Genomic DNA, 68,968 nt, shown 5'->3' on the forward strand with positions numbered 1-68,968 from the left:
GAGGGAGGGTTCAGTGTGAGAGTAGGCAACAGTATAGCTATACATTACCTGGTCCCAGGCAATCGTGTTTCCTCCAATTCCTTGTTAGTTTGCAGCTGTCCTGCAGCCAGTTCATGCCCAATCTGACATCTTCTCTAACCTGTGAAGTGCTGGTGTTACTGCCTGTGGACAGATACTGCCTGGATTTATAAGTGTATCTATTTACCTGATCACTTCACAAACTCTTCAAATAAAGTGTACTGAGTTAGGACCTTAAATTTAAACTCGCAGTAGTGAAGATATTATGCTCCTGCACATCTGCAACTACAATTGAATGCATGCTTTCTGCAAATACTACAGGTGTATACATCTACTGGGGAAAGGGGGGGGGGGGGGCGGGACACCTGTCACTAGCCACTATCTAACTGGGGGGGCACCTGTCACTATCTCACTGGGGGGGCCCCTGTCACTATCTCACTGGGGGGGGTGCACCTGTCACTATCTCACTGGGGGGGCACCTGTCACTATCTCACTGGGGGGGGGCACCTGTCACTATCTCACTGGGGGGGCACCTGTCACTATCTCACTGGGGGGGCACCTGTCACTATCTCACTGGGGGGACACCTGTCACTATCTCACTGGGGGGGCACCTGTCACTATCTCTCTGGGGAACACCTGTCACTATCTCACTGGGGGGCACCTGTCACTATCTCACTGGGGGGGACACCTGTCACTATCTAACTGGGAGGGGGGGCACCTGTCACAATCTAACTGGGGGGCACCTGTCACTATCTCACTGGGGGGGGGCACCTGTCACTATCTCACTGGGGGACACCTGTCACTATCTCACTGGGGGACACCTGTCACTATCTCACTGGGGGCACCTGTCACTATCTCACTGGGGGGGGGGCACCTGTCACTATCTAACTGGGGGGCACCTGTCACTACCTCAGCTGGGGGGCACCTGTCACTACCTCAACTGGGGAGGCACCTGTCACTATCTAACTGGGGGGGCACCTGTCACTACCTCATTCAGCCACACCACAGCATCACCGCCAGCCCGGCCACAGCATCACTGCAAGGCCTTTCAGCCCACACATCATCCCCAATCCGGCCAAAAACAGTATAGCCAGGCACAGCAGCCAGTAGGTGAGAATTTAGAAGCCAGGTGAGAGGTGTCTACCATATTAAAGGGGCATTCTGCCTATTTATGTGAAATGCTGTCTATTTATGTCCCTCATGATTTGTTGGGGGCCTCATGATTGCTAAATTTGTCTTGTTGGGGGCATCATGACTGCTGAATTTGTCTTGTTGGGTGCCTCATGATTTGTTGGGGGCATTATGAATGCTGAATTTGTCTTGTTGGGGGCCTCAAGATTGCTGGATGTGTCTTGTTGGGAGCCTCATGATTTGTTGGGGGCCTCATGATTGCTAAATTTGTCTTGTTGGGGTCCTCACGATTTGTTGGGGGCCTCATGATTGCTGAATTTGTCTTGTTGGGGGTCACATGATTGCTAACTGCGAGACTATGGGAAAAGCTGAATCATCATCATATGAGACAATAGCATTAAACCTACTTTTTTAGCTTTTTAAAACGGAAAATAAAACTGGGAGGTTCTAAAAAAAGAATACATTTTTCAGGAGTAGGATGGATGAAATTGTTTATCTTCACAGTTTATTTTCAACTTTGATTTTCCATAATGTTCATGTGTGAGTTAAAACGTTTGTATGTAGTTTAAATTGCTGTTGCCACTTTGCGATAAAGTGACTTTTGGGTTGCAGTTTGGGCACTCTGCCTCCAAAAGGTTCGCCACCACTGTCCTTATCTAATGTCCCACATTGCTAACTTCATGTAAATTTGTCTCCACCCGTGGCCACACCGACATTCTGGTCCATAACCACACACAATATTCACAACGGAACCCTTGTTTTTCGGCGCACGCAGGCTTCAATGAAGTCTTGAATTGCATTTTGTGAGGATCTGCTGCCAATTGCATTGCATTTTGTGGAAAGTGCTGCCAATCAAATTGTCCTTTAATTGCATTTTTTCCTGGGGGGGGGGGGGGGGGGGGTCTGCGGCTCTAGCAAGAACCTTCGGCCCTCCACCATGGGGTCTGAAAAAAAAATGGCCCTCCATGCCCATGAAGTTGGACAGCACTCATGTAGATAATAGGACAACAGAGGCGCCAACAGGATAAAAAAACACTAAAAGAACTTAAAAACCCATCTTGATAATAGAGGAGGTAGTGGTGGACTTACCTTCTCCAAGCAGAGCATATGACTGTGGATTTTCTATCAAAACAATTTTATTGAATACGCTAAATAAAGTGCAACGCGTTTCGCGGGGTACAGACCCACTTCAATAGGCAATAACAGATAGGAGTAAACAGCATCTGCCAGTATCATCAACACTGAGGTGCTCAGTGTTGATGATACTGGCAGATGCTGTTTACTCCTATCTGTTAATGCCTGATGAAGTGGATCTGTACACCGCGAAACGCGTGGCACTTTATTTGGAGTATCCAATAAAATTGTTTTGACTGAAAATCCACAGTCGTATATATTTATATATATTAGTATATACTGTATTTATATACAGTATGTATGTACATATATATATATATATATATATATATATATATATATATATATATATATATACTGTATATATACTGTATCACTATTATCATCCATGACACTACGTATTACTGTTTCTCCTGATCTATCCTGCTGCTGTTTTACTCCACCTGACACATTTAGTGCACAATAAAGCATATATTTCCAGACTCCGGTGGAAAACATATCTAAAAATAGTGAGTCCTCCCATGTGATAATTCATTAAGAATTTCCGCAGAGCCGGCCCTGAAATAGCTGTTATGTCTTGTTCATGGAAGTGAAGTGTGTTATCTCATTTCCTGCACATATATTAGGACAATGAGTATATATGACAGGTCAGCATTTGCAAGCTCTTTTATCGTCAGGTGGGCAATGCGTTATAAGGAAAGTGAGCAAATGCTCACATGTTGCAAAAGCAATTCATGTAGCTCTTGGGAAAGTTGGAAACACCAGAATAGAAAATCCGCTTGATGATTTTTATTTTTTTTATACGGAAATAATTATGCTTTGAACTCTTCAAGCATTTGTTGGTTTACTTGTTAAGTGTGAGCCTGTTCTTTGGCGGGTTTCAATCAATAGGATATGACATATAATGTAATGGGGAGATGGTCATTGCTTTCCCTTTTTCCTCTTCTGAGTCATCCAGATTTACTGACTATTACTAGTGAAAAGGAAAGTGATGTGACATATCCTGGAGCGTGTTACTTATACAAAAGGTGGTGCAACTATTAAAACTTATGGATTAAGATTAAAGTTCATGTGTGTGTAAAGGCTGGTGGCCCAACACTTTGATAAGGATGTGGTACAATAGACAGTAGTTTAGTACATATGCATGACGCTGCACTGGTGTAAAGCAGGCAAAGAGCATGGTCCTAGTAACAGCGTGCCATAACAACTTTTAGTGCTTGCTGTATTCTAGCACTGTCTTATTTATAAGTTGTACTGTATATACTGATGTACGGAGTGGTCTGTACACATAGGTCGGCCCCAGTATAACAAGTTAGAACTCTTTACTGAAGAAAAACATGCAGAGATATATCATACACCACCATCGGGTATTGCAACTTACTTAGAACAGAGAGGAACACAGCGTGAATACAGGAAATCACAATACCATAGACAAGTGACACTATTGGAGGCGCCCTTCAGAATTAAGCATATCTCGATAAATTGCAATTGTATGTGGTAAGAAAATTAGTTTCTTACCTGGTAAGAAGACTCGTAGATCGATGTTAAAAGTTTTATAACAATTTATTTTAAACTTGCACAAGAAGTTTAAAATAAATTGTAATAAAACTTATAACACCAATCTACGAGTCTTCTTACCAGGTTACCATTTTCAGCAGAAATCAAACTTACCAGGTGGAAGTTTAATGTTGGACTCACGGTTTAGGCATCTGAGACTTTTTATGTTGTGGGAGGAAAGGGGGGGGGGGGGGTTAGGAATAAGGAAAGAGTTTATATTGGAGGGTACTCAGGGGCAGACATCAGAAAGGGCGTTAACATCAGGGCAAAGTGGGTGGGGCTAAGCATCAACAATGGGTTTAAAAATGATGGTAGGAGTGGTGGAGATTAGACTAGGACTTGGCATCATCAGGAAGAGGACTTAACATTAAGGGGATCAGTTAGGGTAGGGGAATTCACAGGGATGATGTGTTAAAGCACCAACAAACACTATGGTTTCAATTCTGGTACGCTTACCCTCCGTCTTACCGCATAAGTGGTATTTTTCCACATGCAGTAAAAGCAATTTGCTATTCTGGTAGATTTTAGTCATAAATTACCACACGCGGTAAATTAGGTCATAAAATGTGCGGTATTTTACCAAAAATAGGGGCATGTTAACACATAATTTACCGATCAGTTCAAGGCCTGCCTGCACCTGGCGTTAAAGTCAATTTGTGTAAATTTTGCAGTTTTTAGTCGAGATCCTATTCCCGTTTTAGTGTAATTCCTAAAACTTTGTAATGGACAGCACTCCCCAATGATGTAGATCGATGTGCCAGATCTTAGGTCCTGCAGCACTCAGGATCAGCTTGCAACGAAGAAGTAGAGATCGGCACCATCTATTGTATTCAGCTCAATAAATTTATTATAAAGACATCTTGACAATACAAAACATTTTTACATGTTTTGTATTGTCAAGATGTGTTTATAATAAATTTATTGAGCTGAATACAATAGATGGTGCCGATCTCCACTTCTTCGTTAGTGGAATTCCTATACAGGCTGTATAATAGTGAAGAATAGTAGAAATAAAACTCCAAATATTTACAGATTTTTCTTTTTTAGGGGGATGCCTACAAATAAACTTTCCATAGGTTGCTACATAATCAAATACACCTTCCCCTCCCCCAAAAAAACGTATTCCAAAGACTATCATAAGTGTTGGAAAACAAAGACTATTATTATTATTTACCGCTGAAATACTGCACGGTTTACTGCATTATCCGCATTTACCACACTTTTTACTGCACGTTTTACCACATTTTTAGAAATGCTGAAAAATCTTTTAGGGTTGCCAAAATTGTTGCAAATCCTAAATAGCAGAGTACTACTATTCCCATTGTCGATACTCTAGTTATCAGGATCTGGTGCTCAGGCCCATGATGCTGAGTCCTTACATACACTGTAAACCAGTGTCTCTGTTTGCAAAGCTTGCCACATGAACCAGCATTGAGTTATTTTGACTAGTCCACTTACAGCTTACAAAAATAACACACATTTTAATAAATGAGCTAATTTAAACGTGACTTAATATTTGAAGCATTAATAATATATAATGGAAGCTGTTTTGTTGTAAATTATACGTTTTGGGTAATTTACATATGACAGAATGTCAGAAGGTGTCATTTGAATCTTTTCTTCTTTAGAAAAGGTGTGGTTTTGATGTAACTGGTGATCTACTGGCAGCAGTGCGGACCAAATGTTTTTCCATCTGGACATGGGAACACAGAGCTAAAAAACACTTGACTAAATCGAAAAAAAGTTAAAAGATGAACAATGTGTTTTCCTCTTGCTGTCAAATTACGAGCCCAGCAAAAGAGCATGAAAGTTACTTGGCTGCTTACCAAACAGGACATGGCTGCCACCCTGTTAGCAGGATATTATTAATATATTCAGCTTCTGTCTTTCAAAATGTGCTCTCTTCCCTGAACAAAAAAAAAAAATATTACTGATATAAAACGAGAGAACTGGAAATGTAAAGCAAATATTACATTGGGAAGGGAACAGAAAGCACCAGCCTTGTTACAGTAATGCAGAAGTAGAAGGACAGCATCTGCCACTGTCTGAGATACCAAAAATGATGTAATTCCCATAAAACACAATCCCATAAAATAAATAAAAATAGGTAACCCAACATACTGACAGAACTTTGCTCAGTGAGAGGAGGTGCCCCAAAATAAGCAAAATCAATAAATGAACTGCAATATAATGAAACAATCTTACCTCTCACTCAGTAATGCTAAGTAAAACAAAAGTTTGCCTTCTTAAAACAGAAGTTAATTGCAATTATTCAGACTGGAATGAGCATATAATGTCTCCCACCAGGGGCATTGCTAGGATCCTAAGAGATCTGGGGCACTTTTGGGCACTCCATACGGAAAAATTGGTATGGCCACACACCGGTATGTTGGCGTGGTCATGGGTGGAGCAAAATTTACATGAACTTAACAGAGGTCTAAGTAGGCCTGCCCAGCAAAATGTTGGATTAAGCTCCCCTCTCCATTATTACAAAAAAATGCAGCATACAGTATCACATAAATAGGCAGTGTGACTTAAATTTAACTAGGCAGAGTTACCTGGCTTCTGTGCTGGCTGGTCTGGCTTGCTGCTGGGTGAGCTGGCCTGCTGCCAGTCCCCTCATAGCATTCCCTGACTTTCTAGTGGACCCCCTCCCATGCTCCCATGGGCCTCCTATTGAGGCACCACAACTCCAAGCATGCCCCCATGGAAGAACCACAGCTCACTGCATGCCCCCATAAGGCATCACATCACCCAATATGCCCACATAGAGGCACTATAGCACCCAGCATACCCCCCATTGGTGTGAGCTGTGGTGCCATGTTGGGTGCTATTGTCATGCTGAGTACTATGGTGCCTCTATGAGGCACACTGGGTGCTGTATTGCCATGGTGGGTGCTGTGATGCCATGCTGGGTGCTGTGGTGCCTCTGTGGTGCAAGCTGGGTACTGTGTGGTGCCATGCTGGGTACTGTGGTGCTTCTTCTCTGCCTGGGGAACATCTGGGGCACCCCAGAATAGATCCGGGGCACGTGCCACTGATCTTTGGGGCTAGCAACGCCCCTGTCTCCCACAATGCATCACTGCTGAATATGCAAATCATCCTTTGTTGTCCCTGTAAGCTAACCACACCTACAGTTATCAGTAATAAGTAGGTTAAGAAATACTAAGATTACTGGAGACTAAAGGGTGGCGCGTTTCATGGGTCTTGCTCGCTTCTGCAGGTCAACAAGTTCAACGAGTGCGACCGACCATATTGTGAAGAAGGCTTTTTATCTGCATGAAGACGGAATTCTCTGCATGCCTGTTACTGCGGTTACCTGTTAGTAGGCAGTAAGCAGCAAAACACTAAATTAAGGATAATACAATCAAGATTGTATGGTGTCCATACACTGTACAATCTTGATTGAATAATGTTGCAACATCTATTTAAGGGCAAACAGAAAGCCTAAACAGATTGTTTACATAAATACTAATACGACATAAAACTGGTAAGAGTGTACAATCAAGATTGTTTGGTGCGAAGAAGGTTGGTACAAAATAGTTTACTTTCAGACAGAAATATAAGAAAAAAAACATATAAAGACCAAGTAAAATTTCTGCACAGTTTTAAACAAGTATGGATTTCACAGCTTTTGTTTATAAATCTAACCCCCCCTTCCCCCTTTTCTAAAGCTTATACCAGCCCCAACCCTTGGCTGTGAGAACTCGTAACAAGCAGAGGGAAACCATGTGAGCATTGGGGTTGTCAGCTTGCTATTGCTGTCAGCTGTGGGAAGGTGTGTACCTTGATAAGAAGGAGCACCATTGCCTCCCCTTCCTATAAGACCACCACACCCACTACTTGTGCTTGCTTCAGACTGCCTCCAACACTTTTTTATCACATTACCATCTACTCTGCTCTGAAGGAGTAAGTTAGTGCCTGATCTGCTGAAAGATAGGGCTATGTTCTCTTCTTTTCCTATGAAGGACCTTCTGATTGCAGGACACTACTGGTCATTTGGGCCTGTTACTATGCTCTTTAACTTTTTGCCATTCCAATATGGATTGTACCACTACCAGATATTGTTAGTTAATTGTCCAATAAGAAGACTCCATTAATTTCTAGTTAAAATGGAATAGTAACCAAAATCGACCATGTTATCCTAGCACAGCCAGCATCTGTACCTACATACAATATTTCCTAAGTTTATTATATTTCCGCTTACTCTGCCACCACCAAACTCCTCATCCATGCCCTCATAATTTCCTGCCTTGACTACTGCAATGCCCTTCTGTCTGGTCTCCCTATGACCCGAATTGCCCCACTGCAGTCCATCATGAATGTAGCAGCCAGAATTATCCACTCCTCCCATTGCTCCACCACGGTGGCTCCCCTCTGTGAATCCCTCCACTGGCTTCCTATCCAGTCCTGAATCAGATTCAAGATATTGTGTCTGACCTACAAATCTGTCCACAAAACTTGTCCAACCTACATTTCCAGTCTTACCCAGAGGTACACACCTAGCCGCTCACTTCGCTACTCCAATGAACTTCACCTGACTGCCCCTCGTATCACCCAATCGCATGCACGCCTCCAAGACTTCTCAAGAGCTGCTCCAACACTGTGGAACTTCCTACCTCCACCCATTAGGGCAGCCTCCTTCAGCATCTTCAAGTAGGCCCTCAAACCTCACCTTTTTACTCTAGCCTACAAACACGCTCTAGTGCTCTAAACCCACAGCTGAACTCCGGTACCCTACTTTTTGTGTCCCTACCTCTTCCTCTAGATCAGGGGTCTCAAACTCAATTTACCTGGGGGCCGCAGGAAGCAAAGTAAGGATGAGGCTGGGCCGCAAAAGGGATTTCACAAAATCCCGCTTTCAACTTCAGCTCTGCCCCTCCTGACGTCAATCGCGGCGCATCGCCGCCTCTCCCCGCCCCTCTCTATGAAGGAAGAGTGAGAGGGGGCGGGCAGAGGCGTCGATGCGCCGTGATTAATGTCAGGAGGGGCAGAGCTGAAGCTGAAAGCTCTGCCCCTTCCAGGAAATGCCGGCGGATTGCCCCCCGGGCGATTTGGGGGCTCTGCAGCTCTCGTTTAGCGGCGGTGATGCGGCGGATTACTTGGGAGCACTGACGCGAACTATAAGGAAGCTTTTGCCGGCGCGGACCACAAAATATTGTATCGAGGGCTGCAAATGGCCCGCGGGCCGCGAGTTTGAGACCCCTGCTCTAGATTGTCAGCCTTCGGGCAGGGTCCTCCTCCTTTTGTGTTCTACCTGATCATGCACCTCCATTACTGTGCACCCATACTATGCATTTGAGTGAACTCAACTTGCCTAATCCCAATGCTCCCATACAATGACTGACTAAGCATTGCCTTGTACTCATACTGTGTTCCGTGATCTTATTTTTCTTGTATTCCTGTATTGTCTTATTGCTGTATGTAACCCCTAAATATTGTCTGTAACCTTAACTAATGTCCAGTGCTGCGTAATATGTTGGCACTTTATAAATACAATAAATAAATAAATAAATATAATTGTAAGCCCATTTAAGGCACAACTGCTATTCTAGTACTGTAGCCCGTTGAAGGCTCCATAACCTCGTACACAAGCTAGATGTTCTTGGGCTGAGTATGTCCTTCAGTGCCACCACGGCTGAGAATCTGGCATGTGTACAGTTGCCCCAGGGAGGACTAGATGATGAGTGACGAATGAGCCCATTGGCCACTACTTACTCACCCATGTGACACCGTGTACCCCCTCCTCTCCATTGACAGGAGAGTATCAAGCTGTATCTGTACCGTGAATGATCATTGGGGATGGGGATAACCTTAAAAAAACATGTGAACAGGGCCTTAATATCATAGCTTGTTTTAATCTGTGCATAAACATGTTTATTAGCAAATGTCACTTACTTTTAAAGCACCTTGTCAGGAGCTCAGACTTCTGTTGTCTCTCTGTTCCCCAGACTTTGATTGATTTAAGTTGCAATTTTCTCAGGGAGATTCAGTTTGTGATAGCCCCCTTCAAATCAGAACAGTGGGATGATGCAGTCCCATATACTGCAGAAGCCCCACTCACACAGCCTTCTACATCTAGATATTTAATTACTTTTTCAGATAGGATCTCTATCTGTAAATGTCTTGGTTCACGCAAAAAGGCAGCACTTAAGCTAAGTACACACAGACCAACCTGCAGCCTGATTATCATCTGACATTAGTCTGTTGGATGATAATCAGGCATAACAGGAGGTTTGATCAATCCAACTGTTGGTTCTATGTTGGTCTGATATTATGCAGTTGGTGCGTGTGTACAAGTTGTTTGAAAGACTTGTACTTGTTCTGAATGTGTTGTCCGTCAGTCCTCTTGCGTGCACAGTATGGTAATTGAGTTTGTTGTTTAGCCATCTAGGCGTGTGTACGTACAGGTCATGTGGCTCGTCAGGTTGTGTGGTTTGTCATGTTGGTCATGTGGTTGTGTGCATGTTGAACGTGTGTATGAGGCTTTCGAACACTTTGATTACTAGGGTATTAGATGGTGTGTTGATCTTTGCTTGGAGATGAGCTGAAAGATAAATGGCTGTCTGATAGAGGGAGCCATTGTCAAGCTCACAAGCTGTTTGTTGGATCAATAGCAATAGAGCATCTGTTTAGTATCATTGTAAATAAATTGACAGACTTACTTTTAGTATGCAGCTTCTGAGTCAGCTAATGGCAGCGTCCATCAGACAAATATTTAACTTGATCATAGATTTCCTATCATATAAATGTAAGCCAGCACAGAACAACAGCCGTGTGAATTTCAGTTTGCAAGGACCTTTGTAGTCAGATTGCTAATAGCTGTTGCATTGGGCTTGCTACAAGTGTACTTCCATCATGCCCAGATAGCTGTGATCATCATGCCCTTTTCACTGTAGAAGATACAGTGCGGCAAGATAATAATAATATTAAAAAGATATTAGTATTAGTTGCTTTAAAGCTGAACAATGTTATCTCAGAAAAATGTTAATGGAAATGAAGATGCGAGATGTTAATGAGAGAAGAGGCAGATTTCATAACATATTTGCACTGAGCCAACATATTACCATCGTCATGTTCCAAAGCTGTTCAGGATTACTTTTGTTCTTGGAATAGCCCATACAGAGTGAGCATATCCAGAGCCAGCTGCTAAGTATTCCCTAATGAACAGCCTCTTACATACCATGAATCTGCACTACTACTGCTTTTCAGGTTTCCAATTTCTGTTTGCACTATTGTAAAAGTGAAAATCCCCAGCCTTCTAGTTCTTAGGCTAACCTCAAAACTGAAAATGCAAGCGCACAGAAAATAGGACGTCAGGACTTCTGCATGAGACGTTACATGTGACGCATTCTCAGAGGGGGGGGGGGGGGGGGGGAGAGGGGTACACTCTGAAGCAATGGTATTTACATATAAGGCAATGTACAGAAATTGTGTTTGATGAAAGCTAAGAGGAATCTGAAGCCACAAAGGAAATTCTGGACACTACTGCTGGCTATATACTGTATATATATAGATTTTTAATATTTTATTATAGATCTCTAACAGGCTTTACCTCTCCTCTGTATTCTCCTTCCTAAATACATCAGTTGCTCTCCACCCTTTAAAATCTTTGAGCACTCCCTAAAAACTCACTTTTTATGACAAGCATAGGCTCTAACTTAGGCTATTCCTCCTTTAACCCCTGGCCAAGTTGTACTCCATACTAGATGTAACCTAAAACACACAGCCTCTAGCTATACATATTGTACACTCCATAGAGTATAGAGATGGCCAAAACTGTTCGCCGGTGGACAGTTCCCGGCGAATATTGGCTGTTCGCATTCGCTTTCATTCATGAACATACGGCGACCTGCCCCCTATACATCACTGGCGAACTGAGGGGGCTGTTCCGGGTGTCTGGAACCTCCCCCCTGCACTGAGCTGTGTATTCAGCCAGGGAAGCCCGCATAATATAAACAGCCTCATTCTCCCTCCCTTCTTACTTCTGGTGCTTCCCTCCAGCTAATAGAATGAGAGAGGCAGCCCAGCTTCCCTCAGAAGAAGATGCAGCCTGCAGTGAGAGAATGTTGGTTATGGAGTCCTGGACTCTCCACAGCACAGAAGTGTCCGACATGATGAAATTAGAGTGCAGGCAAGCTGGTAAATATGCAAAGCATGATGCAGAGCTTGCCTGGACTCAGGGTCCGTGGGCAAACATCTGTCTGGTCTCTCCCCATTGTTATAATGACTGCATGTGTGGGTAAGGTGTTTAACAAGCTGAAAAGTTTTTGACAGTCCCTAGACTCCAGGAGGGCTTCTTTCTGACTTGTGTGAGAGACTGACAGGGACAGGAGTCCGATTACAGGCAAGTAGCCTGTCTGATGTGGGACTGCAATACAGATAAGTTCTCTGCTCCATCTCAGGCTATTCTCAATTTCTCCACTCCTCTCTCTGGGCTAGTGCAACGCCAAAATGACAATAGCAATCGCTAGCAATTTGTGAGTGTGATTTTGTGAAGTGATTTTCAGAGCGATTTTTGAATGAATTGCTCAAAAACATGCTACATGCAGTATACCTGCGATTTTGAAAAAATCACAACGCTGCTGTGGGAACACCCACATAGGGTAACATTAGCCAAGCGCTTTTCAAATCACTGTTGATTTGAAAAACGCTCAGAAGCACTCTTGGTGTGCACCAGCCCTCCCTCATTCACCTTTGTTTCCCTCTTCCCCTAGAGCTGGCTGGCTGTGTGTTCTTGTCATACAGGAAAGCTAAATAAAAGTGCAATCCTGGTGAGGCAAAATATTATTATTTAGTATTTATATAGCGCCGCCATCTTCCGCAGATGCATATATCCCTGCATCATATGGCTATCGCTTGCGCTATGTGACACTATGTAGCATATTCCACTGAATTGTCCAAACTAAGTCTATTTCCCGTTCCTCTCTCGGGGAGTTGTTCCAGCGCTGTACCCCGTTCACATTTGCTGCTACCAGAAGCCCTCAGAAACACTCGTGTCCTTGAGTACTTCCAAAGATAGGCAGCTCCGTAATACGCCAGCGCACTTTTGTGCATAGGCAGTATGGAGCCACCTGTATTCGGAAGCACTCGGGGACATACGTGCTTCTGGACCTTTCAGGAACCCCCCCCTTAAAAATCCTGCGTTTGCCCCTGTACATTATAATGGAGCCAAAAACTGACCCCTCACCCCAGAGTCAGCAGACACGTGGCAGCCAATCAGCTGTCCCTCCCACCTGGACCACCCCACCCACCTATCAGAAAGCCAGCACAGCAGCCATTTGCAGTCTGTGTTTGGCTTCTGTACTAGGCAGATCAGGGATAGTGTGCTGCTGAGAGGGATAGTGTTAGTTAGGCCTGTGTTCTGTGTCCTCAGTGCAGATTCTTTCTGCTACCACAGTGTCCTGGACAGCTAATAGTTCTTCTTAGAGCTGGTATATTTTTTTCTTGCTATTGTATTGCTGTTTGGTGTGTTCAGTGCACAAGGTAGCTGATGGAGACAGGTCTGCTGGTCCTAGTAGTGCACCAACTAGATAACCGTATAATCCTTTACCACCGCTACTGGCACCTACATTTATCCACTACTGCCCTGCATAAGGCATCACTGGCAGGCCTATACCGTATTTTTCGGACTATAAGACGCTCCGGACCATAAGACGCACCTAGGTTTAGAGGACAAAACCATGGGAAAAAAACTATATACTAAACCTGGTACATCCATGGTGCAGTAGCGTCTTAAGTATCTTCTCCCCCCTCAATAATTATGTCCCTGTGTCCCCTTGAACCTTCTGTGTATCCCTCGTGTCCCCATATATGCCCCTGTGATTTCATATGTGCCCCCCTCTGTTCTGAGGTAGGTAGGTAGGTAAGTGGGTAGGTAGGTAGGTGGGTAGGTAAGTAGGTGGGTGGGTAGGTAGGTAGGTAAGTGGGTGGGTGGTTAGGTGGGTGGGTAAGTGGGTGGGTGGGTAGGTAGGTGGGTGTTTTGACTGTCCCAAGTCCAGTGTGCAGTGGGCATGTCTGTGTTATACACTGAAATGGTGGAACACCTGCTCCAACCCCATCAGTCAGAGCTCCCTTCCCCTATTAAAACAGTACCTGTCCCCCCCAGCACGACACCCTGCCCCCCATCAGCACATGACACACACCCCTATCCCCCCAGCACATGACTCCCTGCCCCCCTACAGCAATTGACATCCCTGCCCTGTCTGTCTCTCTTCTCACCACACAATATGGCCCTCCAGCACATAACAACCTGCCCCCCCAAACTCCACGACACCCCGCCCCGTCTTTCCAGCACATTGTTATGCCCCCGGGGTGATGCGCGGTTTAGAAGTGAGGGACAATTTGTACCTGGCTGAGAGGAGGGAGAAGTCGGATCCAACGGCTGCAACGATCGCAGCCCGCACCGATGAGAGAGAGGACAGAGCGGCAGGGCATCCCAGCTGACATGCACGATGTACAGAGCAGTAACGAGTAGCGGTAAATCTCCATAGCAACGCGGCTCGGGGGTCCGTGCACGCTGCCATAGCGTCTCCCTCGTCACTTCCGCTTATGTCACTAATGCGGAAGTGACGAGAGAGACACTATGGCAGCGTGCACGGACCCCCGAGCCGCGTTTCTATGGAAATTTACCGCTACTCGTTACTGCTCTGTGCATCGTGCATGTCAGCTGGGACGCCCTGCCGCTCTGTCCCCTCTCTCATTGGTGCGGGCTGCGATCGCTGCAGCTGACGGATCCGACTTCTTCCTCCTCTCAGCCAGGTACAAATTGTCCCTCACTTCTGAGCTGCGCATTACCTCGGGGGCCATGGGTGACACAGCTTAAATGTGGAATGCCCCTTAAGACACGGGGACAGGGGCAGCATTCAGGAGACACATGCAGCAGACGGGACTCAGGACAGGGGGCAGACACCCGGCCACAATTGGCCAAAATTGTTGTATTCGGACCATAAGACGCAGTGACTTTTCCCCCCCATTTTGGGGGGGTAAAAAGTGCGTCTTATGGTCCGAAAAATACGGTATTTTTAAGTGATTTTGGCACATTGCATAAACATGTCACTTGACCTGTCTAAAGTGACAATCAGTTCCTCCCTGGCAGAGTATTTCTTTTTTTTTATATATATATATATATATACCGTATATACTCGCAAGCAAGCCGAATTTTTGACCCCTCAAAAGTGGGCCAAAAGTTGGGGGGTCGGCTTGCTTGCGAGTCTCGTTGGTCGTAGGCCGCCCCCCCCCCCCCCCGCCCCGCCGCTGCTATTAGCTTACTGTGCGGCTTCCAATAGTCCCCTCTCCCGCATGTAAATAGCTCACAGCAGCTCCCTCCACGGCGGCTGCTGTGTGATGACAGGAAGCTGTAGGCAGAGCGGTTTCCATAGTAACGGTGATACACATCGCCAGTACAGGAAACCGCTCTGCCTACAGCTTCCTGTCATCACACAGCAGCCGCCGTGGAGCGAGCTGCTGTGAGCTATTTACATGTGGAGACGGAGAGGGGACTATTGGAAGCCACACAGTAAGCTAATAGCAGCGGCGGCCGCCGGGGGGCGGGGGGGGGGGCACTAAACTAGCTATACCGAGCACTATACTAGCTATACTTGGGCACTATACTAGCTATACCTGGCACTATACTGAGCACTATACTAGCTATACTGAGCACTATACTAGCTATACCTGGCACTATACTACCTATACTGAGCACTATACTAGCTATACTTGGGCACTATACTAGCTATACCTGGCACTATACTGAGCACTATACTAGCTATACTGAGCACTATACTAGCTATACCTGGCACTATACTACCTATACTGAGCACTATACTAGCTATACTTGAGCACTATACTAGCTATACTGTGCACTTTACTAGCTGTACTGGGCACTATACTAACTATACTGGGACACACTGGGGGGATCACACGGCCAGCATTTCCTACCCCCGGCTTATATGAGGGTCAATCATTTTTTCCTGGTTTTTCAGGAAAAGGTTGGGGGGTCGGCTTATATGCGGGTCGGCTTGCTTACGAGTATATACGGTATTAATATTGTAAAAAAAAAGAAGAAAAAATGACAGGCCACACCGCAGGCCACACCGCAGAGGTCTTGCTGCTGTGATTTCCTGTGGCCCTAGCATATTGCCCAATGTTCAGAGGCCATGTACCTTGAACTCACAAAATGCCACAGAAGTAGTTAACTGGCTTACACAGCAGCATATCCCATCTTATACCGCTTCTGCTAGGAACCTTGCAGCAACATCCTCATCCTCCTCTGATATGGGCACTCCACAGTGTCATTGAACTACCTCAGCCCAATCAAAGGGGCTGGAAAACCGCAATCGCCTGCACTCCCACGTATGTACGCACAAGCACGGCGACCGTCACCACTACACAAAGATTGCCACAGAGAGGACTAACCTTTACTTCCTGGAGGTGTCAACTAGTAAATACAATTATTTGCTCACCTGATATTATCAGTAAAGCTCTTTGCAGTTGTTTGTGGTGCAGTAAATGTGGCGTTTAATCTGTCTGTGTGAACCGAGCCTAACCCTTACACTACCTTATCGACATGTACACATACCAGACATTTTAAAGAACTTTATTCCACAAATTTAGGACTCTGGGTCAACTACGTAATTTTTCCTGGGACTTTTGTCATGGATCCCCCTCCGGCATGCCACGGTTTAAGTATTAGGTCCCTTTGAACAACTTTTCCATCACTTTTTGGCCAGAAATAGTCCCTCTAGGTTTTAGAATAGTGAATAATACCCCACCTTTTGTTTCCGCACTATTCCTTTAGACTGTAAGCTTACAAGGCTCTCACATTCTTTTGTGTCTTGGAATTTGCTATATATTTTGTTCATCATATTATTACATTTGTCGCTGTAATTACTATGTCTAACAATTCTGTACTATGTCCCAGTGTCTATAATTTGTGTATACCACTGTCTGTATTACTATGTAACTCATGTCTTGATTCTCACTCTGTTACAGTGCCACAGAACGTGTTGGTACTTTATAAATCAATAATAATAAGTATATAGTTTCATGGGATAGCACAGCAGATATTACACTTTTATGATGTAAATTATTCAGTGTACAGCTTGTATAAGGGCCTGTACACACTGCTGCGCTTGCGCTGCTCTTTTCAAATCGCAAGCGCTTTTTAATCGCAAGGTCTTTTGAAAAAGAATGAAAATCGTGGAGACCTGTACACACTGGTGGGATGCGCTTTTCCTATTCTCATGAAGGCTTGCGATTTAAAAATTGCATGCGATTTTAAAAGTTCAGCAGTGTGTACAGGCTTTAACTCTGTACATTTACTGTGCCTTCAAAATAACTTAACACACAGACATTAAAGTCTAAACTGCTGTCAACAAAAGTGAGTATCATTGTATCAGATTGTCATATCTTAAAGAGAACGCGAGGTTGGGATCTCAGAATAAAATTTATACACAGAGGCTGGGTCTGGCTACAGTGCCCAGCCTCTGTTGCCAGTTGAATCCCCCCTAAGTCCCCCCTGCGCTCCGCTCTCCCCCATAAATTATAGCTGCTCTGTCGACACGCAGCGTGTCACAGCGGGCTATGTTTATCTCCCTAGTGTTACTCACGCTGCTCCCCCGCAGAGCGCTGGTCCCCGCCCCGTCCCTTCCCGCTGATTGGAGGAAAGGGACGCGGGCGGGGACCGGTGCTCTGCAGGAGGCGGGGGGAGCGGCGTGAGTGACATTAGGGAGGTAAACATTGCCCGACAGCGCGGCTGTAATTTATGGGCTAGAACGGAGCGCAGGGAGGACTCAGGGGGGATTCAACTAGCAACAGAGGCTGGGCACTATAGCCAGACCCAGCCTCTGTGTATAGATTTTATTCTAAGATCCCCACCTCAGGTTCTCTTTAAGTGTTGACCTTTGCACCCTTCATGAGCTGACCTTCCATGAACCACATTTGGTAGGTATCAACCACCACTGCATACAGGTAATACCCCTCAAGACCTTCTAGTTTGCACTTGCTATGATCCAGCTGATAGTCATCACTCTGGTCATACTCTGGCTCCTGTCTCCAGCCTCCTCACCTCCAGGCTCCCCTCTTCCATACTGTCACCTTCAGCCTTTCCTCCCAACACTCACCTCTATCCTCCCCTCCCGCATAGTCTCATCTCCAGCCTCTCCCCTCCTATCCTACTCCCCAGCCTCATCAGCTCACAAGTGCAGAGACACCAACTCATCTGTGTGAGGCAAGAGAGGAGGAGAGCTTCTTACAGCCATCCTCACTGCTGTCACCCGGTGTCAGTACAATGTACAAACATGCAGCCTCTGACTGGCTGCTTGAAAGCACAGCTCTGCACAGTACAGAGCCTGGGGGACACAGGCAAAAGTGAGAGTGACTGCACATGGCTCTGCTTTTCTCCTGCTGCCTGCAGAGTTACTCCAGTAAGTGACTCTGCATGTAGGTGGGGCATGGCTGGTTCAGAGAGGAGAAGAGGCAGGACTTTGAAAGGATAGGGCAGGAAACGGGAATGGGACCTGGGACAGGCCCACCCACATCAGAATGGCTGGGCCCTATGGAACAGTTCACTTAGAGTCCATTAAAGGAAACCTGAAGTGAGAGGAATACTCAGGAATACACATTCATTGCCTTATAAACAATGGTCCTGATGTTAACAAGTTAATTGTCATAGTAGCGGCTGTTAGTAAAGTATTGCAGTAGCGATACTTCATAGGACCACCCGTATTGAAAGTTACGTGTGTTGCTAAGGAAGCAGTGCGCATAATTAAGGGAAGGCATGCTTCTACATAGCAGCAAGTGCTGCTATGTAAAGCGTGGATTTCACTACTTCACATTAAGCTGCTTTAGCTTCATGAATCAGGCCCTATGTCTGTTGCTTGGCTGTCATGTTGAACGCTGAGAAGGCTGATACTTCCTGCCTCTGCCAATAATCCGGTAGCAGCCACTGACCCCCGACGTCCGCCCATTCAGCGATTTACCAGGCAGATCAATTGGTCCTCCGTTGGTCCTCCGCCCAGGGCAGGTTTAGGCAACAATGGGGCCCCAGGGCAAAATAAACCTGGGGGGGCCCCCAACAGGTTCCCCCGGAACAAAAATAGGAATTAAGGGACCTTTTTTGCAGCTGGTATAGTCAGGGTGTGAAGCCCCAATCGGTCGGAGCTCCACCTTCTGGCTATCGCAGCCTGCATGGGGACAAGGGGTTAAAAAGTTTGAGGAGGGGGGACCCCACATAATTATTTTTTTAAAAAAAATTCCACACTCTAAACATAAAAAATATTGGGAAAATAGGAAAAAAATGCCAGATATCTTTATACAGCCATATTGCGGCTGTATAGCGATCTCTGGCCAAAGCGCTGTGGCTGCGTATGGACCCCCTGGAAACCCCGTCAGGAAATGTATTGCTCTTTCTTTTGATACATGTAAAATTACACTACAGTTAAGTTTGTTACTAAAAGTGACATTTACCGCATTTAAAAGAATACTTTTTTTCTTCGAAACTTTAAAATCGATTTTCTCAAAAACTATAAGGTCTTTTTGAAAAATTATTTTTTCCTCTTATTCCCAATGATCTCCTTAACATATCGAAATTTAGGGTTTCTAGCATTTAAGGTGGATTTGCTATTAACCGTTAAAGTTGGCGGGTTTTTTAATTGTTTCATTTGAAACTTTAAAATCGATTTTCTCAAAAACTATAAGGTCTTTTTGAAAAAATGTTTTCCTCTTGTAGACAATTGGGGCTCCTACAGGCTCTGGGGCCCTGGGGCAATTGCCTCCTTTGCCTCTATGGTAGCGCCGGCCCTGCCTCCACCCCCTCTGCCCTGCATTGCAACAGAATATGTCATTAGCCCACAGGCTAACTACTCGCCTGTACAGCCTTGGCCCGAGAAATCAGGTCCCAATTCCTGTCAGGTGTCATCCATCTAGTGTGTGTATGGGCCTTAGGCTCTAGTTAATTTTGAGTCAAATACCTGCAGATTAAAGCATCTAATCTGCTTGCTTATTCTGGGCCAGTGAATTAAACAATTATAGGCAGATAATTAGCAAAGAAGTCAGGCAACTGGCACCTTTCTAACCGCGACAAGTTCCTTTTATGGTGAAGCTGTCATGAACTATTATGAGAGAAATATGGGTGCTTCCATCACTGGCCTTTGCAGAAGTTGCTGTTCCCCCAGCTATCATGCTGATTGGATGGGTTACTATTTGGTTGCTGACCAGGAACAAGCAAGCAGACATTAAACTCAGAAACACTGATCTGTCATATTGATTTGGCCCAGGGACGCCACTCCCCCGCTTTGGGCCTCCCTGGGCCTCGCTCTGTTGCTGGCAGCCGCTGACCTGCTCTGTGTGGCCCCAGGGTCCCAAGTAAAAGTCACGCAACCCCGCTCCTGCGTGGACTCCTCTCTTCACTCTCTTCTCTTGTCGCCGCCACCCTGTTTCCATGGCTACCCAGCGGGGCCTCTAATGAGAGGTGCCGCCGTAAGTAACCATGGCATCGGATCCACCAGGTGGCGAGAGGAGAAGTGTGTGGGGAGAGCAGGAGAGTGCAGCGAGAGGAGTCTGCATTGAAACAAGGTTGTAAAGTAAGTCACTCTGCCTATACTGGGCTGGGCGGCACCACCTGTATCTGGCTACCCATACTGTTTGCAGTACCTATAGCTCACTACCTATACTGAGTGCACCACCTGTACATGGCTACCTATACTGCAGCACCTGTAGCTTGCTATCTATACTGACGGCACCACCTGTACCCTATATCATATGTTAACTGGGGATTCCCTGTATTTTGCTAGTATTTGGCTCCACCCACATCACATCCTGGCTATGGCCATTCCCCCCTGCTTTCTTCGGTGTTGATGCCACGCCCGTTTTCACCTCAGGATTTGGCCCACTGACTATCTAAATAATGAAGTCATAAGATGAACATGACAGCAGGATAAGCTGCTAAAGCTTTTAATTATATTATTTTTTATTACATTTTATTTATAAAGTGCTAGCATATTAGACAGGATATAAATCACTCATAAAATATGTTCAGTGCTTTAAATATGATTTAACAGGCAGTAATAAATGTGAATACCTCAACCCACACACAGTCCTAATGTACAATGGGATATTACTTGAAAGTATACTGCGCACTATCAGAACAGAAGGTGGCCATTGTAATGTTTGACGACAGCAGACTGTTTTCCTATAGAGTAGATAGTAAATGTGCAAGTCTTGCAGACTTTTTTTTTCTGCACAGAATATATTTTTAGCGGTTCTTCCAGGAAAGGGCTGAAATCATCCGTTCAATCTGGACACGTTACAACGAGCACTAGAAAGCACTGGGTAGGAGTTGAGATAAGAGAAAGAGGTTGATCACAAATAAATATATGGCTTGGGGAAAGTAATATTGATCGGTCTTGTAAACTGGACGGCCAATCAATAGCAATTTCTGGAAATGCAAGGCATTTATTCTGTACAACTTGTACGGCTGGGAGGAAAATGGATGTGCTCATAAAGAATCCACAGACAGTGTTCCTGTAGAGATTTTACAGCAAATGTGTGGAGCTCCAGGAAATCATCTGCTGCCCATCTCTGATGCAGAGCTCTGTTTAATTGATATTTATAATAAAGAACCATTGCAAATATTACCGAGAACGTTTTAGCCCTGTGATACCGACAATGTGTAAAGGACACAGATCACAAAACATAGAACAATGCAGGGTGAAGCAGAGACAGTGGCATTGAATCAGACAGTGCATGATGTATTAGCCTCTGAAGAAGCAAATGTACGCGAAACGGCTGTCAGCCCCCCCCCCCCCCCCCCCCCCACACACACACACACACTCCCACTGCATACCACTTTGTCTGTACCCATAGGGCCACAATAAAGGTACTGTCTGTCTGATGCAGTGCCACTGTCTTTGCTTCACACTGTTTATGGAGGATCCACCAGTGTGCATGTTTCACAAGTACCAGTGGTGGGGGGCCTCGCTGCCAGCTGCATCTAGTGTTGGTATCTTTTTCTAATATTTTTGTTAGAACAATGCAAGGCTTGTATCTAAAGCAAATACAAAATGTGTGTAATAAGCTGAATGCATGTACAAATATAATGATTTGTAATAAGGATGTGACTGCTGTCTTTATCTTTGTGAGTGTGTGCGATCTGTAGATTTTTAAATTTCTTTTTTCAATCTTTCATGGGGAACAGAAAGGACAGAGAAGTCTGTGCCTTGCATTTACCTTGCTCATTGAATAATACATATATCAATTTGCAGCTAAAGAGGATCCGTAACCTAAATGGCATAATGAATAAAATTGCTTATTTTTGTTTTACAATATTCATTTATAAATTAGTTTTTGCCCAATGTAAAATCTTTCCTCTCGCTGATTTACTTTCTGAAAGCTATCACAGGTGGCAAGATCTTTAGTACTGGCAAGTGATCTACACGGAATGCTAATTTAGGGCTTGTTCACACCTAGGGCGTTTGCGTTTTTTTTTCAGCGCGGGTGATTTTTAAAAATGCCCTGAAATCGCTAGTGCAATGATTCCTTATGGGACAGTTCATATCAGCGCATTTCATTCGCTTTCCGCTTGGCAAAGCGCTGCATGTACCATTTTTGGGGCGATTTCGCTACAATGGAAGGTATAGGAAAAGCGCAAAACGCTTTATCCGGCGATTGTGTTTGCACTTTTATGAATAACTACATTGTATTTATTCATTTCCGGGTGAAAGATTTCACTTCCTGACTGACGTCGGGAAGAGAAAAAACAGAATCCCTCTGCAAAAGCGCTTACAAAAGTGCTTCGTACAAAATCGTAGCACGCAGTGTAGCGCTGGGAGGGGGAAAAATTTTTAAAATCGCTGGCGTCAGTGATTTTGATTTTACATGTGAACAAAGCCTTACTAGGAGTTCTAAAGCCAGTAGAAAAGATCTCTGGGGGGGGGGGGGGGGGGTTCAACTAATCATCAGTCTAGGCTAAGCGCCTCAGTGGGAGGGTGGGGCTGCATACCAATATGCCACAGTAAGTGTTTCTGATGCTGAAATTTGGAGAATTGCCATAAAAGTGGGTATCATGAATAATTGACTGCATTCTAATATACAGTGGGTTGCAAAAGTATTCGGACCCCTTAAAGTTTTACACATTTTGTCACATTACTGCCACAAACATGAATCAATTTTATTGGAATTCTGTATGAAAGACCAACACAAAGTGGTGTACACATGATAAGTGGAACGAAAATCATACATGATTCCAAACATTTTTTTTACAAATAAATAACTGCAAAGTGGGGTGTGCATAATTATTCGGCCCCCTTTGATCTGAGTGCAGTCAGTTGCCTATAGACATTGCCTGATGTGTGCTAATGACTAAATAGAGTGCACCTGTGTGTAATCTAATGTCAGTACAAATACAGCTGCTCTGTGAGGGCCTCAGAGGTTGTCTGAGGCCCTCAAGAGAATATTGGGAGCAACAACACCATGAAGTCCAAAGAACACACAAGACAGGTTAGGGTTATTGAGAAATTTAAAGCAGGCTTAGGCTACAAAAATATTTCCAAAGCCTTGAACATCCCACGGAGCACTGTTCAAGCGATCATTCAGAAATGGAAGGAGTATGGCACAACAGTAAACCTCCCAAGACAAGGCTGTCCACCTAAACTCACAGGCCGAACAAGGAGAGCGCTGATCAGAAATGCAGTCAAGAGGCCCATGGTGACTCTGGACGAGCTGCAGAGATCTACAGCTCAGGTGGGAGACTCTGTCCATAGGACAACTATTAGTCATGCACTGTACAAAGTTGGCCTTTATGGAAGAGTGACAAGAAGAAAGGCATTGTTGACAGAAAGCATAAGAAGTCCCGTTTGCAGTTTGCCACAAGCCATGTGGGGGACACAGCAACCATGTGGAAGAAGGTGCTCTGGTCAGATGAGACCAAAATGGAACTTTTTGGCTAAAATGCAAAACGCTATGTGTGGCGGAAAACTAACACTGCACATCACTCTGAACACACCATCCCCACTGTCAAATATGGTGGTGGCAAGATCATGCTCGGGTGTGCATCTCTTCAGCAGGGACAGGGAAGCTGGTCAGAGTTGATGGGAAGATGGATGGAGCCAAATACAGGGCAAACTTGGACCTCTTGGAGACTGCAAAAGACTTGAGACTGGGGCGGAGGTTCACCTTCCAGCAGGACAATGACCCTAAACATAAAGCCAGGGCAACAATGGAATGGTTTGAAACAAAACATATCTATGTGTTAGAATGGCCCAGTCAAAGTCCAGATCTAAATCCAATCGAGAATCTGTGGCAAGATCTGAAAACTGCTGTTCACAAATGCTGTCCATCTAATCTGACTGAGCTGGAGCTGTTTTGCAAGGAAGAATGGGCAAGGATTTCAGTCTCTAGATGTGCAAAGCTGGTAGAGACATATCCTAAAAGACTTGGATATTACAATATCTTGAGAGGTGCGCTGGACAAATAAATTCACACTATGTGGGATTGTATTATCTTGTTTTATTTTTATTTTTAGTATTTAATTGTATTTAAACGTTCTATGCATGCCCTGGGGATGCATGCCTTGGAGATACAAAGTGCTGAAGCAAACCCCAATATGTGAATAGCTGCATGTTCCTCAAGCTTTGGATTATGTGAAAGTATTAGCAGAACTGTCCCTTTAATGGAGAAGAAGGGGAGGATCTGTGAGCTGGATGTCAGCTGGTATAAAAAGACAACTGGTTCAATGGCTCCTAAGATTCTGATGAAGACGGTCGCTACCGTTGAAACATGTCAATCAACTTTACACTGCAGTAGAGGTGGAGGGGCGCTACATTCTATCTACTAGTCAAAGAGAGAAGAGTGCATAACACAGCACCGGCTGGGTGGAACGCAGGGAAGTAGCCAGAGCAGCGTAGGTGAGACGCACTGGAGGAAGTGACGTCATCACAAAGGAGCAGAGAACCGGAAGCTGATATCGGAGTGAGAGGCGGCGCCGTGAGACGGTTTGCCGCTACTGATCCCCTTGTATACTCAATCTGGATTAATCCCTTGAAGCAGACGAGACGACCCACTTAACAACCTTTGTGGAACTGGGACACTGTAACCATTCATGGAGGAGACGCCACAGGAGGTTAGATAAATGATACAAGTGTTTCTAGCTGCTGGTGAACTGTCCATAGGGATTCTATTTGAAGAGGTGTAGTGCCATCGGAGCAGTGTTTACAGTATACATTTCAATTAAACCGAACATTTGCAATAAGGATTGGGACTTTTGCATGTGTAATCACTGGAAACCCGGGCATTGACCTAACCTTTTTAAGCATCACAGCTTTACTCTCTTGGATCCTAATTTTATATCCTTATCTTATATATATGTTTTTTATTCCTGATATTTTTTGATTGATTTTTAAGAGGAGAATATCCTTATCCAGGTTTTAAAGGGAACCAGTACGCCCAGTGTGGTGGTGTGGGTGGGTGTGTTGAGCGTTTTTAGCGCGCTTTAGTGTGGTGATGTGGATGTGTTGAGTGTTACCAGGTTTGCCCTTTTATATACATCTTTCAAGGGATGTGTGTTTTTAAAACCGTTTAAATACAATTAAATACTAAAAATAAAAATAAAACAAGATAATACAATCTCACATAGTGTGAATTTATTTGTCCAGCGCACCTCTCAAGATATTGTAATATCCAATTCCTGTGTATGGTGGGGAACGGGGGTTAACCCCACCCGAGTAGGTTGCAGCTGGGGACAATATTATACAGTCACATCTCTGTATTTAAATCAATTGTTCAGGCAGCGCCCTCTGATTTTTGTAATATCCTAAAAGACTGGCAGCTGTAATTGCAGCAAAAGGTGGTTCTACAAAGTATTGACTCAGGGTGCCGAATAATTACGCACACCCCACTTTGCAGTTATTTATTTGTAAAAAATGTTTGGAATGACGTATGATTTTCGATCCACTTCTCACATGTACACCACTTTGTATTGGTCTTTCACGTGGAATTCCAATAAAATTGATGCATGTTTGTGGCAGTAATGTGACAAAATGTCGAAAACTTCAAGGGGGTCAAATACTTTTACAACCCACTATATGTTGTTACCATTCCACTTTAAGTCTTTCAATAACTACTGCTAAGGTAATTCCTTTAATGGCTAACTACAAGTTTTCCTTGCAGGATTTTGAGACTTTAAGTTTCTTCTTCAGGCATGTTACAGAACTGGATCAGAACTGATTCTCTCCATGACCAGACCACATACAACTGACTAGTGCTGAATGCTGAAATCCGATTGGCTGTTATAAGCAACTGCAATTTATCATTACTTGTTAATCAGCTAAACAGCAAAATTAGCCTATCCATTCATCCAAAGTGCTTTTTAAATGCTGAAGTGAGCACTGTGACCCTGCTCAGTGACTGCTTGAAATGGTCAATGAGATGCTAATAATCCTGGCTTACATGCCCATTTAATGCAAATTGTATGCAGCTTGGAACTGGGCCAAAGAAGAGTAATCGGCTCAGCACCAAGCTCTGTATATTTTGCATTAAATTTGCTTGCAAGCTGGAACTATTTGTCTCTTACTGACCATCTCTTGTAACTGCTTATGAGGTCAGATGGGGTTGGGAAATTGCACACACAATATTAGAAGTCATTCCCCCCAACACTATATACTAAGAAAGCTGAGAACTCAAGCACAGGCTCGGCACCACCCACTGACAGTGGCGTCTCTAGATGGGTGCAGGCATAAGTCGTGCCATGGGCACCACAGCGAAAGAGGTGCCATGCCCCCATGCTGTGCCATCATTCCTGCCCCCCATGCCTCTCTGTTATTTAGGTAAACAAGGTCAGAACATTCAGCGGTAGGATGAATAAAGTGCTTGACTGCGCTATTCTACCTGGCTGCCTATGCGGCTGTATAAGTACATGGTAGAAATATCAGCCAGACCAGGTCCGCAGCTGCCCTGCCTCAGAGCTTGCACATAGTGGCATGTGGCTCTAGATGGTTGGGTCTGGCACTTTGGCAGGGGACACACCGATCTGTCCTCTAACCTATAAGAGGGGTGGGACTTGCCACCTCACCTCAGTGTGGTTACAGTAATGGCTGAGAAGGTCTCTTCACGTCATTGGCTGAAAATTAGTTCAGAGAAACTCTAGAGTGCAGAGTGAGTGACCTCAACGAGACCGCCCCGAAGGTTTGAAACTGCAGCCACCTAGTGATGGTGAGAGCGAGACAGCGTCACAGCCGTGGCAGTTTATGGTAAGAAGTCATGCCGCACTCAGGTACTTCATTATTTTAATTAAATAATTATTTTATCTTGATGCCCCTGGCTATTTAATGTTTATCCTGAGGCACCTGGCTACTTAATTATTTTATCTGGAGGTGTGGCAACTTAATATTTTAGGGGAGGGGGGTGGTGGGGGTGGGATGGGGGCAGTGACTACCTGATTAATTATCTGGAGGCATATGAACACTTGGTTGTGGGGGGCAATCTCAGTGGTGCTGTATTGCCCAGATACACCACCCACTTACAGGGCTCAAAGATAGTGTTGGGCGAACAGTGTTCGCCACTGTTCGGGTTCTGCAGAACATCACCCTGTTCGGGTGATGTTCGAGTTCGGCCGAACACCTGACGGTGCTCGGCCAAACCGTTCGGCCATATGGCCGAACTAAGAGCGCATGGCCGAACGTTCCCCGAACGTTCGGCTAGCGCTGTGATTGGCCGAACGGGTCACGTGGTTCGGACCCGAACGCGCTCTGATTGGCCGAACTGTCACGTGGTTCGGGTAAATAAATACCCGAACCACGTCATATCTCCGCCATTTGTCTGTGGGTTTAGCTTTGGGTAGGCAGGCAGGGTAGTTCGCGCTCCAGCCACGCTAGCCAGGGTCCCCCCCAGTCATTGTGTGTCGCTGCTGGGAATAGTAGTACACCGCTCGCTCAGCATTCTGTTTACTGCCACTCTGTGTACCTCGCTCAGCCACACTATATAGCATTCTGTTTACTGCCACTCTGTGTCTGCTGGGAATAGTAGTACACCGCTTGCACAGCCACACTATATAGCATTCTGTTTACTGCCACTCTGTGTACCTCGCTCAGCCACACTATATAGCATTCTGTTTACTGCCACTCTGTGTCTGCTGGGAATAGTGGTACACCGCTCGCTCAGCCACACTATATAGCATTCTGTTCACTGTTCTGTGTCTGCTTGGAATAGTGGTACACCGCTCGTTCAGCCACACTATATAGCATTCTGTGTACTGTTCTGTGTCTGCTGGGAACAGTAGTACACCGCTCGTTCAGCCACACTATATAGCATTCTGTGTACTGTTCTGTGTCTGCTGGGAACAGTAGTACACCGCTCGCTCAGCCACACTATATAGCATTCTGTTCACTGTTCTGTGTCTGCTGGGAATAGTGGTACACCGCTCGCTCAGCCACACTATATAGCATTCTGTTCACTGTTCTGTGTCTGCTGGGAATAGTGGTACACCGCTCGCTCAGCCACACTATATAGCATTCTGTTTACTGTTCTGTGTCTGCTGGGAATAGTGGTACACCGCTCGCTCATCCACACTATATAGCATTCTGTTCACTGTTCTGTGTCTGCTGGGAATAGTGGTACACCGCTCGCTCAGCCACACTATATAGCATTCTGTTCACTGTTCTGTGTCTGCTGGGAATAGTGGTACACCGCTCGCTCAGCCACACTATATAGCATTCTGTTTACTGCCACTCTGTGTACCTCGCTCAGCCACACTATATAGCATTCTGTTTACTGCCACTCTGTGTCTGCTGGGAATAGTGGTACACCGCTCGCTCAGCCACACTATATAGCATTCTGTTCACTGTTCTGTGTCTGCTTGGAATAGTGGTACACCGCTCGCTCAGCCACACTATATAGCATTCTGTTTACTGTTCTGTGTCTGCTGGGAATAGTGGTACACCGCTCGCTCAGCCACACTATATAGCATTCTGTTCACTGTTCTGTGTCTGCTGGGAATAGTGGTACACCGCTCGCTCAGCCACACTATATAGCATTCTGTTTACTGTTCTGTGTCTGCTGGGAACAGTAGTACACCGCTCGCTCAGCCAGAGTATATAGCATTGTGTTTACTGCCACTCTGTGTACACCGCTCAGCCAGACTATATACCATTGTTTACTGACACTCTGTGTACACCACTCAGCCACACTATATACCATTGTTTACTGACACTCTGTGTACACCGCTCAGCCAGACTATATACCATTGTTTACTGCCACTCTGATTCTGCTGGGAACAGTAGTACACCGCTCGCTCAGCCAGACTATATACCATTGTTTACTGACACTCTGTGTACACCGCTCAGCCAGACTATATACCATTGTTTACTGACACTCTGTGTACACCACTCAGCCACACTATATACCATTGTTTACTGACACTCTGTGTACACCGCTCAGCCAGACTATATACCATTGTTTACTGCCACTCTGATTCTGCTGGGAACAGTAGTACACCGCTCGCTCAGCCAGACTATATACCATTGTTTACTGACACTATATAGCAGACTATATAGCATTGTGTGTACACCGCTCAGCCAGACTATATACCATTGTTTACTGACACTCTGTGTACACCGCTCAGCCAGACTATATACCATTGTTTACTGCCACTCTGATTCTGCTGGGAACAGTAGTACACCGCTCGCTCAGCCAGACTATATACCATTGTTTACTGACACTCTATGTACACCGCTCAGCCAGACTATATACCATTGTTTACTGCCACTCTGATTCTGCTGGGAACAGTAGTACACCGCTCGCTCAGCCAGACTATATACCATTGTTTACTGACACTCTATGTACACCGCTCAGCCAGACTATATACCATTGTTTACTGCCACTCTGATTCTGCTGGGAACAGTAGTACACCGCTCGCTCAGCCAGACTATATACCATTGTTTACTGACACTCTATGTACACCGCTCAGCCAGACTATATACCATTGTTTACTGCCACTCTGATTCTGCTGGGAACAGTAGTACACCGCTCGCTCAGCCAGACTATATAGCATTGTGTTTACTGCCACTCTGTGTACACCGCTCAGCCACACTATATAGCATTGCGTACTCTGCCAGTCAGTGTGTATATTGCTGGGATCAGTAATACTCCACTCACCGTCAACCACTATATGAGCTCAACATGAGTTCCCCAGAGACCTCCGCTGTGAGCAGCACTCCCAACAACAGCAACAGCCAACGCCCCACGCAAGCTATAACATCCACCCCAGCAGCCAGTGGTCAGCAGCAGCCCTCCCCGGAGGAGAACGTTGTGTCCATCAGTCCGTCGCCAGAGCGATTAATGAGGGCTGCCATTGAGGAGATGATGGGGCCTGATGTGGAGGAGGAGGTCTGGCTCAGGCCAGCATCCCAAGTTAATGTTGAGGACGATGAGGGGTCTGTGTCTGGGGATGTTGGGGTGGCAGAGGTGGTGGGTGGGTCAGACTCAGGAGAAGAGTTGTATGATGAGGATGATGATCGGGACCATCTGTATGTGCCTCAGAGTCCGACCCCGGAAAACATGTTGTATCGTGTGTTTAGGTACTAAAATCTGCGTTCCCTCCCAGTAGTGTTGGGCGAACAGTGTTTGCCACTGTTCGGGTTCTGCAGAACATCACCCTGTTCGGGGTGACTATATAGCAGACTATATAGCATTGTGTTTAATGCCACTCTGTGTACACGGCTCAGCCACACTATATAGCATTGTGTTTACTTCCACTCTGTGTCTGCTGGGAACAGTAGTACACCGCTCACCCGCCACTGTATAGCATTGTGCTCTGTGTCACTGCTGACAATAGTGGTACACCGCTCACCCACCACTGTATAGCATTTCTGTACTGCCACTGTACTGCTGCCAGTCAGCGTGTACTTTAAGGATAAGTGAAATGAGGAAGAAATCCGGTGAAAGAGGGAGGGGCAAGGGAAGAGGTGTTTCCCCTGACGGTTCACGTACAGGCCACAGGGGAGCACCCAAGAAAACCCACTCAATACTGCCCATGTTGTCCAGGACAACAACCCTCACAGATCCAAAAGAACAGGACCAGATAATTACTTGGATGACCTCTCAAGCGTCCAGCAGTGGGTTAAGCAGCACCAGCACATCACGCACGAGGTCCGAGTCCTCAGCCAGTTAAAGTCTGGGCTTTCTTTGAAGACTGCACTGAGGATGTTACCATGGCGATTTGCAAGGTGTGCAAGACCCGCCTGAGCAGGGGGAAAAGTATTAACAACCTCTCCACCACCAGCATGAGCCGCCACATTCTATCCAAACATCCCACTCTGTGGGCAAACGCGGCAGGACAGGGTACCACCAGCAACACTGCCTCCCTTGGGTTCACCAGACTCACCACCAGACCCGCCTCAGCAGCAGCAGTAGCCCAGCCATTGCGTGGTTCACAACATTCACAAACATCAGACGATGCTGACACTGTCACTTTCCGGACTAGTGCTCTTGAGGTCTCCCAGTGTTCATCAAACACAACAACCAACAGCCCTTCGGTGTGCAGCGCTACGGTTGAGTTGTCTGTTTCTGAGATGTTTGAGCACAAGAGGAAATTGCCAGCAAATGACCCCCGGGCCGTGGCAGTAACAGCCAGCCAGCATAGCCAAGCTTCTGGCCTGCGAAATGCTGCCATATCGAGTGGTGGAGACAAACAGCTTCAAGGGCATGATGTCAGTGGCCATCCCACGTTACGTGGTTCCCAGCCGCTACCACTTTGCGCGCTCTGCAGTGCCTGAGTTGCATGAGCACGTGGTCAGCTAAATAACCCGAAGCTTGAAGAATGCCGTTGCCTGCAAGGTTCACCTCACCACTGACACCTGGACGAGTGCGTTCGGCCAGGGTCGATACATCTCCCTTACCGCGCACTGGGTGAACCTTGTGGAGCCTGGCAGCGATTCCTCACCTGCTACGGCGCGGGTGTTGCCCACGCCGCAAACAGCTGGATAACAACAGCAGCACCTACCTCTCTGACTCCTTCTCCTCCAACGCATCTCAAAGCTGTACCTCATCCGGAAATGCTAACCCAGCACCAGCAGCAGTAGGATCGTGGAAGCAGTGCAGCACAGCTGTTGGCATGCGTCAGCAAGCGTTGCTGAAGCTGATCTGCCTTGGGGATAAGCAGCACACAGGGGAGGAAATTTGGAGGGGAATAAAGGAACAGACGGATTTGTGGCTGGCACCGCTGGACCTGAAACCGGGCATGAAGCTAGACACCTGGCACGAACTGGCAATGTACGCAATAGAGGTGCTGGCTTGCCCGGCAGCCAGCGTTATGTCGGAACGCTGTTTCAGTGCTGCCGGAGGCATCATCACAGATCGGCGTATCCGCCTCTCCACAGAAAATGCAGACCGTCTGACTCAAATTAAAATGAATCAATCCTGGATTGGAAACGACTACGCAACACTCCTGGACCCCAACCAAGTAACATGACCGATGAACATCTGGGATGGTTTAGCGTTTCCGGTCCCTGTTTATTGAACCTCTCATCTGTATTACATTTATGACTGCATGGCGGCAAAAAGCATTGCTGCTATATCCGCACGCTTTTTGTCCTCATGCAAGGCCTGGGTTGTTGTGTCTCACAAAGCGTGGCCTTCTCCTCCTGCGCCTCCTCCTGTTCCATCACGTGTGCTGCTGCTGCTGCTGGGTTACCGTTGCCGCGTGGTCCCTGTTTATTGAACCTCTTATCTTTATTACATTTATGACTACATGGCGGTACAAAGCATGCTATCCGCACGCTTTTTGTCCTCATGCAAGGCCTGGGTTGTTGTGTCTCACAAAGCGTGGCCTTCTCCTCCTGCGCCTCCTCCTGTTCCATCACGTGTGCTGCTGCTGCTGCTGCTGGGTTACCGTTGCCGCGTGGTCCCTGTTTATTGAACCTCTTATCTTTATTACATTTATGACTACATGGCGGTACAAAGCATGCTATCCGCACGCTTTTTGTCCTCATGCAAGGCCTGGGTTGTTGTGTCTCACAAAGCGTGGCCTTCTCCTCCTGCGCCTCCTCCTGTTCCATCACGTGTGCTGCTGCTGCTGCTGCTGCTGGGTTAGCGTTGCCGCGTGGTCCCTGTTTATTGAACCTCTTATCTTTATTACATTTATGACTACATGGCGGTACAAAGCATGCTATCCGCACGCTTTTTGTCCTCATGCAAGGCCTGGGTTGTTGTGTCTCACAAAGCGTGGCCTTCTCCTCCTGCGCCTCCTCCTGTTCCATCACGTGTGCTGCTGCTGGGTTAGCGTTGCCGCGTGGTCCCTGTTTATTGAACCACTTATCTTTATTACATTTATGACTGCATGGTGGTACAAAGCATGCTATCCGCACGCTTCTTGTCCTCATGCAAGGCCTGGGTTGTTGTGTCTCAAAGCGTGGCCTTCTCCTCCTGCGCCACCCTCCTCCTGTTCCATCACGTGTGCTGCTGCTGGGTTAGCATTACCGGTCCCTTTTCCTGGAACCTCTTATATGTATTACATTTATGACTGCATGCCGACAAAAAGCATGTTACCTGTGCAAAGAAAACAGACATTTCCCGCATTTAAAAGACAGTTTTCCCTTTGAAACTTTAAAATCGATTTTCTCAAAAACTATAAGCTCTTTTTGCTAAATTTTTTTTTCCTCTTGTACCCACTCCCAAGGTGCACATACCCTGTAAATTTGGGGTATGTAGCATATAAGGAGGCTTTACAAAGCACAAAAGTTCGGGTCCCCATTGACTTCCATTATGTTCGGAGTTCGGGTCGAACACCCGAACATCGCGGCCATGTTCGGCCTGTTCGGCCCGAACCCGAACATCTAGATGTTCGCCCAACACTACTCAAAGATAAGGCAACACACTCCCAACAGAAGCTCCACCCGAAGAATTCTATTCACCAGAATGTAAGCAGGTCTAAGGAGATCTAACCCAGCAGACCAGAACAACAAAACACACAAAAGATGTGCCATGTATAACACTATCACAGAACACAGAAAACAAGACCACCGTCCATCAGACACCAGCCACAAACACCAAACTCTTTAGAACTTTGGAGGCCATCAAAAACAAACTTTGAACCTCAGAAAACATAACACAGCCACGCCATTTACAGAACAGCGGATTCAGCCTAATAAACCTGTCACAGTTTTAATACAACAGTTCCTCCAAAGCTGCATTAACTCCATACTGTGTAAATATTGCCAGGCAATGTAGAAAGGTGTGGAAAATTGCTGTTGATTAGCATGTTTATGCAAAAATAAATCCAGGAGCACCGATGAAGTTAAAAAAATAGAAAAGTGTGCCAGGGTCCCACCCCAGTACCAAGGGGTCGTAATAATGTGATCCAGCAAAGGACCGGCACCACTCAGTATGTTATAGCTCAAATACTTTAATGATACATCAGAAGCAGCGACAGACTGCTGTTTCGGCCTTCCATAGGCCTTTGTCAAGTTGCACAAAATTTTTTTTTGTGCAACTTGACGGAGCTCCGCCATAAGTCTCCATCTAATAAACCTAAGATCGCCATCTAATAAACCTGTACATCGCTGCGATCTAAGGCAGCACTTTACTGGGGACAGCCGTGTGACATGGTTGTCCCCTCCATTGGCTCAGGGGTAATCCGCTATCATAGGCTGATCACAGTGATAGGCTGGCGGGGGGAGGGAGGGGCCACTGGAAAAATAAAAAAATACACAATTTCATTTAAAAATAAAACAAATATTTATTAAAAAAACAAAAACATTGGGGGAGCGATCAGACCCTAACAAAAGAGAGCTCTGTTGGTGGGGCGAAAAGGGGGAGGGGGAATCACTTGTGTGCTGTGTTGTACCGCACTGCAGGAAAGCCTTAAAGCTGCAGTGGCCCTTTTTGTGAAAAATGGCCTGGTCTTTAGGGGGGTTTAACACTGCGGTCCTCAAGTGGTTAAGCTCTAGTGGAAAGAATAGTAATGTCATCATGTGGTTAGAAGATTCTTCAGCTAACCCTTTTTATGGCAGAACAGTCATGATCCTCAACAAACAAATGCAACTTTGAAAATATGAATTTAATTTGATAACATGGAAAAAAATAACTTGCGCATGATTGCATACATTGTTACATAATTCTCCACAAACATATTGAATGTAGTCCTTTTAGTCCTCCAGATGACAGTGTCTGTTTATGAGAGGCTGCTGCGGGCACTCCCTAATGTGCGCCCGCAGGGGGTCAGGCTCAGATTAGCCTGGCTCTTGGAATACTAGCCAAGATTGGAGACAGAGTGGATCATCCAGAGTGAATCAAGACTACAGCAGCTTATGCCAAACAGTATTTACTGTATCACGAGGTGGCTGAAGCTGCAGAACAAATGTCCATTTATTAAGGAATGACTTTGTCTGTCTTTTATAATATATGCGATTGATCATTAACGAAACCATAAAAGCACAACATGATCCAGTTCTCTCTATATCCAACTAATTAACCATTTGTTAGTCCTTTATTGGGGATTAATAAGGCATACATTAAATAAGGGGACAAGGGAAAAAAGGGCACAGGGGAAGCCGCAATGTCAAAATATGGTTTATAACAGTGTTTTTTTTATCGTACAGGATATCTAGCCTGCACCCAGTACCCTGCCCCAGTCTGCTACTAGCACTCTTCTCACAGCCTTCACCCTGCCGCAGCCTGCAACTAGTACCCTGCCCACAGCCAGTACCCTACCCAAGCCTGCCACTAGCACCCTGCCTGCCACAGCCATCAACCTGCACCCAGCACTCTACCACAGCCTGCACCCAGCACCCTGCCCACAGCCAGTACCCTGCCCAAGCCTACCACTAGCACCCTGCCACAGCCATTACAGCCTGCCCCAGCCTACACCTAGCACCCTGGCCCAGCCAGCAGCCTGTCATAGCCTGCTGCAACCAGCACCCTTCCCATAGCCAGCACCCTGCCACAGCATGCACCCAGCGCCCTGCCCCAGCCTTTACCCAGCCCCATCCAGCACCCTGCCCACAGCCTGCTCCCCGCCTTCAGCCCGCACCCTGCCCCAGCAGCAAGCCCCCTAATATTTTTTACACAGGGGGGCACAATTGTAGTGTTTGCCATAGTCACCATATTACTCAGTTATGCCTCTGCCTCAGACATAAATGCAGCAGACTCCCTCCCCCCACTGGGTGCTGGTAGGGTGGGTGGGACAAAGCTGCTGAGTGGGGTGGGTGACACTGGATGGGGAGGAGGAAGTCACTGGGTAGGAGAGGGTGGCACTGGGTGAAGTGGGTGACACTGGGTGGAGAGGATAACAACTGATATATAACTGACAGCAACTGATATATTTCAGTTCTGACAAACTGGACAGAATTGTGGTAAGAAGAAAATAGTGATCTTCTGAGAGGAACTGAGAGATAAGTATGTAATATTCATTTGCAGGTACATCATGTGTTTATCTTAAATAATTTTACTCAGTTCAGGTTCCCTTTTAAGTCTGGCGATATTAGCTGCATTCTTGTTCCTTTTGTGTGATTCAGACATTACTGTAGCCAAAAGGATCAGCATGGCTGCCAGGCAATTCCCACTCTTTGAAAGGAGATAGATATGATAACCTTCATAGCCCTCTCACTGCAAGGTCCCTTTATTGTCTTAATTTGCTTGTCAAAACTGGAAAACAGTATATTTTTCATTTCTGTTATTGCAAGACAATACCACCAAAAGCAAACAAAGTTTGCCCTGTAAGAAAAGAGATCACTTTGGTCCCTAATGCTAATTTTACACTAACACAGTATGTGCAACACAATGCCACAGTGTGCACCAAGCCTTACGGGGTACAAAAACAATGGTAATGGAAATTGAGCAGCTGATATTAACAAGTTATTGTTCTTACAACAGTATATCTACGCCCCTAAAAACTTCATCTTGGGCTCAGGGGCATAGATATACGTTTCCCGCTGTGCGTGCTCCCGCTTGCTTCTGCGCGCTCCCGTTCGCTCGTGGATGCGCTCCCACGTGCATTCTTGTTGCCGTCTGTTAGTAGGGAGATCAGTGAATGGGAACGCAGTTCCCATTCATTGGTCTAGATCCCTGTGTCAATAAACGCCGACATAATAAGATGCTTGCGGTCACTGTAAAAAACAAAGTTACATCGCGTCCTAACAGTACACGTAGGAAGAAAATGTGTGGGGACATCTTGTGGCCAAATAGTAAAAGTACGCCATTTTTTTATAAATACACATACATATAAATTGAGTTAATCCCTTACCTCCCCCACTCAGTCTCCAGTAGTTACACACAAAACATTGGATATTAAAAAAAAAAAAACCAAAAACCCAGAAATGATAAATAAAGAAAACCTTAGGGACTGAACTTTTTATTATGTATGTCTTGAGGGTATATTACTGTTATTTTTGCATATATGGGTTTGTAATTAGTGATTGATGCAAAACAGAGAAAGTACACCTTTATTTCCAAATAAAATGTTGTCGCCATACATTGTACTAGGGAAATATTTTAAACATTGCAATAACCGGGACAAATGGGCAAATAAAATGTATGGGTTTTATCCACAGTAGAATGCTTTATTTTAAAACTATAGTGGCCTAATATTGAGAAATAATGAATTGTTTCCATCTTTTTCTTATTATTCCCGTTAAAATGCATTTAGAATAAAATAATTCTTAGCAAAATGTACCACCTAAAGAAAAGCCTAATTGGTGGTGAAAACAACAAGATAAATATACTTTTGTTGTGATAAGTAGTGGTAAAGTTATTAGCGAATGAAAAGGAAGAGCACTGAAAGGTAAAAATTGCTCTGGTTCTTAAAGAGGAACTGTCGCGAAAATCTTATAACCCCTACAAATAAAAAGTTCATTTCTTCCAGAATAAAATGAGCCATACATTACTTCCCTCCTGTGTTGCTGTCACTTACACTAAGTATTAGAAATCTGAAATTACAGAAATATTTTGGGCTAGTCCATCTTTCCATAGGGGATTCTCAGCATGGTATTTATTCTTTATAAAGACATTCCCTGAAAAAGATTTTTACAAAGATGCTGGCCTGCCTCCCTGCTTGCTGCACACTTTTTTGGCAGTTGGACGGAGCAACTGCCATTCACTGAGTACTTTTAAAATTATGAAAACCCTGAGAACCCCCCATGAGAAGATGGGCTAGTCCAAAATCTGTCGGTAATGTCAGATTTCTACTACTGTAAGTGACAGCAACATAGGAGAATAGTAATTTATGGCTCATTTTACAATGCAAAAAAATGTACTTCTTTTTTGTTTATGTTTACATGTATTTAAAATTTTAAGATTTTCACGACAGAGGTCCTTTACAGTAAACTAGAGATCTGGCTATCTAAAGATTTGATACTTACCCGGGGCTTCCTCCCACCCCATAAACACGTGTGAGTCCCACACTGTCCTCCCCCGGTCTCCTGTTCAGCTGCGATCAGCCCCAGTAATAGGCTCAGTCGCGTCAGTCTGGGTCTACTGCGCATGCATGGGAGTTCCATGCATGCGCAGAAGACTCAGACTGGATGGGACTGAGCCTATTACTGAGGCTGATTGCAACTGAATGGGAGATCGCGTGAGGACAGCAAGGGACTCACACGTGTTTATGGGGTGGGAGGAAGCCCCGGGTAAGTATCAAATCTTTAGATAGCCAGATCTCTGGTACACTTTAAAGTGGACCTGAACTCTTGCACAAGACAGAAGGAAAACAGAGAAATGCACCCTGTATGTATTTAGAGAGTTTAGCCTGTCTAATTCCCTCTCATTTGCGTCTAATCACAATTTGTAATTTGATCTCTCCCCTGGGTCACTTGACTTGCCAGGACAGAGATGGCAGATAAGCTCATTTGAAAGCGCTGGATGTTAATAATATGTCTGCTTCCATAAATCAGGAAGTAGAAACATTAACTTCAGGATTTGCATCAGCTGTAACAATTTTTTTCTCATTAAAGGTTTTATGCTGTTGCTTATCTTTTAGAGCAGAGAGGAAGTTCTGAGTTCAGGTCCGCTTGAAGGGGAAAAAAACCTTAGTGGTGAAGGGGTTAAATGAACTGTGATTATCGGATGCCTTGATATAGCATCCAATAAAGTATATTTATTGTTAAGACAAGTATTGCTGAACTCACTGATCACCCCTAGAGTTGAATTAACATGCTTTGCCAGCTGTGCTTTATTCATCCTGTTTTGAATGTAACTCAATTCAGAAGTGGCCTAGGTGCACATAGGATACCCGTAAATGAACCCTAATACAGGGGAATTGCGGAATGATGAATTTGCATAGTTTTAGTTTCGACTGTATCCAAATACTGTCTCACATAAAAAAACAAGAGTTGCTTAATAATGTATTTCAGGGGCACAGAACAAACAACAAAACCATATATATACATATTAAAAAATAAAACTTTCTTTGTGGTTTGCAAATGATGACAGATCTCGGAGCCATTCTGGTTTAAGCAATGAAGGAAGTGAAATCCCTGTTCTAGTTTCGTAGCAGGCTACAGAGAAAGAAATCAACTTTATTGGTTCACGTCTACAGGTCCACCAGTTCCCAGAAACAGACATTTCACTTAACCACAACACTTGTTCAGTTTCTTCTCAAAACACCATTTCACTCGTTTGCATAAATATGTAGCTATTTTTTATGTGTCTGTGATAAATTCATTTATAAAGCCACAGGTGTATTAAAAGCCAGAGTTTTCCAAACTTGTCATTAAAGTGAACCTTAACTGAGAGGGATATGGATGTTTCCTTTTAAACAATACCGGTTGCTTGGCAGTCCTACTGATCTCTGTGGCTGCAGTAGTGGCTGAATTACAACCCTGAAACAAGCATGCAGCTAATCCAGTCTGACTTCAGTCAGAGTACCTGATCTGCATGCTTGTTCAGGGGCTGTGGCTAAAAGTATTAGAGACACAGGATCAGCAGGAGAGTCAGGCAACTGGTATTATTTTAAAAGGAAAAAATCCATATCCTTCTCAGTTTAGGTTCCCTTTAACCACTTGATGACCGCAGTGTTAACCCCCCCTAACGACCAGGCTGTTATTTGTTGCGCTGGGCTGTGCAGGCTTTTCAGCCTCCTGTAGTAATCATAAATAAAAGTATGCATCTAAACTGAGTGTAGGCTTCGTCGAAACAGTGAAAAGGGTGCATTCAGCCAGCTGGTAAAAAGGGTGCAGTATAGAGCACAATGTTATTAGCAGCTCTTGCACCGCCCACTGTATAATAAGGGCGCATGGTCAGTTTTATCAGTAATACTAATTGTGGTTTTAAAGGATGTGATCCCGGCGCTTTGATTGGCCCAATAAGCCTGTTGGGCCAATTAAAGTGCGGGGATCACATCCTTTAAAGCCACTGGACCCGAAGGGGCTCAGGGCGGGAAGAGTGGAGCGGCCGTTATTAGCAGTGGCGTAGCAACAGGGGGTGAAGAGGTAGCGACCACATCAGGCCCTTGGGCCAGAGGGGCGCCAAGGGGCACACCCCTCAAACACAGTATTAGCTCATTATTGGTCCTGTGCTGTCTGATAATATTCACTTGTATAGATGCTTTTGAATAGTAGTGATCATTAACACACAGTTTTTCATCCCCTTCTTGCACCGCTGACACTGTGGTTGTCCTTGATTGGTTTTGGTGTGTTGTATCAATTGTTATCTATAGCATGCTTGGGGTGGGGGGGGGGGGCAATGCTAAACTTGCACTGGGGCCCATGGCTTCTTAGCTACGCCACTGATGAAAAAAATAATATGGATAAACTAAAAATGTTATTACTCTTACTGCCCAATCCAATGACATTTTGGGGATTTTTTTTCCTGTTGAAAACGTATTACTGTATGGTGTATATGAGAAGGTTGACTAGGTCATCCATCTTGCCCCTTTAAAGAAGTAATTACATTTTATAAATGAATGAACTCTTTTTGTTCTGTTGAACACAAACCATTGTGTACCCATTTCTGTCCTTCATGCGATCATCAAGAACCCATAACAAATAAAGATTGTTTTACTGGCTATTGTTAACATGAGTATGGATGCTGTACTCATAGGAATAGTTTGCATTATATCATTTTTGTTTGACATGAAATAAAAAATATTAAGCTTACTGGTAATTCTTTAACATAAGTACACTGGCTTTCTTTCTGGTGGTCAATGACAAAACAGAAGTCTCTTCCCTGGGCAGTAGATAAACTAAAAAAATGGAACAAGTATGTTATTACTAGGAATAGTAGATGTAGATGATTCTTAGTTGATGCAAATGTCATGGCAATTTTATGCAAATGTGTGCAGCTTCAAAATGGAACAATGAGATGGTGTAGCTTCTGCTTTTGATTGGTCCATTTTGGAGCTGCATACACTTTGCTAAAATGACCATAAAATTTGCATCAGTGCAGAATTATTTGCATCTCATTGAGCATCCCTATTTGTTACTCCGGATAAGGCTTCTGAAACCACATGTTCCACCATGTTTCTAGATCAGCTGAAGCAAGTCGCAGCACACAGTATCCATAAACATTGCAGCCAAGTTGACTGATAACGAATCCAAGAGGCCAACATTGATCTTGAAGTCTCTCATATATCTTTTGATTAGCCTTGTGATTCATTGTCTAAGACAGATAAAAACCCAGAACACAGGCTATCTTTGTTTCCTCTAATAAACATTACAGCTCTTGACGGAAAATGTGTTTAAGCTGACAAAATATGTACTTCTTGCAGACCTTTACTGACTAAGTTATTAAATAGTAATATTCCAATTTAGTGCAAAAAAACAAAACAGATAATCAGCATCCTACAAGGGATAAATGGCGTGGCTGCAGTTTACTTTTTTGGTATGTTTTCTGCCACAGAAAGCTATTTACTGTACTGTATATGCAGGAACTTTTGACATCATGTCTGAAGTCAGATCAAATATCTTTGATGGATGAGAAGGTGCAGATCTGATACTTAGCTGTAAAAAAGAAAAAAAAAGAGTGCTAATATCTTCTGCTACAAACACATGGTGTAGCACATAGCTGGAATGAGTGTAGTATAGTGGTTCCTGCTTTTCCCCACAGGGCCATGTAGGTAAAAGAGGAGACACAGCTGCATTTGTTAGCTTGTTTCCTCAATCCATGACATTAGTGAGAAAGGAAACAAATGGGTAGACTGGCACTGTGATGAAGGTGAACTCAGTCTCTGCTGTATGCGCACTTTATTGGTTGTTATTATTATCATTATGGTCCTTTATTTATACAAGTCAAAAGATCTTACATGTAAACAGTGGAGACTACAATAGCTATGAATCTGCAAATAAGACAAGAAGCAGTAATAGGCTAAAGTAATGCACTTTATTGTAGTATCAAAACAGGAAGGCTGAGGCGTGTTGAACCAAAGATTAGCCCCTAGTCATAGCCATACAACTATTTTCTGCCCAGTTTACCTTCCCTGGGAATTCTACCTGCCCTCTGTAGTCCTTCAGATCTTTTGCTGTCATTCCACTCTGGTCTGTTCAGCTGTGCTCCTTCAAAACCTGGCTGACTGAGCCAGTCGTGGCCAACAGTACATGCATGACCCCATGCCTCCTATATCGTGCTGCCATGCAAGCAGCGCAAGTGAGGGCGCATGCACAGTTACAATTTTTATGAACTGCACAAGGGGCAGCATTGTAATGTGGATCATCGCACTGCAATGTAAAAGCACTGCAGCACAAAAGCAAAAAGGAAAAAAATGTCCCTAGACCAGTGATGATCACCGGATGAAATCTGAATAGGTTTTATTCGGATTTCATCCAGGTAATTAAAGCACCTGGGGGGGGGGGGGGGGGGTGTGTTAAACTTACTTAGCAGGCGTTTCCTTAATCCATCCCACGGCACCTCCCAAGCGTTCCAAGCTGCGGTCACGTGATTACAAACACTGCCGGGTTAAAGGAGGAAGTGTTTGTAGTCACGTGACACGTTTGGAATGCAGCGTGGGAGGAACCGTGGGATGGATTAACACCCCCTTGTCCACCCGCACAGGTGGGTTCGCGAACCTACCGCGCAAGTTCGGTTCGCACAAACTTTCATGAACTGCAATAGACTTCAATGGAGAGGCGAACTTGGAAATTTAGAAAAAACTATGCTGGCTAGAAAAATGATGGAAAAGATGTTTCAAGCGGTCTAATACCTGGACGGAGACATGGTTGGTTTTAAGGTCAGAAATCACATTGAATGTCGAATTGCAGGCCTAAACTGCTTTACATCTTGCATGTGTATACGTCTGTCAGGAAGTGTAATCCCTCCTCTCCTCCCTTCCTTCTCTCCTCCCTTAACCCAGAGGTTGATGGATCGAAACCATCCTCTGCTAGGCATGATTTCATTTTTGCACCTCGCATGGGCAAAACTGTTTCCATAGCCCTGTAAGAGAAAGTGTAATAAGGGCCCTGCCGTAACATAGATATTACGGTAGCTAAGACTACTCCTGTGCCTTTCTTGTAGTTGAAGAGATGAGTAAACTGTGACACCACACTTAAAAACACAACAAAACAAAAAAAAAGCAAACAGAGAAGCTTCCCCATATTGGAACATTGGATTTGGTAAAGTCTTAAGCCAATGTGTTGTAAGACACAAGTAAGCTTTAGGTTAGCAGGAATGGTTGCATGGCCAGTTGGCCACCTAGCTTTTCATCCTTCCCAGGCCAGCTAGGCTGGCTTCAGCCTGTAGTGTTGGTGGTATAGTGGTGAGCATAGCTGCCCTCCAAGCAGTTGACCTGGGTTCGATTCCTGGCCAATGTATGTGAGCGTGCTTTTGACATCCTACAAATCCCTGGAAGACAAGATCCTCCTCCGGAGGAGGAGAAGGGAGGAGGAAGGGAGGAAGCTGTTGTGGGGTGCTATTTAAGGAATTACAATCAGCCAGGAGCAAGCTAATAAGCCTACAAGAGCCTAACTACGCTTTCCGTAGCAGAGTCTGTCGGCAGCTGTCCCTTCAGTAATTACTGTAGGCAGACAAGTGAGTAAAATGGCCGGAGAACCTTGCCTTTTATAAGGGGGGGCTCCAGGAGTGAGTGTAGTCTGATTGGCGACAATGTGCCTGCTGACTGTGATGTAGAGGGTCAAAGTTGACCCTAATGGAGCATTATGGGGGCGAACCGAACTTCCGCAAAAGTTCGCCTGCGCCGGCGAACGCGAACCACCCAAAGTTCGCCTGGAAGCGTTTGCGGGCGAACCGTTCGGCCCATCTCTACTGCCCTAGACTACAATGGACATATGACTATGGTAGAGATTAGATCAGGCATGGGCAAACTCGGCCCTCCAGCTGTTACGGAATTACAAGTCCCACAATGCATTTGCCTTTGAGTCATGACTGTGGCTGTCAGACTCCTGCAATGTATTGTGGGACTTGTAGTTCCTTAACAGCTGGAGGGCCAAGTTTGCCCATGCCTGGATTAGATTGTAAACTCCTCACTAGGGACAGCTAGTGACATTACTATTTATGCTCTGTAAAGAACTGCACTGGCACTGTATAAATATTGCAGAATAATAAAAAAAGCAATGCGATGTTCACAATGCAACTGTTGCAGTGCGGTCTAACGGCGGGCAACATCCCAATGCACTGTATATGGATACACTGTCTATCTGGCATATGTGAACTGAGTCTAAAGAGCACCCTATCTAAGAATACAAGGGCTGCCATACTATTATCATATTTTAAAGATGCTATTGTATAATTGAAAGTGGAGACAGAATGTCAGGGTCCTGATTCAATTAACTTTTCTCTTGAGTGTTTTTACAGGAGATGATTTCATACATCATCAATAAAGTTCCTTTTCAGGCACCAGCAACACACAAAAAATCCACTTAAAAGATCTTTCCCAAGTTTAATATTGCTTTTCTTACCTCAAGTTCTAGTTGCTGAAAAATACATTGTAAATAATACAAGAATTTCAGCTTTCCAGTTTCTTGGTCAGATTTTACAATTCAGATTTTGGAATTTGTACTTTTTACACTATATTCTATGGTGCTGACTTTTAGGGTTAGTTGAAAAGCCATCAAATATGCTATCATTATGAAAATCAATATGGAGGCTGAGGCCACATGTTTCACATGCTTTTAAAACAAATGTACTTTTTTTGAAAGCTTTCCTCATGCTTTAATCTGTTAATTAGTTAAACGTACATAATTGAAGGTATAAGTATACATTAAATACACATTTGAATAATGGACAGTGTGGGGTCCCCAAGTACTTTTTGCCCCCATGTGGACTGATATTCCTCACATAATTTGGGGCCTTTGAGCATGGAGGTCCTTCCCCTGAGCAATACCAGACCACATGGTCCATAACACCAGGGGTATTCTGAAGGAGATGCTATTAAGCTGAAAACGTACCCAATCTCCCCTCCCTCTCCCCTGAGCCAGGTGTGAAAATGTGTTTACTTACCAAAGCCTTTTTGGGAATAAAAATAAAAAGTCATCGTGTTTAGAGCAGAACAAAATACTACAAATGAACATCCAATACTCATCTCAACTGTGTGAAGCTGTGAAGTGTGGTTGAGACAGCATAAGGGAATTGGTTTGTTTTGCTGCCTTAATGCTGGGTACACACTATGAGATTTTATGGTCGATTTACTGTCAGATTGATTATTTCCAACATGTCCGATTTGCTTTCCGATCAATTTCTGAGCATTTTCCGATCGATTTCCGTTAACTTGAATAGGAAATCGATCGGGAAATGCTCAGAAATTGATCGGAAGGCAAATTGGACATGTTGGAAATAATCGATCTGACAGTAACTCGACCATAAAATCTCATAGTGTGTACCCAGCATAAGAACTGATGCCAATTAATTACACATTGTATCTAAAAAAAAAAATTAACTAAGTATTTCTGGATTTGTCTCAGAAAATTCACATTTATCCAGCTCCGTGTATAACCAAAGGAAAATAAGTCAATTTCAACTGAACTTTGTTGTATTGACATCTCATTATTATTGAAAGTGGCAAACTCAGTTTACCCGAGTAAGCAGCTTAGCTTAGCAGTAGAATGTCTTCTAGAATTAAAAAAGAGTCCATTGGAAATTGATTTATTTTCTGCACACACGGATGTGAATGTCCAGCCATTAGACAAAAGGGCTTGCAGTTACTTTAGCTGAAGACATAAGGTGGAACAAGTTGTAAAATGTAGTTAGTCGTTAAATATATACAGTACATCTGAATTAAAATATTTCATCATCATTTATAATGAGATTGTGACATATTCCTTTTTCAGACCAGTATTAAAAAATGAAAAAGGGTATCACTTCCCTCCTCTTTCCTCTGTAATGCATGGAAGAAACATTTGTGGGTGGAGGATTCTATTTACATAAGAATACAACTAAAATGTCTGTTTTTCTCATAATTAGCACAGTATTGCTTAGACACAGGATATCCACGTTCAGCAAACAAAGACACATTTTCAAAGAGCTGCTTCTTAGGAAATTTGGAAATTTCTAGGGAAATCACTCTCTGCTGTGATTATCCCTACTGATAAGCAAAACAAATCTTCCTATCAGGCAACCCACTCTAGTCCAAGGAAAATGAAACTGAGCCAATTAAATCCTTCATCTGCTAGTTAATTAACCTCCCTAGCGTTCTGGACGAGCCGAGCTCGTCCAGAGACGCCGGAGGTCACCGACTCACCCCTCAGGCCCCACTGGGCCGATTTGAATATTTTTTTTTTAAACACGCAGCAAGCACTTTGCTTGCTGCGTGTCCTACCCGATCGCCGCCGCTCGCCGCCGATCCGCTGCTACCCGCCGCGATACAGGCCCCCCCCAAGACCCCGTGCGCTGCCTGGCCAATCAGTGCCAAGCAGCGCTAAGGGGTGGATAGGGATTTCCTGTGATGTCACGACGTCGATGATGCAGATGACGTCACGCCATTCGTCGCCATGGTGACGGGGGAAGCCCTGAAGGAAATCCCGTTCAGAACGGGATTTCTGGATGGGTCTTTGCGCCGGCGGCGATCGGAGTGGTGGGAGGGAGGAAGCAGGGGGGGGGGGGGGGGGGAATCATGTAGCTAGCACTAGGCTAGCTGCATGATAAAAAGAAAATGCACAAAAAAACATTCTTGCGGCCTCAGGGCCGCGGGAATCAGAATGCCAGGCAGGTTAAAGGGACTCCGAGGAGTGCCTGAATTTAAAAGAATACACTTACCTGGGGCTTCTTCCAACTCACCGTAGGCCGCGCTTCCTGGTTATGCGCAGACCTGTCATGCCGGCCGCTGTGATGACGTGAAGTGGCCGGCGTGATCACGCATTGCGTCATTAACCAGGAAGAGCCGGCCAACACCAGGCCCGGGTGTCGCCGGGTGATGCCGATAAAGGGGGCCGGTGGAGGCTGAAGGAGACGAGCCAGGAGGATGCCGCGGGACCTCGCCTCCTACGGTGAGCTGGAAGAAGCCTCAGGTAAGTGTATTCTTTTAAATTCGGGCACTCCTCGGAGTCCCTTTAAGCAGTTGCTAGCTAAAGGTATCGGTACATCTAGCAACTTGGCGGCCCATTGACCATCCGATTCTAATCAGATGGAAATTGTTGCCACCAAATGCATGCTGGTTCGATGATGTGGCCAATTTTCAGGCCGAGCATGTTCTAGGCTAGAAAGGAGACCCCTCCAAAAGGGATGTATCGATGTGGCCGATGTACTATGTGTCCGTATGTGGATAGAACAAATATCTTTGAGTCACAAGATGGCATGAAAAGTTTTTTTTATCCAAATGTTCTATAACTGTGAGTCACAGGGGATTATATATTAAATAACTTGTCCATGTAGAAAAATGTACATTGGCATGTCGACGCGTACCTTTAAAGCTAGATTAGGGGAACACATCTCCAATATAGCAATTGGGAAACCAGTGTCACTTCCAAAATTACCACAATGGGCGTTTTGAAGACCTGAGAGCAAAGGTTATACAGGTAGTCAAACCAAATATGCGTGGAGGGAGTTTGGAGCGAATACTCCACCAGCGTGAGGCAGCTTGGATGTATAATCTGGGCTCAAGGGCACATGAAGGCCTAAACGTGGACTTTTCATTGAGGAGTTATTTATGAGTTGTGGCCTCGCCTCTGAGCAATAACACAGCACTGGTTTGTAGCATTGATGTGACTCAATCTTTCTATCTGAAGAAATTAGCTATTGTGCCACCAGATGGCAAACTGTATGCAAACAGAGCCATATACGCAATCTCCCATGGAGGAAGGAGCGGAAGCTCGGCATAAGAAGGGCAGTACAAAGCACCTCTGGGAAACCACTTCTGCCCTGAGGAAGCTTGGGATCGGACCAAGCGAAACATGTAGGCATTTACCTCCTAGCACCACGTGACAACGCCGTCCATACCAACCTGAATCAGCGTGCATGCTGTGTATGGAGCTCCTTGGGCTGTGACCTGTGTAGCGCTGATGCAGTGCGGCTCTGAACCTTGAATCCTGCTTGGTGGATCTAGCAATATCCGGAGACGAGACAATGAGGCAGTTGTTCAGCAGTGGGGTGAGAGACTACTGTCTGTTAATGACAGCACTGAGTTTCAAATGGTCATATATGTCACACATGCCTCGTGTGGGCTAACGCAAGATACATACCTGGCTTATGATTATGCAGTATTGTTGTGGAGATTAATTATCCAAGAGTCCAGTCTCGACCAGCAACTGCGAATGAGTTGTGACGGGACAGTTTGATGGAATAGTGTGATCCCCGCCTGCACGCCAGTGTTAAACGGTAATGCGGTCTTGGACTGTGACCAACTTGTGTGGTGTGTGAAGCATTTGGACATTACATCTAGCCTTTGCTTGCTGTCCTTTGCTTGGTTCAGAGAGTACAAGACACGTGATCTGGATTATAATTACATGTCTCTGGAATGTTGCTCAAAGCCAATAGGTTGAGTCTAGTGATCTTCTGTGAGCAGTTAGCTGTAGGTGGTGTGTGAATGGCATGGAGTGTGGGCTGGTCAAGATGTTTTTAATGAATTGACAGATCTGTCAGTTGTTTTTTACTAGATGCTCATTTGAGTAAGCACTTTAACTTTTTCTAATGCACAAATAAAAGTGACCACACAGTGAGTTTTTTTTGGGGACATACACGCTTATTCAGTCCTTTGTTCCCCATCTTTCTAAATGTTGTGAGCATGTTGAGGAGACATGCTGCAAGATGTCGGGCTGTCGTGGTCGATCGGGTGTGCACAGCGGTAATGGCGAGCTTTATCTGTTTCCCCCATGATGCAGCACAGTGGGGTATGGGCAGCCAACAGAGTTCTCTCTATCTCTCTAATTAAATTTGATCAGAGGGAGATTTGTCTCTTGGTTGAATCTGCCCATCATCGCTAGATGTATGGACACCTTAACTGTAATAGCTGATGACTTTAGTTGAGTGAGGGCTAGTGCACACCAAAATCTAAATCGCTAGAGCTCAGAGATTTGCGATTGCAATTTTGTGAAGTGATTTTCAGAGCAATTTTTGAATGAATGAGCGTTTTTGCTCATTCATTCAAGCTGAATCGCTCCAAGAAATGCTACATGCAGAGCGTTTGCGATTTTAGAAAAATCACAACGCTGCTGTAGGAACGCCCTCAAAGGGTTTCAATAGCGAAGCGCTTTTCAAAGCGCTGACGATCTGAAAAGCGCTCAGAAGTGCTGTTGGTGTGCACCAGCCCTCAGTTTCTCAGTTCCTCCTGCGTTAGTGGGAGTCTACATCTTGCTTGTTTTGCTCACAGCAGATTATCACATTTCAGTTACCGTACTTGATGTACATTTTCAAATTATAGTTCTCATTGGTGTCCGGATTGCTGTTCAGTATTTGAACCTGGAATCCATGTATTTTTGATGTTGTGTTGTATTGTATTTCTGCATCAGTGCTGACTGAATTTCCACACAAACATTATTGATTATGTGGAAATTTAGTGAGCACTGATGCAGAAAGGCAGTCAGTGCTCACATCGGTGATAGTGGTTTCCGGCAATTACAGTGGGAACAGAAGTAAATAGCATTCTTCATGCTGAAACACATGGATTTTCAGCTCAGATACTGCAGAACTCCAATTCGAACAGCAGCACTAATTAGAGTTAATGCATAAATGAATTGATTCTTCCTCTAGTAATGGTCTCTGTCTCGGACGTGTCTAGCTGTTCAGTTTCTGTATAGGGAATTTATACGGTACCACAATACTAATCTCTAATCTAAGATGCCCATCACCTCCTTTACAGTAAGCTGATTTTATTCCCTGTGAGGTATTGCTGTGGTGTTGTTACCCCAAGCTTGTGGACTGGCTGGTTTCACACTAGAAATCAGCATTAGCTATGCGGTGCGTTGCACCCGACGCACCACATCACACTGTCAAAAACAGGTCTTCAGGGAACACTGCGCTATTGCACGGTGTTCCCTGCCTGCCGCCTGGAATGCAGGAAGCAGGTGATTAATTCCACACCCGCCTCTGCTGTCTGCCGCGGCATATCTGGAGGGGGAAGCGAAGGAGGGGACCCAGGTAAGGGAGGTGTGGGTCTGGCCCCGCTCTCTGCCGCTGTCCTTGCTGCCCCTCCTTCCAAGCTTCCCCCATACCGGGGCAATTATTCTACCTATACTAGGAGCAACTATACTAACTATATTGGGGTAACTATGCTACCTACACTAGGGGCAACTATGCTAGCTATACTGGGGCAACTATATTATCTATACTGGGGGCAACTATATTATCTATACTGGGGGCAACTATGTTACTTATACTGGGGGCAACTATACTAGCTATACTGGGGCAATTATACTATCTACACTGAGGGCAACTATACTACCTACACTGGGGGCAACTATACTAGCTATACTGGGGCAACTATACTGGGGTCAACTACACTAGCTATACTAGGGCAACTATACTACCTACACTGGCGGCATCTATACAAGCTATATTGGGGCATCTATACTGGCAGCAACTAAGATAGCTATACTGAGCAACTAAACTACCTACACTGGGGCCAACTATACTACTTATACTGGGGCAACTATACTACCTACACTGGGGGCAACTATACTATCTATCTACTAGGCCAACTTTATGGGGGGCAACTATATTACCTATACTGGGGGCACCTATACCTGACATTACCCACTATGGCATGCTTAGCTTGCCACACTCGCTACTTTCCTTTTTTAGGGGGTCTTTTAATACCCAGCACCGGGTGTCAAATGCCCTAGGTATGCCACTGCCAGCCTGTATGGGGTTAATGAATAAAAATGCATTAAATAATATGAAATAAATAAATAAAATAAAATGATAAATTATTGTAAAAAAAAAGGAATTGAAAGTTCAGGTTGAACTCATTAAATCCTGAGATGATGTACAAGACCTAAGTGCTTTTTTAATTAGTGTCTCCTTTAGGTTTTTCTTAGGTATAACCAGAGTCCTGTTATTATAAAATTCAAATTAGCTGAGCCCCTGTTTAGCTGTTTATTTAACGGATACAATTTGTATTGTGTTTTATGTTCCGTCCTTCAATCAGATAATGGCAGTAAGTTATTGTTTTTGCTGATGACTTCAATAATGTGTTTACACTGCTCATTAGTACTTTTCATAAATGCTTCTGCTTTTTTTCAAATTTCTTTCATTTTCAGGCAAAGCAGCCAGCGATGTGCTCTTTGATGTAGCTATATAGATGTTAGCTTTCTGGAAATGATAACGGTTGGGTTGACGTTTACAATAAACATGAAGAAGAAAGGTCTTTAATGTGTGGTTTGTGCTAAAATGTTAAATTTCCTGTACTGGCATTGCTGAGTCATCAAATCACATGAAAGTGAGGATGCAATGATGAGATCCAACATTGCTTTCTAAATGCCGGAAATGGCTACCTAGCCCAGCACAGATAGTACAGTGTTCATCTACTGGATCCCCTCCATGGCTAGCACAGTCCAGCCTTGCAACAAGTAGTGTCCTGTTTCTATTCCAAATCAAGTTATGGCCAACTTGAAGAACTCAGTTCAATACACGTTTGCTTTTAGAGTTTGACTAGCTATCTGTTATATTGCCATAGCATGGAAGCCAGGATTCATGCCGTTCTTTGCACAATCCAGCACATGTCAATAAATAAAATAATATCTTGACCATCCTAAAGTCAGAAACAGCATGAAAGGAACAGTCAAACGTTAGGTGGAGTAAATACAAGATTGTTTATTAATCCATGGAAAACTATTCAGGAGTCATTAATAAAAGTCCAGTTCATGATGCCCAATCACTTAAATGATAATCCTACCATCAACAGGGTTGTAGATTTACAGTCTGATTATGGAAAGAGGACACATACAAGATGTCTTTAAGGATCAGGTTTGTACCTAAATATTGTGAAACATTAATAGTTAGCAAATATCTATTAGTAAGAAATAGCAGCATAAACATTAGCGGACACACTATTAAAGTTAAACAGGTGAGTTATTTTTTCCCCTTTACTCACATACACTTGAATACCTCATTTGACTTTTATGCTATTTTAAGACGCAGTCTTTTTGATGGCTGTATTCCCTAAAGTACAACATAAAGGAGATCCCTGAACCTTTCCCACCAACTTAGTAAGAGTTTTTAACTGTGATTATAAAAGAGACATGGAAAACCATGAGACTTATTTTAGGGTTCCTCTGCCAGCTGTGGTCCTACTTCACAAATAACTCAAGACACATAAAGGATCTAGATATTGTTTTTTTCAGAACAAATTAGACTTACATTTGGGGGTATTTTGTCCCATGAAAAAGTTTGTTTTCTGGGCATTTTAATGGTAAAAATAGGGGGGAAAAGAAAAATGTATTCTCAGTTTTACTATTTCTAGTTTAAAAATACAAAAAAACATGCCACCAGTATTAGGCCCCCCCAGGGTAGATATCTAGATGTGTCCTCAGTATCAACCCCCCAGTATAGCAAGATGTGTCCCCCAATATCAGCCCCCCTAGTATAGTCAGATGTGTCCCCTGGTATTAGGCTCTCCCAGTATAGATAGCCAGATGTATCCCTGTAATTAGCCCCCCAGTATATAGCCAGATGTGCCCCTGGTATTAGGTCAACCCCCACCTATGTATATATAGCCAGATGTGACCCTGCTATTAGCCCCCCTCCCCCAAAGCATAGCTAGCAAGATGTGCCACTGGTGTTAGCTCATCTCACAATTTATAGTGGAGAGAGCTAATTTTTCTGGTCCCCCTGGTGTATGGATAGCCAGATGTGCCCCCATAATTAGTATTCTCCCCCAGGATTGTACATTAGAAGCCCCCCCCATCTCCTATTAGGCAGCCTCCCCCTCTGCACAGAGCTCTGTAAAAAAAAAGGCATGTTTAGCAAGCCTGGCTCACCTTTCCTTTTTTCAGCGATGATCCTGCAGTGGCAGCCTCTGTATTCAGCATTAAAGCCACCTCCGTACTGCCCCATACGCGAGTCCCCAGCTTGATGACGTCATCAAGCCGGGACTCGTGTAGGGGGCAGTACGGAGTTGGCTGTAATGCTGAATACAGAGGCTGCCACTGCAGGACTGTCGCTGGAAAATGGAAAGGTGAGCCAGGCTTGCTGAACATGCTTTTTTAAACAGATCTCTGCACAGAGGGGGAGAGATGAAGGATCTCCGCTATTCGCTAATTGGTTAAAGGGACTTATTTCCTCTTAGACCAATTAGTGATGCCGCTTTAGTGCACAGGAGCACGCGCAATCGTGCACAGGGTAGCCACCAGTACAAATCGTATATCTACGTGATCGTGTCTTGGATAAAGCCACAGATGACGTAGATATACTGTACTGGTGGAATAAGTGGTTAATAACTAAAATTGCTTATATTATTATTTTTTTAAATATTTATATAAAAATTATTTAGCCAATGTTTGACTATTGTAAAATCTTACCTTACTCTGATTTATATTTTTCAATTTATCATAGATGGTGGCATTTTTACTGCTGGCAAGGTGAATCAACGTGGATTTTTTTTTTCCTCTGTGAAGTGAGCAGGAACAACACCTAGTCCCCCAGAGTGCTCTGGGGCTGAAGGTAGCGTGACATCATAGCCTAGGCCATTGGGAGGGTGAACTTACACACCAATGTATAGCATTACACAGATACAAGATGTGTTCTTGATGCTGAAACCCGGATAATTCATGTAAAAAATGGTTATTTAATGGTCACTGCTGGCTGTCTTGGCCTTACCACTGGGAAAGCCTGTATTGGAGTGAGGACGTGTAAGGGCCTATTTCCACAAGAAGCGGTGCGATGCGACTACATAGCCGCATTGCACCGTGGGTGTCCTGATCCCAATGCACAGCAATGGAATTATTCTCCATTGCGTGCATTGCATGCGAAGCGGTGCAGAGCGAACCGAGCATGCTGCAGATTCTCGCAGGGCCGCATCCGCCCGCCATCCCCTCCATATACTTCCACATGGGGAGATGCGGAAGTGACGCGGACGCCAGCGGAAGTAATGTGGGGCGGCTAGGTAGCCGCACTCGCATCACTTGTCAGTGGAAATGGGCCCTAAGAAGACCCTCGGTTCCCGAGCCGCCCTGCAGCTTCATTCTAACCTGGTAGTTTCGTATCTGTTCCCTAAGGTTGTCACAGAAATCTTGATATCTTTTTCATTTCCTTGTATTGCTTTGGAGGGTAATAGGTTTTTTTTGCATAAGTCTTGAGACCCATTACAATTTTTCAATAGCCCTTCATAATTTCTACCTAGCTATTTATTTCACTCATAGGAGGAATAAAACCTAGGAATTAAGAAATGTTTAATGCAAATTCACACATACACAAATCCAAGTTGGCACAAGGGAAATAAACAAACTGAAAGCATTTGGCTTTATTTCTTTTCCTCTGCTGCAGGTTTATTTCCTTTTCTCTTAAAATACATCTATTGCCTCCGGTATGAATGTTTCTGCAAATAATGCCCTGAAGGGCCATGGGTTCTGTACACTAGGGAACCCATATGGTGCAGACATGTGATGCTAAAGCCACAGTTGATGACACCAAGTACATCTTGTTTTCCGCTACCATTCTGCCACTGCCATTGTTCTATACATCTAACATTGCTGGGTTAGACAAATGAGAAAACAGACTGTTCTGCCAGTATTATGTTTTTATTATTATCAAGGCTGGAATGTATTTGTAAAAAGCTCGAGTAGATGGCCAAATAGCATAATAATTACTTGACAACAATTATGAGCCACATAATGTTCTCATCCCTGCCATAATACACCGAGTCTTGAATGAAGGCTGGTATGCTAAAGAAGTACTCTGCTAAATTCCACAAAAACACCCTTTCTTACAGTCCTATGCCAGGCTGTCCTATAATAATACAATCAGATGCATTTGCCCCCGTGACCTTACATTTCAAGTGCTCAGCTTTGCCGATGATGTAGTAATTTTTTATTTTCAGTGTGTAATGTGAATTGTGCATTATGAGTACGAATCTCATAAAGGGACTAGTGAGTATTCATAGACAAACTATCTGTCAGCAAGGCATACATTTAATAAGAGCGCCTGGTAAAATGGGCTTGAGATGTTCCCGGTAGAGATTGCCCGAACCTCCGATTTTCGGTTCCCGAAAGTTCGGTTCCCGAAAGTTCGGTTCGCGCGAACTTTTGCGAACCGCAATAGACTTCAATGGGGAGTCAAACTTTGAAAACTAGAAAAATTTATGCTGGCCACAAAAGTGATGGAAAAGATGTTTCAAGGGGTCTAACACCTGGAGGAGGGCATGGATGAGTGGGATAGATGCCAAAAGTCCCAGGGAAAAATCTGGATTGCATACAAAGCAGCGTTTTAAGGGCAGAAATCACATTGAATGCTAAATTGCAGGCATAAAGTGCTTTAAAACATCTTGCATGTGTATAAATCAATCAGGGAGTGTAATTAGAGTACTGCTTCACACTGACACACCAAATTTACTGTGTAACGCACAATGTGCACCTGTCACACACACACAGATAGGTAGCAGACAGGCACAGTGACACTGCGTGCGCTCACGTAGGTAGGTGGGTGCACTGTGAACAACAGGTAGGTAGGTATATGCAGTAATGGGTATTACAATGTGCACCTGTCACACGCAGACAGGTAGCAGACAGTCACAGTGACACTGCGTGCGCTCAACTCCCGTAGGTAGGTAGGTGCACTGTGAACAACAGGTAGGTAGGTAGGTATAAGCAGTACTGGGTATTACAATGTGCACCTGTCACACACAGACAGGTAGCGGACAGGCACAGTGACACTGCGTGCGCTCAACTCACGTCGGTAGGTGGGTGCACTGTGAACAACAGGTAGGTAGGTATATGCAGTAATGGGTATTGCAATGTGCACCTGTCACACACACAGGTAGTCACTGAATGTGCTGGGCCTGGCAGTGGCACACACACAGTATGAATTAGCAAGGCTGTCTATGCAACACAAGTGTCAGTGGGACACACAGAAAAAAAATATAGATCACAAGAACAAGATTAGCACTCAAAAGAGCTGTTGTGTGGTGCTATTTTAGCAATAAGAACAGCAAGGAGCGAGCTAAGAAGCCTACAAGAGCCTAACTAATCTTTCCCTATCAGAGAGTCTGCATCAGCTTTCCCTTCTCTATTTACTGCAGGCACACGAGTGAGTATAATGGCCGGCGGTGCCTGCCTTTTATAAGGGTGGGAGTGGCTCCAGGAGTGTTTTGCAAATATTATCTGCACCAGGAGCCAAATAGGCTAAATATGCCACTTTTATCTTCATGCCTGCTGATGTCTGGCCTCTCACAGACTGTGTCTGGTAACTGTGCGGCGAAAGCTAAAGCTAGGTACACACACTAGTTTGAGTGGAGATGTCCCCCTATATCACAGATGAGGTTGTTATTGTTAACAATTTTTCATTTTGGGTTACTAATGAATGACCTCTATTGTCCTTCTATTGCAGTAATCCTGACAGCCGGTCAATTCTGCCTATTCCTCCTTGCAAAATCAGGGCCCTGGATACCTGAAGGATTGGTTGAAACTGCACCACACCCCTATCAAAAGGATTTAATAACTTGGTCACCCTTAGAGTTCAACTTAAAAACTTTGGAGACTGAGCCTTCTGTCGTGCTGCCCCTACACTTTGGAACCCCTGCCACACCTAATCAGGACAACACCACCCCTGGAAGCACTTAAGTTCAAACTGAAAAACCACCTGTTTAGTCTGGCATTTATAAACACCTGACTATTTTCATCTGTAGCACAGTCCAGCCTGCAACCCTATATTGATCTGAGAAAAATCTATGTGCTTTGAGTCCTATAGAAGAAAAGCGCTTTACTAATTAATGTCATTGTATTATTACATTGTATTCCCCGTATACATAAAAAAAAAGGCAATGTGTCTGTATAAGTTAACGTTCATTCCCAGAATGTTCACAGAAATGATAAACTGCCCATAAATTCTGAATTACTGTTGATATAGGAATATTGTTGAAAAATGACAATGTTTTGAGTTTATCTCCAGTTCTATAAATGAGGGGACATGAAAAATGTGAAAGCAAATGACAAAAATGACACATTGGCCCTTCTACAGTTCACTTTTTTTCCTACGTTTTCTCGTAGGGAATAATTTTTCATCTTCTGCTTAACCACTTCACTACTGAGGGGTTGTTCCCTTTCTGTACCATAGCAATTTTCACTTTTCAGCGCTCCTTCCATTCATTCACCAATACATTTATCACTACTTATCACAAGAAAATGGCCGCATGCATCTCATGGCGATCATTGATACGGGGACTTAGATCAATGAATGGGAACAGCGTTTCTATTCATTGATATACCCTCTAACAGGAGGCGATGAGTACCCGTGCGGGAGCTAGAGGCGCAATAGACGATTATCTACGTACCTGAGCAGCAACTGAAGTCCTACGGTACTGTATGTAGATGATCCGTCTCAAATTACCTACGTGGTTAAAATAACTGTTCAGCACTCTGCAATTGAAAAAGTACCAAAAAGTAGGAGAAAAAGTACTGACAAAAGTACAAGTATTTTCCTGCTTGCTGGGGGCTTATGATAAGATGTGAAAATATCTTAGGAGAAAATGTGAATTGAATCAGGCCAAATTTGTCTGACCTACTGCACATTGCCACCTGCATAATAACCCCCTAAGAGCAACTACAATGTTTTTTGAGCAAGAAAAGTGAGATGTAAGTGTCAATCTTCTATGATTACTGTTATGAAAACCATTGTACTTTGTTGGTTGTGCAGAAATCCAGCATTAATCACAGGAAACCATAAATATTACCTAGGGATGCAAAATATTTACTTTTGGTCCAGTGAAAGAAATTACTCTTTCAGTAAGGTGAGAAAAACAAAAAATTGCTTTCCTAAAACAGAAAGAATTTGCGATAATTCAGGTTGGAGTGAGCTCGAGATGTCTCCCAGAGCACCACTGCTGAATATATGCAAATTAACCATTGTACCCTTAGAAGCTAAACACACCTCCAGAACCACTGGAATGCAATGATGTGTCAGCTTGTTAAATTGTACAGAGCCATAATAATCCAACATGCATACAGGCTGTTTCGGATTGTTTGATCCTCATCAGTGCATGGCATGGATTAATTTGGCTCTATGGAGTAGGGCTTGGAAACCGAGAGGTACAGACTAACCAGCAAGCTCATGGTGACCCAGAACTCATTGGAGTGTGTAAGGGACTACAATGGTCCTAAAAGCCCCCTTACTAAGATGTTAAGAAAAACAAAAAATTGCTTTCCTAAAACAGAAAGAATTTGCGATAATTCAGGTTGGAGTGAGCTCGAGATGTCTCCCAGAGCACCACTGCTGAATATATGCAAATTAACCATTGTACCCTTAGAAGCTAAACACACTAGTGATGGGTCGTTCGCGAACGAGCCGGCTCTAAGAGCCGGCTCTTTGCTCGAACGACAAGAGCCGGCTCTCAGTTTTGAAAGAGCCGATGCCTCAGCCGCCCCACACAGCACTGGTTTGCCGTGTAATAAAGGGCGCTGAGGCATGCTGGGAGATGTAGTCCTCCTCGTGCAGCTTGTAGGAGTGTATGGGGCAGAGCAGAGCAGTAGCAGGAGGGATTGCCTGAGCGAGAGAAGCAGTCTGGAGTTGTCATGGAGATGGGGGCGGGGCTTTTACTCCGATTCTGAGTGGCGTCTAGTGATATTTAATGAAGAGCCGATTGAGAGCCGTAAGAGCCGGCTCTTTAGTGGAAGCCGATTCAGAAGAGCCGATTCTCCAAGAAGAGCCGGAATTCCCATCACTAAAACACACCTCCAGAACCGCTGGAATGCAATGATGTGTCAGCTTGTTAAATTGTACAGAGCCATAATAATCCAACATGCATACAGACTGTTTCGGATTGTTTGATCCTCATCAGTGCATGGCATGGATTAATTTGGCTCTATGGAGTAGGGCTTGTAAACCGAGAGGTACAGACTAACCAGCAAGCTCATGGTGACCCAGAACTCATTGGAGTGTGTAAGGGACTACAATGGTCCTAAAAGCCCCCTTACTAAGATGTTAAGAAAAACAAAAAATTGCTTTCCTAAAACAGAAAGAATTTGCGATAATTCAGGTTGGAGTGAGCTTGAGATGTCTCCCAGAGCACCACTGCTGAATATATGCAAATTAACCATTGTACCCTTAGAAGCTAAACACACCTCCAGAACCGCTGGAATGCAATGATGTGTCAGCTTGTTAAATTGTACAGAGCCATAATAATCCACCATGCATACAGACTGTTTCGGATTTTTTTTTTTTTTTTGCCTTTCAGATTAAAATCACTTAAAAACCAGCCATCACACGGATCTCTCCATCAGGTTGGCAGCGATATTGCCCTTCCTTCACGGTTTAATCATCATGCCGGCTTTAATCAAATCTGTTCTTTATCAATCAAGAAAAAACAACAAAAAAAAACATTTTAGAGCAAAGAGCCCCATTCCTCTTGTCTCCACAATTCTTTCGCCTTCTCCTCCCCAACACCTCTTTTATCTGCTAGATAAACCACGTACAGTCTTGCCAAAAATATATTGCATACTGCTTCCAATGACAACTGCTCTTTTTTGAATACAATTAGGTTCCTTGCGTCCCACAGAACTTCCTTGAAAACAGAAAACACTATCCACCCTCTCCTATCCTTCTCCTTTTCTCCCAGTGACACTCCACCCATCACCATTGAAAAAGATGTGACCCTGACCTCCACCACCACCTCTAGAAACCTTCCCAACCTCCTCCGAAAATTCCTTGCAAAATCACACTCCCAGAAAACGTGGTCCACATCCTCCTCTCCTCCACACCCTTCTCTTGGGCACCTTCCTGAGACAGCTATACCCCTTCTTTTGCAAAAACCTCTAGTAGGGAGTGCTGATACCAGGCCCATCCACACCACATCCTTCTGCCTGTTTGTTATTCCTTTTATACTCATTCTCTTCCATATTGCCTCTGTTTGCACACTTGTCATTCCTTTTATATAACAGATCATATCATTCCTTGTAATCCACTTTTTTATGTTTTGCTTGCTGATGTCTGTCAAGGCTGCTCCTGTCATGTTGAAGTTATCCAGAATGTCTTTGACTTTTTGGTAGCATAGCGCGGTTGTAAATGCGGCAGGCTTGCTCAGGTCCTTAGTGACCCATCCCAACTTATTCCACAACCATCCTCCCAAGCAGAGCCGGGACAAGGTCCTCCAGCACCCAAGGCTGAGACACCAAAGTGCGGCCCTCCATCCCTCCCACCCCAGCTGTCACACACTTATTGCTATTAGACTAAGAGGGCCACAGGGCCCCCAACCCCACCAACCCCTTAATATCTAGTTATCTGGCTTACAGTCACTGCCATGTATCCCCTTTTCTTATTTCTTTCAGCTTCATACACAATTAGGAATGACAGCTGAATGAATTGTGCGCCCCCTCCTATACTGCGCCCTGAGGCTGGAGCCTCTCCAGCCTATGCCTCGGCCCGGCCCTGCTCCCAAGTATCTCACAAAATCCTTCACCCTCCCTTCTGACTCCAACACTCTACGGACAGACACCAGATAGTGCAGAGACAAAAAGGAAGCAACATCAGGGAAATCCCAACCACCCAGAGATACACCCTTGTGAACAGTCACCCGTGCCACCCTCTCCATCTTTGAACCCCAGAAGAAGACAAACAACATTCTCTGCACCTCTTGCATCCACCTTTTGCCAGGAGGCAAGACCAAACAAAAATACAACAACAACGGCAATATCACAGCTTTCACCACCAACACTTTCCCTGAAAAGGACAACTTCCGCAACCTCCACAAATTCAACTTTCTTACCACTTTCCCTTTCACCTCATCCAAAGTCTTTCTACCTTTCATCTCTGCATCAAACACCACACCCAACACCTTGATCTCCTGACTCACCGGCACTTTCTCCACTTTCAAAGGTACAGGCCTCCCAAAGGAAACCAGTTGGGACTTCTCCCAATTCACAGCCATTCCAGACATTCCACAAAACACCTTCACATGCAAATTCACCCTGTCAATATCAGCCTGAGACCCGCCCACAAACGACACATCATCCATATAAGCCAAATACTTCACCTGCTCTCCGCCACCACCTGGCACAACAAACCCTTTCACTACTTTATCCCGCTGGACATACCTCAGCAAAGGCTCCACCACACAAATAAAAGCCATAGGCGACAGCGGACACCCCTGCCTGACTCCGGACAAAACGGGGAATGACCTGGACAAAACCCCATTTACCAAGACTTGGCTCGAAATTCCAGTGTAAAAACTTCTAATAACTTTTAGGAGACAATCAGGGACCCCTAATTTTGCCATCACCCCGAACAGGAAGGAGTGTGATACTCTATCAAATGCCTTTTCCAAATCGATACCCTCAATGACCATCGGCACTTTATTTTCCTGTGAAAAATTTATCATGTCCCTTAACAAAACCAGGTTATCGACGCTTCTTCGACCGGGGACCGCACAGGTCTGCCCCTCTCCAATCATAGATGCTATCACACTCCTTAACCTGTTTGCGACCAATTTCGCCACTATCTTGTAGTCCACATTCAACAGCGAAATCGGCCTCCAATTTTTTATCAGTTTTTTGTCTCCTTTCTTATAAATCAGGGTGATGACTCCCTCCCGCATTGATGGGGACAACCGTCCAGAAGAAAAAACCTCCTGGACCACCTCCACCACTTCCCCACCAATGATAGGCCAGGCCCACCTAAAAAACTCCACTGGGAGCCCATCCTTCCCTGGAGTCTTGCCTGTTTGCATGGCACCCACTGCCGCCCATACCTCCTCTGTGGCCACCGACTCTTTCAACCGCTGTACCTCCAACGGATCCAAACACTCCTCCAACACCTCATCACAATACTCTTCCATCTCCACATCCGACCCAACATTCCCTCCTCCATACAAATCCACATAAAACTTCTGCACCTCTTCCACCACCTCAGAACCAACCACTTCTTTCTCATCCACCACCACTGACTCTAACACTTCCCTACTGGACACCACCTTCTTAAAAAAGAAACGGGAGCAAGACTCCCCCTCTTCCAAATCTCTCACTTTCGCCTGATACACAATCCTCTTCCCACGCTCCATCAACATTCCCTTCATTCGCTGTCTTGCCTCCTCCAACTCTTCCTCCACCTCATACCCCCATGCCTTCATCTTCACCAGATACTGCAATCTCACTTTCCACCTTTCTTCCTCCTCTCTCTGCAAACACCTCTTCTCATACGCCAGATTCCTGAAAAAGCCAGAAATCCTCCTCTTCACCCAATCCCACCATTCCAACAAATCCACAAACCCTCTCTTCCTACACACCCATCCTGCATACTCCACCCTAAATCTTTCAAGTACATCCACATCCTCCAACAACTCCACATTCAACTTCCAGACTCCCTTCCCAAACACCACTCTCTCCGACGCTTCCAGGGAACAAAGAATGGCTCTGTGATCAGAAAAAGTGACCTGGTGATAAGAGACAGCAGAAACCAACACATGCCTAGAAAGTAAAAAGTAATCTATGCGTGACTTAACCGTGCCCGTATCCGAAAAGTAAGTATATTCCCTGTCCCTGCTGCCTGCCGCCAAAGCTGCATCCTGCAGTCCAAAATCTGTCACAATCTGGTTGAGGATCCTACTGGTGGAGTCCAGCTTGGTCTCTCCTGACCCCACTCGATCCCCAACCGATCTTATACAGTTCAGATCGCCGGCCACAATGGTCTTAATGCGGCCTGGCAGATTGAACTTGAGCACCTCCAAAAACTCCGCCCTCTCTTTTTTGTCTGCAGGAGCGTAACAGTTAAAAAGACGGTACTGGGAACCAAAAAAAATCAAAATTCACAACCATCATCCTTCCCGGAATGATGACAGCATGTGACAAAACCTTTATGCCTGGGTTATTAAACAGCACGCCAATGCCCTCATTCCTACTCTGGCAGGCAGGGGACCAGATGGCATTGCCCCCTGCCCATTCCCCAGAGCCTGGTACCGTCTTCAAAATACACTCCTGCAGACAAAAAATATCCGCCCTAAAATTTGCAAGGTCCTGCAGGACTGCAGCCCGGCGGTATGAGGAGCCGATCCCCCTCACATTTACAGACAGCAGGGACAGGACCATCACCAAAAGACACCACGTGTTATGCACCCTACACTCAGCCATCATCACTTCTTGGATGCCCTGGGACTCTTCCTTAAGCCCACTGTAGCGGGCTCCTGCTTTCCTTTTCTATTTTTCTTTCTTTTTTGTTTCTTTGACTCCGCCATATTCCAGTCCTCTGGACCAGAATCTCCAGCAGTACTCGGCCCAGGCACCTCTGGGTTAATCCTCCTAGCTGGTTTGGTGTTTTTCCAGCTAGCGGGTACAGGAGACTGCGTCATATCAACTTTTAACTCTCCCTCAGAAATGTCACTGACAATACGCATTTTTGACACATGGGTGTCATCACTCTCTGATTCCGTCACAGCCTCTTTTCTTTCCTGATAAGGTGGTGGATAATCGCTGTCACTCTCTTCTATCACCACCTCTTTCTCCCCTTCCACCTTCCCAGGGTCAGTTATGTCCATCTCACTCTCCTCCTCCTCATTTGCATAACCTCCTCCCACCTCCTCTGACATCATGCTGGCTGATTTCCCTCCTTTATTTGAATTTGGGGAGCCGTTTTTTTGGAGGGAAAAAAGGGAGTCCCCTGCTGGGATCTCCCCACAGCAGTGTCAGCCTTTATCTTTTTCCCTGCGCTTTTCACAGGGTTGGAATGTGCTGGCAGAGTCTTCTGCGAGAGAGCAGAAGAAGGGGTGGAGTCAGGATTGTGCAGGGGATCAGCTGACTGTACAGCTGTTTCCCCACCTGCATTCCTCTCATTCTCGCTGGCTGAGCCGGCTCCAGGAACTGTGGCACTACTGCTCCCAGCGGACCTGCGGCTACTAGCGTCCATGGCAGGCCGCTGGGAGTCTGTGCAGACATCAGGCATCTCTGCCTGGCTGATGAGAAGCACGGGGGAGGCTTCGGTACTGGTGGCAGGGGTCGGGGAAGCCTCAGCATGCTCTCCAGGCTCACGCTGTGGGTCCCGCTCAGCAACAGCTGAGCTGGTGACGTCACTGGCATCGGGGGAATCCCGCTCTGCTTGAGAGCCGGGCACATCTTCGGGGAGCTGCTCTGGGGGGGTTTCCTCCACAAAATCTCTCTGCACAGCCCCAGCCTGACTCTCCACAGCGGGGGGACTAGGGGCAACCTCAGTCACAGCACATAAATCAGCTTCTCCAGTCCTACTCGCTGCAGACACGGCAGCGGCAGCCTTCTTGCAGGCAGGACCGGCAACATTCTGCACATCACAGGGAAACTCTGCAGACAGAGGCACGGCGTCCTCTTCACCCCCACTCCCCACAGCATCATCATTTTCATTCACGTCCTCGGCAAGTTTCCTTTTTTTAACTCGCTGCGGCTTTGACACCTCCTCTGCCTGCAGCATCTGGGAATCAGTCACATCCTCCACAGGGGGGACAGGGGGGGTCTCAGCAGCGGTTGGGCCCGAATGACACACACTGGTGCCCTCTCCAGCTGCATCAGCAATGGGAGGCTCAGTAACAGCCTCAGGGTCCGGGTGCTCCACATGGGGAGCCAGTGACCACCTCCTTCCCATGCTGTATGAACCAGCTGCAGCAGCATACGTGTAAATCCTTGTTTTGCCACGCCTTTCACAATCTTTGGCCAAGTGGCCGCCCACACCACAGAGGTCACACACTTTCACCTTCTTACAGCTGGAGCCAGGGTGCACTGGCTCCTTGCAATGTCTGCACCGCTCCTCAGACACACAACTTCCGGCTCCATGCCCGAACATATAGCACCTCCGGCAGTAGAGAGGCTGCCCAGGATACGTGACATAACCTCTCTCTCCAGCAATAGAGAAAACAGGGGGCAGGTGAACTACATCATGCCAGCAACCCTCCTGTCTCTTGAACTTCACAAAAAACTTCATTTTGCTTCTGTAAACACCAATATGGTTATATATTTTTTCAGCATAACTCACCTCCTCAAAATATCTGAGCATAAACAGCCTGACCACATCTGGCTCCACGAATGGATTGTACATATGTACATAAATCTGTCTCGCCTTTTCATTAAATAATGGCGTGACCGACTCCAACCAATTAACATACTCTTCCCTGCTCTCTCTATAATCTGCCAGCACTTTTAGTGCATCTTCCTCATTATGCATAGTAATATCATAGGTCCCTTGTCCTGGAAAATCTTGTATTGCGAACATCTTGCTCTTATTTAGCTTCAACCCCTCCACCAGTACCTTATCGATGAACGCCTTTGGTCCATGCTTCCTCCAATCCGTCTTTACGACAAAGCGAACTGAGTTCCGAAGTTTTGGCATGCCTCCTCCACCTCCTCCACTCGACGCAGCTGCCATCCTCCCCCTCGTTTATCCAGGGCCCCCACAAGGAGGACCCTTAGAATATCTCTCGTTCCAAGACCAAGTAACTATATTGTTTCGGATTGTTTGATCCTCATCAGTGCATGGCATGGATTAATTTGGCTCTATGGAGTAGGGCTTGTAAACCGAGAGGTACAGACTAACCAGCAAGCTCATGGTGACCCAGAACTCATTGGAGTGTGTAAGGGACTACAATGGTCCTAAAAGCCCCCTTACTAAGATGTTAAGAAAAACAAAAAATTGCTTTCCTAATTATTATGGCTCTGTACAATTTAACAAGCTGACACATCATTGCATTCCAGCGGTTCTGGAGGTGTGTTTAGCTTCTAAGGGTACAATGGTTAATTTGCATATATTCAGCAGTGGTGCTCTGGGAGACATCTCGAGCTCACTCCAACCTGAATTATCGCAAATTCTTTCTGTTTTAGGAAAGCAATTTTTTGTTTTTCTTAACATCTTAGTAAGGGGGCTTTTAGGACCATTGTAGTCCCTTACACACTCCAATGAGTTCTGGGTCACCATGAGCTTGCTGGTTAGTCTGTACCTCTCGGTTTACAAGCCCTACTCCATAGAGCCAAATTAATCCATGCCATGCACTGATGAGGATCAAACAATCCGAAACAGTCTGTATGCATGTTGGATTATTATGGCTCTGTACAATTTAACAAGCTTCCACATCATTGCATTCCAGCGGTTCTGGAGGTGTGTTTAGCTTCTAAGGGTACAATGGTTAATTTGCATATATTCAGCAGTGGTGCTCTGGGAGACATCTCGAGCTCACTCCAACCTGAATTATCGCAAATTCTTTCTGTTTTAGGAAAGCAATTTTTTGTTTTTCTTAACATCTTAGTAAGGGGGCTTTTAGGACCATTGTAGTCCCTTACACACTCCAATGAGTTCTGGGTCACCATGAGCTTGCTGGTTAGTCTGTACCTCTCAGTAAGGTGAGAATTCTGCAATGCTAGGTACAATAAAACAAGAAACATTGTCATGACTGCAAAGTCATGGAATCTGAACTTCCTAGCAAATAATAAAAAAAAAAATCAAAGCAAATTTTGCATTCAGAAATGCAATAGTAATTTTAGCAGCATTAAATTACAATCTACGTTGTGTGGCTCTGATGACTGTTGTGTCCATTTTGGTACAAGATGAAATACGTTGATTAGAATATTAACAATTTCACAGTGCAGGTATGGCTTCCTTTTAGTATCTATTTCCCAAAAGAAAGTTAGTTCAATGCTGCTGTGGAGACAAACAGATATAATAACTGATGCAAGAGAAGAAAAGTTTCCGTATCTCAGCGATATCAAACCTCTAATGTAAATCTGCAGGGACAGGCCAAGGTTAATCTAACCTGCTTCACTTGTTGTTGCTCAAATGATGCTTTAAGCTAGAAAGTTTTCCACATTGAGCTGTCCTCCTTTGCCCTGTGTCATAGAAATTCCCCTTAGATTATCAGCCAGCCACTCATAAAAAACATTGTGTGTACATTGCTTTATAGCATGATTAAATGCAAAGTTCCCTGAAACTTACAAAAAAACCATAGAGACCAACACAGGGCACAGAAAATTAGGAATGGTAAGTCTACACATACGGCAACTGATTTTCATTTATTAAAGGGTTCTTGAGCCAATCTAAAAAAGAAACTTAGATACCCACCTAAGAAGAGAGAAAGCTCTTGATCCCACAGAGCCCTTTCAGACTTTTCTGCATTCTCTAGTCCCCGTTAAAGCAACCCGACTAAAATGTTGCAAAAGGCCTTTGGTAGCCCTCAGTAGAGATGGCCCGAACGGTTCGCCGGCGAACTTCAGTGGTTCACAAACGCGAACTTTTCCGGAAGTTTTATTCGCCCCATAGTGCATCATTAGGGTCAACTTTGACCCTCTACATCACAGTCAGCAGGCACATTGTAGCCAGGCTACACTCCCTCCTGGTGCCCCACCCCCCCTTATAAAAGGCAGGCAGCGTCATGCTTTTCACTCACCCGTGTGCCTGCAGTAATAAGAGAAGGGAGAGCTGCTGTGCAGAGACCTATAGGGAAAGCTTAGTTATGCTCTTGTAGGCTACTTAGCTTGCTCCTTGCTGATTCTTATTGCTAAAAAAGCACCCCTCGGCAGCTCTTTTAAAGGCTAATCTTGTTCTTGTGATCTATTTTTTTGTTTGTGTGTGTGTGGCCCACTTGCAATATATACAGCCCTGTCAGTCAGTTGCAGCTAGCCTTTGGCACCTTGGTGGTATAATTACCACTGTGCCAGGTGCACATTGTAATGCCCATCACTGCATATACCTACCTGTTGTTCACAGTGCACCCACCTACCTACGTGAGCACACGCAGTGTCACTGTGCCTGTCCGGTACCTGTCTGTGTGTGACAGGTGCACATTGTAATACCCATCACTGCATATACCTACCTGTTGTGTTCAGTGTACCCACCTACCTACGTGAGTGCACGCAGTGTGATATACCACTCCGTGCATACCTGTTAACTGCACCTGTGTGACTGCACATTGTATTAGTCAAGTCAGTGCATACCTTTCACTTCATCCCCCCCAATATGGACAAAACAAAAGGCAGAGACAGGCCACCTGGCAGGTCTGTTCGAGGTCGCGCTGTCGTGATTTCGTGCAGCCCTCGACCAAAGTACAGTGTTCAGAAGAAGGCACGTGCCATCAACCCCCATTATTGTCAGGACGTAGTTGACTATTTAACACAGAACACCTCATCTTTCTCAGCTTCCGCACGGAAGCGTGACATATCTTCCTCCTCCTGCTCTGATTCTGGCACCCCACTTAACACTCAGTCGGCTGCCACCAACAAAGTGCCAATCACCCCAGGGCTCAGCGGTGTGGAAATTGTTTTGTGTGTCTCCCTCAGATGAGATCAATGCCATCTTGCCATCTGTACTCTCTGCCACTGAAAATTGAGCCATAGAAAGACCAAGACCCGTGTAGGGACAACTATCTTACGAAGGCACATGATTACAAAACACAAACTGCAATGAGATGACCACCTAAAGAAAAGCAGCACACAAAAGCAAAGCCACACACCTCAGTGGAAGATACCAGGCCATAATTTTTTCTCAAAAAAGGCGATACCTAAACTGTACCGTGATGTTGAAAGGCAAGTGGTGACATCTCTGGCACACAGCATTGGGTCAAGGGTCCATCCATGGAAGGTCGTTGCTTCATTGTGGACAGACCAAATTTGATCAGCTGGACAATCACTGTTGTTCTATCATTGAGCTACCACAGCGCAGCGACCATATGGGCTTGAAAACCGCCACGGCCTGCACA

The 68,968-nt window shown here is 45.0% G+C and overlaps 1 long non-coding RNA gene across 1 annotated transcript; it reads left to right on the forward strand.

The window, feature by feature from the left end:
* The first annotated feature begins 24,686 nt into the window (after positions 1–24,686).
* LOC137571694 (uncharacterized) lies at positions 24,687–57,081 on the forward strand. The gene is made up of 3 exons (XR_011031408.1): positions 24,687–24,958; positions 53,686–53,793; positions 56,674–57,081. It is a non-coding gene; the product is annotated as an uncharacterized lncRNA (long non-coding RNA).
* Positions 57,082–68,968: the final 11,887 nt, after the last annotated feature.

Source organism: Hyperolius riggenbachi, chromosome 4, assembly GCF_040937935.1.
Source record: "Hyperolius riggenbachi isolate aHypRig1 chromosome 4, aHypRig1.pri, whole genome shotgun sequence".
NCBI classification, from domain to species: Eukaryota; Metazoa; Chordata; class Amphibia; order Anura; family Hyperoliidae; genus Hyperolius; species Hyperolius riggenbachi.